Source organism: Melitaea cinxia, chromosome 2 (genome assembly GCF_905220565.1).
Source record: "Melitaea cinxia chromosome 2, ilMelCinx1.1, whole genome shotgun sequence".
In the NCBI taxonomy this organism is placed as follows: Eukaryota; Metazoa; Arthropoda; class Insecta; order Lepidoptera; family Nymphalidae; genus Melitaea; species Melitaea cinxia.
The window spans coordinates 8,466,183-8,529,753 of record NC_059395.1 but is presented as its reverse complement, the minus strand read 5'-3'; the positions used below and the strand labels follow the sequence as shown (position 1 = coordinate 8,529,753).

The window sequence follows — 63,571 nt, the reverse complement described above, 5'->3', positions numbered from 1 at the left end:
GCAGGTATTACCGCGGTATAAGCCTCCTCAGCGTCGTCGGTAAATTGTATGCAAAAGTGTTCATTGAGAGGGTTGTGAATGAACAGACGATAAAGTATGGGATGTACAAGCGGGATTTAGAAAGGGAATGGGATGTGCGGATCAGGTCTTTTCTTTGCGGTGCATAGCCGAAAAGTGTTTGGCCAAAAACAAAAAAGTCTATTGCGCGTTCGTAGATTTAGAAAAGGCCTATGATAGAGTGATGAGAAATGAATTGTGGTCGGCATTGTCCGTGAATGGTGTGAGCAGTGTCCTCATACGAGCATTGCAATCTCTTTATAGGGTTTCTAGTGCTTGTGTGAGGATAAATGGGTCATACACTGAATGGTTTAATATCAAGAAAGGTGTTAGACAGGGATGTGTAGCGTCACCGTGGCTGTTTAATCTGTTCATGCACAATTGTTTGACAGAGTTAAAAGAGAATGTAAATGGGTTGAGAATTAATGAGTTACTCGTCAAATGTCTTCTCTATGCTGATGATCAAGTATTACTTGCGTCTTCACCCGCGGAGTTGCAGGAGATGGTAACTGATATGAGTGGAGCTTTTGTAAGAAAGGGAATGAAGATAAATATAAAGAAGACGAAACTGATGGTGTTTGAAAGAGATGAGGCAGTGACAGGCTGCAATATCGTGATTGGAGATGAACAAATTGAACAGGTGAATGAGTTTGTGTATCTGGGTTCAAAGTTTACAAGAGATGGAAAGTGTGAGAGTGATATTAATAGAAGAGTGAATGCAGTATACAGGGTGGAGGATGGAGCTTTGCACTCCTTTATGAGCAGTCGGGAGGTGTCTAAGAAGGCTCGTTTGGCTGTGCATGAGGGTGTTGGTTCCGATACTCATGTACGGAAGTTAAAGTTGGGTATGGCAGAAGAAACATGAAAGCAGAATAAATGCAGTTGAGATGAGAGCGTTAAGAAGTATTATAGGAATTAAACTGAGTGACAGGATAAGAAATAGTGAGAAAAGGAAACGTTGTGGTCTGAAAGAAGTTGTAGTGACAAAAATTGAGAAAGGTATGCTCAGATGGTTCGGCCATGTCGAGAGAATGAGTGAAGAACGATTGACGAAAAAAGTGTATAAGGCGAGTGTGGATGGAAGGGTTGGTGGTGGTGAAGAGGTAGATCTAGACGGACGTTCCGACACCAAATAAGGGACGTCTTGAAAAAAGGCCAGGTCAAGAGTACTCTAAACCGAAGAACATGTATGAAGGGAATAATGAAAGTGGACGAAGCGAAAGAAGTATGGGCTAAGATCTAGATTAGGTAAAACCAAATTTCGGGACCGTGGGGGGATGGGGGAGGGGAGGGTGGGGAACACTACCCCTGGTACCACTATCACACCTCGGAACCCCATGGTTATGGAGATATCGATGGTTAAAGTTTTGAGGTCAGAAGAAGAATTGGTCATTCGTTAGTTAAGTGGCCTCCAATTTATGGGGTGAAATGGGGGTGGGAGGGTAAAGGGTGGTGGGGAGGGTGGGTTTTTTAGCCCCCCGTAGTGTGCGTTTCGCGTAAACCCCGTGGTTTCGAAGATATCGTGTTTGAAGTTTTGGGGTTAACTTTACGTGATTCAGAGATATTACAATACCTTAGAGCTCCGTGTCTGACTCCACCTTAACTCCGGTGCAGCGGGAAGTGCACTCATATGGTCCATTCACCAACTTTCACATTTTATTTTCGAACAAATTTACGTAAAAACGATCTCGATTGCAAGATCAACAAACGATACGAACTGACGCTTAACGACTGACAAATCAGACATAATATTCTAATAAAATTAGTAACATTGCGTGCTAGAATATAGGTTTAGAAATTCGAAAAATACCCAAAACCGAATCGGAGCACCCCACTGTCCACGTGGTCTTGGTCTGTCCTACCCCTAGAGTGTTTCTTTTTGTGCCGCGGAGGCGCGGAGGGAGGGCAGCCCTCGCCCGCCGCGCGAACGAATGCGTAGAGGAGCAGCGGAGGCTGGTCGCCTTCGGCGACCAGCCTCCGCTGCGGAACGGAGCATGAGTGAGCGTGCTTTCGCACGCAAGGGCGGAAGGGCTGCACTTCCCGCAGCGCCGGAGCCAAGCGTTCCCTCTAACTTTCGAAATTCTTCTTCTAACCTCAAAACTTTAACCATGGATATCTCCATAACCATGGGGTTCCGAGGTGTGACAGTGGTACCAGGGGTAGCGTTCCCCACCCTCTCCCCCCCATCCCCCCACGGTCCCGAAATTCGGTTTTACCTAATCTAAAGCTTTACCGAAGTATGTAAGGATCGTAGCAAGTGGACAGAAGTGATCTCTGCCTACCCCTACGGGAAAGAGGCGTGATTATATGTATGTATGAACATATGTATGTAATAATTAATTCAATTAGTGTAATGAAATTTTTAAGTATTGAGTAAAGCTCTTTCTTTCTCTATTTTTCTCATAGCCATAGCATAGATTCAGTGCAGGCCTATTGCTAAAGAAGATTTACTTCAGTCGTGCGGTCTAAAACACACTTGTATTTTTTCTTTTTAGCTTCTAACCTTCACAATCCAATACGTCTCCACTCCCCACGGCGCTCGAGTAAATCCACATTTAGAATTCTGGCCTCCATCACCATACGTATAAAAAATTTCGAGCGCCTTAAAAATCTGTCTGAGTCAGATTGGTCTATATTTTTTTTGTATTTATTTCTTGTTCCTTTCTTTTTCGTTTTTATAGTTCGTTTTAATAAAACTTAACATTTAATAGTGTGCTTCTCCGTAATGGCTTCGCTATATTAGTCTGGTCACATTGAAATTCGAATGTCAAATTGATCATTATCAAATTGGAAATACTTCAAAATCTTCATTGCATTATACATTGTATAGAGCCATTAAGCAAAGAACTAACTAACTAACTAACTACATTGTATAGATTTGTACTGAAATCAATTTTGCTTTTTTTGTATTTTATCTAACTAATATAGGTGTTGCGTCAACTGTTTCAAATAATTCAGAGCTATGTCAAGTGCAGATCGAATTGATTTTGAGATGGAGGTAGAAGTAGAAAGTGCATCATCAGGACCGCCGGTGGATCTGCCGAATCCAACATCACCAGCTCCTTCAACCGTTGGGAATCCTAAGAGCGTGGTAGTAACTACGGCTACTTCCGGTTCCGTTACTGTTTCTCTTCATCCATTAGTTATTATGAATGTTTCGGAGCATTGGACCCGTTTAAGGGCACAAGAGGGCTCACCACAAACAGGTATTATATTACAGTGGTTTTTTATACTTATATTGAATAAAGACGATGGATTGGTTAGTAGGGCACAGCACTAGATGCTGCTGTAGTGGTTGAGGTTGCAGGCCGGTAGCCGCTTGTGACAAATATTTGTATGACATGAGTTGTGAGTGTGTTCCCGACCCATACCACATGTTTTACGCCCTACTTGTAGCTAATGAGTGTGCAGTGGTTATGGCTAGTCTCTAGATTAAGAACTGTCATTTTGAAGTTAGATCAGTTAGGTTTATTTTTTTTGTAACCAAATTAGGCAGATAAACGGTCTAATTTGGAAGTTAGATAGGTTAGGGTTATTTTGTTTTTTTTGTAACAAAATTATGCTGATAAACGGTCAAATTTTAAGCTTAGATAATTCGACGGCTTTTAATTTAAAGACCTGGGTTATTATTATTAATTTAAAGTATACATAATACAGTAATACATATTTTAATGTACATTATTTATTCAATTTAGGTTCTATACATTTTCTGTCGATTTTTAGATGCCATGATTCTGATTTGGTAATTAAAGACTTTTATATCAACTTTAAATTTGTTTGTTGCAAAACAAAAATAATAAAAAATTTGTATTTGTTTTTACATAGTCACATGCAATGTCCATTTTTATAAAATTAAAATTGTAGCTAAAAATTTCTTTCCCTATTTTTTTGCACTTAGGAATTATATATTTTCTTCAAATTTAATTGAGAAGTATAGAAAGTGTTTCTTCGAAAAAACAAATCCGTCAGTCAGGATATATCATTTTATAACTATAGTGATCTATAGTTATAAAATAATATTTTATTAGATTTAATTTCTAAATAATAATCAAACTTTTTAGTTATTGGTGCTCTCATTGGGAAACAAAAAGGACGAAACATAGAAGTAATGAACTCTTTTGAACTAGTTTTTAGTGTCATAGATGGTGATATAATTATTGATAGAGATTACTACAATTTAAAAGAAGAACAGTGTAAGTATATAATGTTTATTAGTATTTATATATTATGACTTAGTAATTATGGTTTTGGATTCTGTGAACAAACTCTAATATTTGACAGAACACTTGCCCAATACATATTATTTTTAAAATATTTTGAAGAAATTACCAGTTAAAACAGGTGTTAGTGCTTTTTTTTTAAGTAATTTTGTTTCTTCAATAAGTATCTTACCTCTGTTATTGGTTTTTTCGTTACCCCAGACTATGATGGCAATTCGAGTCTGTTGCAACGATGATGTCTGATTTCTCTGCCTCGTAGTAGTTTACCAGCCGTACCAGGTCTTGTGGTGGGGGGTCCTCTCCGTCTGGCATATAGAAAGACGTGAGGACAACTCCCAGCGATGTGTTCGAGGAGTTGGCTGTTTTAATTGTGCAGATATCTCTGGAACAGAATTCAGTTAGTGTCTGCATGGGAATATTATTAGTGACAAATATAGCTGCCCTTGGGTTAGGTTCGTTACTTGTTATGAGCTTACCTTTAAGGTTGCCTAATCCTTGTATGGACCCTGACCGCGATAGCCAGGGTTCTTGGATGAGGGCTACAGCTGTCTTGTTTGTTTCCAACCACCTACGCAGCTGTGCCGTAGCGGTAAGGCTGTGGTGGAGATTGATTTGGAGAGCTCGACTGCTAGGTACAAGGGACTCCATCGTTAGAGTCGTCCCCTGTCCCGAGGTCGAGTTCTTTTAACCCTTGGGCCCAATCTCCGCACTATCCGCCTCATTACCGTCGCTCGCCATGTCGGCGTTCGTCAGATCGTGCGCAGTGTCCGAGAGAGTGCCTTCGGGTGTGTCGTTTTCTCTGCAGCTGGTGCCTGGTTGTTGGGTAGAATCCTCTACCATCATCAGGGTATCCCCTGGCTGATTCACCTTAGTTTGTTTTGTTTCCCTCGATTGTGGTGGTATGTCGGTAAACCGTCCCTTTCGTTCTTCAAACTTAATGTAGACGGCGCCCAGCATATAGTATAGTTGACGCCCACGCTCTAAGATGCTAGCTAGGATTAGGTCCTCTGGTATACTGACTACTATGAAGGTACCTGTAGCCTGTTTTTGAGCTGCGTGCAGCAACCATCGATCTACTTCAGCCCAGGGGTTGAAGTATCGAAGTGCTTCGCCAATCTTGCTTGTTCTGCTTTGCCTGGTTTTAGAATTCCACACCTGACTTTCCTTGGTAAGTCAGATTTCCTGCGGACTTCTAATTTGACTCCGGAAGTCAGTGTGTGGCCGTCAATGCTTGCTTTTCACCCACTCCATGGCCTCGACGTTCATGCACCACAGCTGTAGTGAACCGTTTGCATATGTCGGTTTGCCCTGGAACATGGGTGGATTGCTAGCTCGCGCTAGGCCGCTGCATAGGATTTGGGTGTTGCACCAGTGCGGGCCTTCTTGTTGGCCCCGCTAGGTGTCTCCGTATCCTCAAGACGATGTCGCTTGTTGGTGTTTTTAGAGGTACCCGGTTCGGGGTTTGGCGTTACTTCCAGGTTGACCTCCGTTGGTTATGCCAGAGCACTTTCAGCTCTTAGCTTCCGTTTCCGTCTGTTTTTGGTATTGGGTCTTTTTCTGCGTTTGTCTGGCTCGCATTTTTCTGTGTTACCAGTGTTTATGTTGGTCTTCTTGTTTTGTTGTGTCCTGTTTGATTTTTTGGAGGTGACTACCATCCACGGTCCTCCTTTATCCGGGCCTGGTAGGGTGATTGCAGTCACACCCCCGGCCATCCCCTACTCAGCAGCCGCGATTGCTCCCGCGTCAGCCGACGGGGGCAAAACCACGTTTCTGGATGCCACCACATTTGCTTCAGCGTCGGCTCTCGTTTCGCCGGTCAACGGTGACGGTGGAGCGCTTACAACCGCCCCACGCGAAACCACCGGTTGCTCGATGTTTTTTACGAATCCTGATGTGTCCATGGTTCGGAAGGAAAATTCTTCATCTGCTGAGCTTCCCACCCTCCTTCGAGCCCGCAACTGGGAGTGCTATATGAGCACTAGGACTACCCAGCAGATATAGGTGAAGAGAGTTGGCGTACAGCGCGACATCAGGAGCTCGGACGCACGTGCCCGAGGGCCGCGTGCTATGTGTGGCTGGTAGACCAGATTCGGATATACCAGTTGTTCCACACATCCTTACTCCGTCAGCATGGCCTTTCGCTTCTCCCCCTCCACCTCAACTACGGCGCTCTGACGGGACGTATAGCCATTTCCTCCAAGCTGGTTAGACTCGGGGGCTACTGTTTAGCACGAACTCGGGACCAAAGGGGCGTGTTGTCGGCTGGTCTGGCTCGACTCAACCTCCCAGGACTCCGTCATCTGCGCGTACAGCGATCAACTGCGGAGGCTCTACCGCAGGTAGGAATTTGTAATTGAGATCCACCGGGTCACCTACTATACCCGGCAGATGGCCTGTCATACTTAGCTACAGCAGTAGCTAGCCGGGGTACATGGTAGTTTGCGGCGCCCGTTTCGACCACAGTATTTCCAGGGTGTGCGACCCACTCCAAAAGACCTGACGCCCTAAGGAATGGGTTCGCCCCCAAGCCCGTACGTCGGCGAGCTGAGGGCGACGAGGACGCGTATGACAGACTTGACAGAGGCGAGCCAATAAGCTTAACGCCGCACACTTAAGCGTACTCACCCCCGGCCTACACCCCTTCCCCCCACCCCCATTTTCTTTATTAATTCAATCAGCAAAATCATTATTTCTTGCTACCACCTGTATGCGGACGATCTTCAAATTCATACCCATTCTAAGCTGGCCGACTTATCCTCAAGTATTAATCAACTTAATCATGACTTAATTAACATTTACAAATGGAGCAACTCGCTCGCGTTAAAAGTTAATCCTTCAAAGTTCCAGGTCATTTTGTGGGTAGCCCAAAGTTGATCAGTTGTATAGATTGGTCACTTATACCACCTGTAGTATTTAATAATACTATTCTGAACCACAGCAAGAATGTTAAGAATTTGGGGGTAACTCTAGATCAGTTTCTCTCCTGGACACCTCAATTAACTGAACTCAGCAGAAAGACATTTGCAGCCATCGGGTCACTTCGTCGTCTTCAATTCTTTCTTCCTTTGCCTACTAAAATTGCATTAGCACAATCAATCCTTTTACCGATTCTTGACTATGCAGATGCATGTTTCTTAGATCTTACAGAGGTGCAACTGAATAAGCTTGAGTGACTCCAGAATCTTTGTATACGGTTCGTATTTGGGCTTCGCAAATACGACCATGTCTTCGATTACCACAAGAAACTCAAGTGGCTCCCGATTCGTTTTCGCAGGAATACTCATTTTCTTTCTATTCTTTACTGTGTAATTTTCAATCCTGATGCCCCTCAATCCCTTAAAGAACGGTTCACGTATCTTTGCAATACCCATGAACGTTCCCTTAGATCTGACTCCAATTTACGTCTTAAAGTTCCTTCTCATACATCCTCCTTCTATTCTAATTCCTTCACTGCTAAAACTGTCCGCCTTTGGAATTCTCTTCCGCTTCCAATAAGACGTGCTTCTACTCCAGCCTTTTTTAAGCAACGTCTAAAGAAGTATTATATGCCCCTTAACATATAATAATTTTTAGAATTTAAATATACATATTTTATATCAATATATATTGTACATTTACACACGTATATTATACTATCTTGATTATTTATGTATGTATATTTGTATATATCTATGCGTATGTATTAGTGAATCTATGATACACTATTTTTATTCATCCTTAAGAATTGTACACTTCCTATCCGCCACTACTATATAGTGTCCTATGCCCAAAGGTTGTCTGGGAAAAATCGCTCTTCAGCGATATGATCGCCTTTGTACATCTTTTTTTTAGTTAAAATTATTTGTTCATATTTTGGTGTGCAATAAAGAATATATTATTGTTATTCATAAACTTCTACTTTGTCAATTCTTAATAGCAAAGTATTTAGAATTTAAAAATATATTTATACTCTTAATAATTATTTGAATCTCTTGTTTGGCCCTCTTCTCAAATAATCTCTACTAATATTATAAATGTGAATGTAAGTTTGTTTTTTACGCTTTCACGTGGAAACTACTCGACCGATCATCATGAAACTTTGTACACATATTCTTTGAGGTATTAGAAGTAACATACTTACAGGATACTTTTTATTAAAAAAAATTCAATGCCAGCGAAGTCGCGGGTAAAAGCTAGTAGTATATATATAAGTAATAATTCTTTTAAATTTTTAATATAGTAACTAGAGAGTGAGTTTCAAATTGTAATTTTTCTATGGTTTTAAAAGTATATAGCTTATTTATAAAAAGTTTTATTTATATCCTTATAGTTAAGCAAGTATTCTCGGACATGGACTTTCTTGGTTGGTATACCACTGGAGATACTCCAACAGAGAGAGATATAGCTGTTCATAGACAGATATGTGACATAAATGAGTGTCCAGTCATGTTAATGCTCAATCCAGCTGGTAGAAAGGGTGATGTAAGTTTTAAATTATTATTTACAAATGTGACAACACATAAGCAATGTAGTGTTAGCAACTGACTGTTGATCTAGCCGTCTCGTAAACCCCTGCGGGAGCCTTCAGCCGTTTTAATTGTAGGGTCCCGGATTTGCAGGCAACAGGATTCCTCCAGCGACAGGCTGGCCTCGGCGAAAAGGCCAGACTTCTCCTCCATGGGGACTGTCCAGCTCACCTCTGAACAGTCTCGACGATGCCGTGTCTAGCAGGACCGGGTTCCCATCCCGGCTCGACACTGGCACAAGGGTGTTACTGAAGGCGCCTCCTACGCATCCCCATTTGTCGCCTGCGGAGACAGGACTCGTTGGCGGCCTCCTCTCTCACCCGCTCGTCATTCTCCTTCTGGGACATTACTGTCTCGCAGAAGGAGACCATCGCCTTCCAGGACTCGTCGTCGCCGAGCATCGCGGTGATTACGCTCGGCAGTGACAAGTACCGTCCGAGGACTGTCGTCAGATCGCGACGCAGCGCCGCCCATCTCGGACACACCTCGAGGGTGTGCTGGGCCGAGTCCATCGTCGCGCCACAATCGTGACATCCAGTCGTCGGCTCCCTTTGGGCCGTCCGACACAAGTAGTCACCAAATTTTAAAAGTAGCCGTACCCAATGAGATCCTGCGTCAGACGGAAGATGAGGGGCTTGCGCTTACGGCGCATTCACCGCTCAAGGACCGGGCGCAAGGCAGTCATTACGCGTATGCCATACGGCTACTCCGCCGGGTCCTCTCCCCATCTCCGCATTGGTGCTTCTTGCTCCATCCGGCGTACTCGTAGGATTCCGTCCAACGTAGGTCCTCACCGAGAGCCCTCCTAGCCGAGACGTATGAGTAGATCTTGGCAAGGACCTCCTTCACGAGCTCCCACGGCGGGTCGCCGGCTAGAGCAATAGCTGCAGCCCAAGCTGTTACAAGTTTGATCAGACAAACAAATATTTATTGTTGTCTCGGCGTTTGTGCTTGTGTGTTGTATATGATTCTGGACCTTTGACAAATAATTCACATCCTATTGAGGGCCCTTGAGTGTGAAGAGTAAACACTTTTTTGTTTATTAAATATAATTTTAAATTTTTTGTATTCTTAGAGTAGTCTTTTTACACCTTTTGCATACCCTAAAGATGCTATAGTTCATAAAGTCAAATAAATGAATCACTATGGTTTTCAGCAATTGCCAGTTGTGCTATATGAATCTGTGATAGATGTAGTTAATGGGAGAGCTACAATGCTTCTTGCTCCTTTGACATATACTTTGGCTGCTGAGGAAGCCGAAAGGATTGGTGTGGACCATGTAGCAAGAGTATCGTCAGGGGAAGCTGCTCTTAATAGCTTAGGTAAACTACATGTTATTTAACCTATACCATACATTTCATAAAGGTAATATTTTTAAATAGCAAACACATTTGTGTTGCGTTCTTTTATTGATTCTTATTTATTGTTGTTTCTAGAGATATTTATATATGTACTTAAGAATGTCTATTTTCAAAGGATGATAATTATTAAATGTTTTTTTTTTTGTTTAAAATAAATTGTTAAAAATTTACGATATTACAAACAATAAATGTGACAAAATTGTGACAAATCAAATTTCTTTTCTAGTTTAGAACACTACGTAAAAACCATTACTATTTTGATACCATCACCTGTAGGATGTTTTAAAAGATACGATTTTGCATTGTATGATGTTGACAATTTAAATCCTATATTTTAGTTGCGGAACATCTAACAGCTCAAAGATCAGCTATTAAGATGTTAGTTTCGCGGGTAAGGGCGGTGCTGGCGACCGTGCGGGCTATCCGCGATGGGACTTTGCCACCCCGTCCAACGCTCTTGAGAGAAGCAAGAGCCCTTGCCAACAGGCTTCCGTTACTCACTTCTCAGCAATTCCGTACACATTTCTATAATGTGAGTTTTGTTTTATTTTCTTATTAAATAATTTTTTTTTTTCAAATATTGTAATACCTGATAGTTAATTTAGTTTTAGTTATACCTTATTTCACGTAGGATGGGTACGGTGACACATGTCAAATTAACTCTATAGTGAGGTGACCATGTATAATTAATTGATGTAATTCGATTATCGAGTACAAATGCGGTTAACCTTTAATCGATTATATAAAAAAAAAATTTAACTGCTTATTAAAAATTAATCATCGCTATAGTGAATAAATAATATTTTAAGGGTGGTGTTAAACGCGAGAAATGAGCTATCGACAAACCCATTAACACAGCTCACGTGGCAAATTATTAGTCGTTCGCCTTTACCCTCCGGTACTTTAGTCGAAGAATGAGCAGTGTCGTCTGTCCATACTTTGCCAACAGTATGATTGGCGTTCAACCATGTCTAGTCAAGGAATACTACGTTGTTCCAATCCGTAATGTTTTTCGCCTTGTCTAAGAATGTCACAAAGTTTACACGCACTTTTCCGTTTGTTAACTTTTATTTTATTTTATGGAAATCCAATTTTATTTAAAAGTCGCCATAACGATGTCACACTTCCATTAAATAATTTAGCACCTTTCAAAGACATTAATTATTGTAAAACTGTGGGCAACTCATTTCTCCGCTAATAATCGTATTCAACCTCAACGACCAAACATTTATTTCCTGTGCCTCTTTTTGGGAGTCGATAACTTATTATCTTCCATATTGGTGTCACCATACTTTTCTTTACTTACTTTTGACACTAAGCTCCTCGAGCAATGCGTCCTGCCTGTGTTAACATACGGAGCCGAGACGTGGACACTGACCAAGGGACTGGTCCACAAGTTTAAAGTCGCTCAACGTGCAATGGAACGGGCTATGCTTGGGGTCTCTCTCAAAGACAGGATTAGAAATGAGACTATCCGCGAGAGAACGAAAGTAACCGACATAGCCCACAGAATTAGCAAGTTGAAGTGGCAGTGGGCTGGTCATCTGTGTCGCAGGACCGATGGCCGTTGGAGTAGACGGGTCCTAGAGTGGAGACCGCGTCTTGGCAAACGCAGTGTGGGACGTCCTCCGGCCCGTTGGACCGACGATCTACGTAAAATTGCCGGTGTAGGCTGGATGAGGATTGCGGAAGACCGGGATGTGTGGCGCGAACTTGGGGAGGCCTATGTCCAGCAGTGGACTGCGATAGGCTGAAGTGTGTGACACTAAGCTGTGTGGCTACGGCAATAAAGAATATAGTCACCAGCGTCTCTTCCCGTGGGTGTCGTAGGAGGAGACTAAGGGATAACACAGTTCCACTACCACCTTGAAACTTATAAAGCCGACCGATAGCGGAATAACCATTCAACTGCTGGCTTTGAAATACACAGGCCGAAGACGGGCAACAGCGTCTTCAGTGCGACAAAGCCGGCCCTGCGGTCACCAACCCGCCCAGCGTGGTGACTATAGGCAACACACATGAGTTCACGCCATTTTTTGGCACGAGCTTGTGGGGGCCTATGTCCAACAGTGGACTGCAATAGGCTGAAGTAATTTTGGACACTGTATTACGCCTAATTTCAAGTGCCTGTGCAACTCAATCCACTATGTGGTTGACAGATAATAATGGACCGCTATTTTCTCACTCCCGTTCAAAGTATTCCCGAAAGCGGACAACCAATTGACTGTTTGAAACGGTCTTCTTTTGTTCTTTTCGGCATTTTACAGAACAGAACACACACACAAAATGAATAACTAAAAAATAATAATAACAGAACTTAACAACAATAAAACAGCAACAAATACAACTATAGCAACTGGCAAAACCAAAACACGGGAAGCATACAAGAGACAGAAAGTACTGATTGAGATATCTCGAGTCAGTGAGATGACGCGATTCACAAGATGGCCGTTGCGATTATTTATTTTAGCCGATTACTACGTGTCAATCCCTATCATTAAACGTTTCGTTTCATGCCTGTAATTTTAAGTTATCATTTTTTCTGTACCTTTTTTATTTTGTTTAAAATATAAAAACGCATATATAAATACAATTTCAATCTAATCAAGCATTATTATTTGCTTTGGAAACTAATTGGTGATTTTTAAAAATGTATATTTATCCGATTTGTCGAAAATAGTGAGCGTGTATTGGAACATATCAAACGTCACCGTACCCATCCTATGTGAAATAGATAATAAATAGTATAGTAGAATGATACTGATGATATAAAAAATTATACTTCTAATTTAAATTTTTAATGTAAATTTTTTAATTTCTAAATATGCTTAAATTAAATTTTAATACATATTTATTTTTTCATTTCAGCAATGTAACGATGTGGCTCTTATGACTTACTTAGGTACAATTACGAAAGGCTGTAATGCCATCAATCAACTTGTCAACCGATTCAACATTTTATATGACAGACAAGGCATGGGGCGTCGCATGAGGGGGCTGTTTTTTTAGGGTGAATAACAATACTAATCGCAAAAGGAAACACGATTATTAGGCTGTAAAGCATGGATTTCATGGTAAATTGTATCAGTTTAATAGGTGTAGCAATTTTTTCATTCAATCATGATACAATTTTCCATAAATCTATGCTAAATTTAAACATTGCAGAGAATCAAATTCAATCTATAAGTTCAAATATTATAATTTACATCTACACAGCTCTCAAGAAGTTACTAAAAAAGGGTATATTACTGTTTTTTTTTATTACTATTTTTTGCTTTTTCTTAAGTTTTTATGTATAATTGTCTATGGTTAAAGTGTGTCATATTTAATATTTATCTCTTTTGTTAACTGATTATCAAGAGAAAGTAGTTGCGTATAATTTAACTTGATACATTCTGCACTGTTAAATGAATCTGTAATTTTTTGGATAAGAAATAAAATATAATGAATTCAATATTGCATTTTTTTATTAATCTAATATCATTTATATATAACAATTAAGAATTATTGGAAATATGATTATTGTTGAAAATGTCAAAATAAATCAAACCAATAGGGAGTTTTCATTTAAAACACGGCATAATACTAGATCGTTCAATAAGTCCCGAGACTAACCTGGAAATGGCGCATATATTAAAAACTCTTTTGATTTTTAAAAAGTACTGGCTATCAATACAAGAATATGTGTCAAATTTTTAAAAATGGAACAATAAAATTATTGATTTTGAAACATTTAAGTGACGCTACGGTTGTAATTTCGATACAATGGAAAAAAACGAGTTTCGCGTGTTGATAAAACATTGTTTTTTAATGGGAAAAAATACCGTTGAAGCACAGCAATGGCTTATAAAATGTTATGCAGGATCAGCTCCCTCTAAAGCAACCATTTGTCGGTGGTATGCCGACTTCAAACGCGGTCGCATGGACACCAATGATGGGGAACGCTCAGGTCGTCTAAATGAACCAGTGACTCAACAAAATATTAACCAAGTCCTCAAAATCGTATTGGAAGATCGGAAGGTAAAAGTGCGAGAGATAGCCGAGATAGTGAAGATTTCAGCTGGTAGTGTTTTCACTATTTTACATAAAAATTTGACCATGAAAAAGCTTTTTTCTAAGTGGGTGCCGCGTTTGATTATAACTAATCAAAAGGAACAACGTATCAATGATTCAGAGCGATGTTTGGCGCTGATGAATCATAATAAAAAGGATTTTTTACGTCGGTATGTAACAATGGATGAAACCTGGATATACCATTTCACTCCGGAATCCAATCGGCAGGCAGCGGAGTGGAGAGCGGCTGGTGAAAGCCGCCCGAAGCATCCAAAGACTCAGAAATCGGCCGGTAAGGTTATGGCGTCTATATTTTGGGATGCGCATGGAATACTTTTCATGGACTACCTTGAAAAGGGGCAAAATATAAATAGTGACTATTACATGTGCTTATTGGAGCGATTGAAGTACGAAATTGCGGATAAACGGCCTCACATGAACAAAAAGAAAGTGGTGTTTCACCAGGACAACGCGCCTTGTCACAAGTCCGTGAGAACGATGGCCAAAATTAACGAATTGGGCTTCGAATTGCTTCCTCATCCCCCTTATTCGCCAGACTTGGCCCCCAGCGATTACTGGCTGTTTGCAGACCTCAAAAAAATGCTTCAGGGTAAGAAATTTGACTCAAATAGTGAAGTTATCGCAGCAACGGAGGCTTATTTTGAAGCCAAAGACAAATCGTTCTACACACATGGGATAGAAAAGTTAGAAAAGCGTTGGAGGGACTGTATCGCTCTTGGAGGAGACTATGTTAATGAATAAAAATTAATTTTATAAAAAAGACCTTTTTTTAGTACTTAGTCTCGGGACTTATTGAACCACGTGTTATAATACACATATACACACACACACATACATAAATAAATACATAAATACATACATATATACGTACATAAATATATATGATCTATTACTCAGTACCGTTTTAGTACTATTTGCTAACTAAGCTAATAAAAGTAGGTACTCCAGTAGTTGATCCGATGAAGCTTTATATAATCGATGCAGTCGAGTTTAAAAGAAATATTTGCATGCTTTAAAAATTAAGACTGGCACCAACCTCTAAATAAATACCTAGTAGGCATATTTATGTAAGTACTTTAGATTTTTTTAAATATTAAACTTTTATTAGTTCTTTTTAGTTATTAATTATCTAATAAGAAAAGTTACAAATTTGATGTCGGTTATTTTTTTTAAAATATCTTTTCAATGATCATAACGTTAGAGAATAGTGTTGTGCTTTACTACGATTTTTTTGTAATGTCTGTTTTTTATTTATGTTATTGTAAGTATATATAACGAGTGCAAGATAACACAAGAAAATAAACCTTCCTAGATTATATAAGTAGTCATTTATTGCATAAAAACCAACAAAATCAAGTCACTGTGTGGTACTCGATAACGACTCTTGGCAACACTATTTTCTTCGTAGGTATTTTCGTTTAATTTATAGCCTTGGCGTACAGGTTTTTTAACCGACTTCAAAAAAAAGGAGGAGGTTACTCAATTCGACCGTATATACTCGTATATATATATTTTTTTATGCATGTTCGGGGATAACTCCGTCGTTTATGAACCGATTATGATAATTCTTTTTTTGTTCGAAAGGAGATATCCCTAGTTTGGTACCGTGGTAAGGAAACCAGGATCTGATGATGGGATCCCAGAGAAATCGAGGGAAACTCTCAAAAATCCGCATATTTTTTTACTGGGTGTACTGATTTTGATGATTTTTAATTTAATCGAAAGCCGATGTTTATCATGTGGTCACATTTAAATTTCATCGAGATCTGATTACAACTTTTGGAGTAATCTTTAATAACGCGTATTTACTTGACTAGTTTTTCGTCTACCTACATTGTATTACTTGTCGATATAATTGAAGTCGGTTTTTCTTCGTTTGCCTGCAAACACAATTATTATGTAAGTATTACTATGCTTTGTGCACAGGACACAGGAATGAGTTTCAGGCGTGGCGCTCGTAAGGTTAGGTCTACCGGAATTCCGTATAAATATCTATCTGATGATGTTACATATCACTCTTTTAAGGGTAACTGTATATATAATGTCTGTACATTTTGCCCTTTATAGAAAATTATTTCTCAATATAATTTAACTCTATATTGGGGGTCGCGCAAATTACAAAATAATATGTGCGTAAATAATTAAGTATTAATGCAATCTGCAGTGTCAAGTGCGGATCTCACATTAATGTCAGGATAAGATAATGTCAGAACTCTCTTGATGCACCCACCTATACATCATTACATACTATCCGTGCGAAACCAGGGTCGGTAACTAACCTTAAAAACTTTTTTCTATTATTTCGGAAAAAAGGAAAATAAAATACAGAGTCATGATGCATAAGTTTTATTGGCATTTGGTTTTGATTATTTCAATTAATTGCACAAAAATTAACAAACTTTGGACACATTGAGATTCATACTTATGGAAGACCTTTTAAAGTGTTGCAGTTTAAATGGATATCATTTATATTAGATAGTAATTTAGTGTCCAATGCTCATTTGATTGATACTATAACTACTTAATGTAATTTATTCATATAATATGTAACGTTAAAAAATCGTTCATTACAAATTATTGATGCGATATTGAACGATAGATGATGATATATTTTTCTGTCACATTACATATAACTACAATATTTCCCAGATAACTTTACATTATCTAAGAGTTAAATATGAACATAAAAATATTTTTTACCAGAAAGTGTGGATGTAGGTTTATTAAAATATTCTTAAATTAGGTTAAAATGCGTATTAAAGTTTTATCTATATTTTTAACAAGTTAATTGTTATCAATAACTTCATAAAAATCCTACGATATAAATCGGTACACGCAAGTGTACTTATTATTTGTACAAAAATATTAAATTCAGATTATTAATATTGCTTTTAGGTTATTTTAATTTTTATCTACTTCAAATTGCAAAAACATCGTATAAATAAGCCACAGCTGCCATAATCACATAATTAGTATTTTATATTATGTAATCTAAATTATTTATTACAAATAGTTATGATATTTGAAATAAATGCATCCAACGATGATGTTATACCTAATTATTATATTGAGCTCAGGAATTCCTATGGAAAAAAGGTAAAATTTACCTACTACGTGGCCATGTATATATGCATTTAATTTTTTAAATATCTGTAAAAATTTCTTGTAGATTAAAAATGCTTTTCATTTCGGCAAAATGCTTTTTATACATTAACAACTGAAAGTACCTTAAAAAAAATTATAGTAGAATTAAATAGTTCTATCAATTGAAATTTAATTCAATTCTAAAATGAATATTTAATTCAGGTATAAATGTTAGTTTTAATATGGTTCTTATTTTAAATAAATGAAAAATAAAAATAAATATTGTCTGAATGCGTCTAATATGCGTCTGAATTATTTCAATTTTGTTTACTTGAGACATTTTGGACGTTTAAACCGATTCAAAATATTCAATTTGGAACAAAATCTAATGAAGTGGACATATAAAGTGTTACTATTGCTAATAAAATATGGACTTATTTTCGAAAACGTTTTTTTTTATAATAGTAAGTAATATTGTGGATCATCACAGTGTCAATAATATTCCAATGTACGATAAAGCTATAATTGTAATAACCATGAATTTAAAGGTAGGATACAGTTCAATGTTCATCAGGAATTTTTTCAATTCCGATTAATTCGTCGAAGAGTGAGTGATTGTCAGGAATGACGTTTGGTTCGAGTAGAGTTTGCTGCGCAAATTTAAGTACCGCTCGTGCTAGTTGGCCGACTGTCCATTTTCTATCTGTAAGTACCCTCACTAATGTATCCAACTGAAACAAATAAGTTTTTAAACTTTTATATTGATAAGTAATAAAAAAGGCAATGTTCAAAGATATAATTAATTTTTAAAATACGTTTTAATTCTTATATTTTTGTAGAAATGGTTTATTTATTTTTTTATATTAAAATAATTAAATCTACGTAGATATTTACTTTGAATAGTTTTTCATTCCCGAATGTATAATAAATTAAGGCCGGTACACCAGCCACGCTGGCAGCCAGCCATTGTAAGATAAGCTTGAGTTGCGGGTGGCCGCGCTGTCGTCGTCCGCAGCCCCAGTTGCCAGTGGCCACTGGGCGACACGAGCCGCCTGATACTATCTTGTGTGCTAGTTGGTTTAACTGAAAATAATATTATAATATATATCCCTGTAGAAAAAATCTCATAAACATGGACAAATGCAGACCAAATTCTCATACCGAGTTAAGAGAATCTATCAGATCTCATAACTCTATATGAGAATTTGATCTGCATTTGTCCATGTTTTATGAGATTTTTTTCCATAGGGATGTCTTTACGAGTTCTTATTGGGGGTATGAGATTATACCATATCCCCAGGTATGAGATTAGAGAACCACGTTCTCCTTTCGAGAGATTTTTGGTATATATTTTCAAATATTACATTTTTTCAAAGATGATAAAAGTAATTAATTAATGTTACATCCACAACTCAGTCAATTATAACGAAACATCATTTCCATTTATGGGGTGACATCGGGTATTAAAAATAATATTAGTTGTAATTAGATGTTAGTGATAAATAACTTTGTTCAACTTTTGAAAGCAGTCGAAATGTAACAAGAGTGAATACCGTTCTTTGTAGAATATTTTCTAAATTTAACTCAAAACAACTGAAAATATGTTGCGTAAGAATGCGTATGTTGTAACTTTTTGTTTCATGGTTCATTTGTTATTGTGGACGTTATGAATGTCTCTTGATAAATAGAAACAAATTGTCACAAATGTTATAAACTGTTACCTCCTGTTATCGTGTCGGGTTACAAAGTACAAACATAACCAACTGCGATGTGGATGCACTTTAAAAAACTTGAAATGTATTACGACGTAACGACTAACAGAGTCAACGTTAGGTTACCGAGTCTTGACAGAATATTGGATTTTTTTAAACAATTTTTAAACCAATTTCAGACGATATTTGGTTAATAGTATTTGTAATAATGTACATACCATGTAATATTTTAATATCGAAGTGAGAACCTAATATTATTTCTGAAATTACAGTTTTATTTTGTCACCTACAAATAATGGAACTGATAAAGTAAAAATGTCTATCATTAATTTAGATAAATCCGAAAGTATTAAATATATTTGATATTATGAAAGAGACACAACATCACAAGAATTAGCGTTATAATTAAAAAAAGTGTAAGTTTGATGAAACGAATACTACTTAGCACGTAACACCAAGCACACTTTGTATGCAGACACATACATTACAAAAATTTAGGTTTGGTTGGTTAGTTATGTTCTAATCTTTTATTATCTAGCAGGAAAGGTGCTTTAGTGGCAATTTAAAATACGTAACTAATGCGTTTTAAAGACATGCTACAAAATGCTACCACGTTTACTAAAGAAGTGCGTGCAAACTGTTTGCATTGGCGTAGCCAGTATTTCGTTTCACGAGCTCAAGGGTTGTAGATTGGTAAAAAAATAAATGGTTTATTTTATGTAACTTGTTGCAATTTTAATTTCCACGTATTTTATAAAAGTGTAATATTTGTCTACGTAAAAGAATACAGAGTAGAATTTACTGAAAATTAATCGACCCTCTGCTAATTTGGGCAAAACCTGTTTAAGCCTGTCTCTATCTACATGAAGGTATTTTAAAGTCGAAGTTGAGGTCAATTTTGAAAAAAAATAATTAAACATTTAAGATGTCAACGGTGATTTTCTGAATTTAAATCTCCGAGCAGCAATTCCATTCGCTTGTCTATACCTATATTATTATTCTTCAATATTACACGAAGCGAGTATGTACCTACCTAATAAGACAAATAAATTTAATTTGTATACAATTAAAATATGTATATTTGCATGAGGATCGTGTTTTTAGGAACGAACGTTATCTAAAGCTTGTCATGGCTACCCTGGCTACCCCAATGATTGTTAGTATTTTGTTTGAAGGAAATTTATTTCAACTAGCGACAGGCAGGCTGTCTGACCTTCGGTTTCTTTAATTTTATCGTCACTGGTTCGCATTCGACCGTTTCTTCAATAGTTTCAACTATCATGTTTACTACCCAATTTAGTTTTTTGTTTCTCACAATCGGATTCAACACTCTTGTCGAACAAGTGTCAGATGAGGAGTTCTGTGACCTTAACTCGCTATCATTCGATTCGTTCTCTCTAGGGCTGTTCGAACTCCTTTCTAACAACTCTTCTGGTATCGATTCTTTTACTTTACGTTTCTGTCAAAATAATGTAATTTTATAGCTGAGCCTATCTGGTACCGCTAAGGCTTTAAGATTTTTTTAAATTGTATATCTATGTGACGGCATTTATCCTTTTTGCTTTTACCTACTTGACGAACAACATTAGATTAAATTGTAATGATTACTAGTAGTTTACATTTCTATGTAGTTAAGTTTAGAATTTAGATTAACATGATTCTTCGCCTTATTTATAATAATCCCCGATTTATAATGGGCTTATAGAAAAGCAAAAAATAAATAACATTTACCTATCTAATAACGTTATTAGTTAAAACCAGGGTCCTCAAAATTTTTAAACAAATTCTCTAAAATTTTAAGAAAGCTAATGTTACAATATATATATAAAATGCTGATACAGCATGCTAAACTTAAAACGTAACAATTTTTTAGAATAATTTCATTAACTAAAGTCAATGAATTTAAATATCTATATATACACACGGAGATCTCTGGTTTAAACTAAATGTTAGTATGTATAATGAGAACACTATCGTGCTTATTTTAAGCAATAAAAGAAGGTGGTTACCAAATGCGCTGCGAGGCGGTGGCGATGGCGCGCCAGTTCTAGCGAGAGAGAGCGCGCGGCGAGGGCGAGGCGGCGCGGCGCGCTCCGTTCGCGCGAGTCGCGCCCATAGAGCTCCGCGACGTCCGCGCCGTCGCCCAAGCCGCTCGCCATCGATTCGCTTAGCGTTCGTTTTAAAAGTGAACCAGCAAATCTGAAGAATAAGATTTTAAATGTTCTCTGACATTAATGTTAATTTTATTTTTTTCAATAGTTAAGCTATATTTAACAGATAAATTACATTAAACTAAAAAAAAACCTTAAGTATATATATATATATATATATATATACATATATATATATATACATATATATATATATATATATATATATATATATATATATATATATATATATATATATATATATATATATATATATATACACATAATATAATAACTAAAAAATATTATTAAAAGGAGTCCCTTTAGGCAAGGTTCCGAAGATACTGGCAGCGTTCCCCCTTTTAAATGTTATTGAAGTGAAAACTTCTTTCGGCGTACCGAACACACATTTTTTCGTGTGTACTAAGTTAGGCTGATCCGTCACGCTCTGAGGTGAAAGGTTCGATCGGGTGAACTCGGGACCGCCGAGTGTACCCGAGCGAGAAAGATACAGTCAGCTGCACTTCGCTGTTGTGTGGCTGTGTTTAGTATATTCAATTAAGAGGAAAAGGTACCCGAGAGACTTAAAAAATTAGTATTTGAATAAAATGTTCCTGTCTCGCTGTATGCCGCCGCCGCGCGCCAAGCCAAGAAGCATTTTGTATTCGACTATTTTCTCTCCAAAACATACCATTTATTTTTGGTTTTTTAATGTAACTAATAAAATCCTTTTGCTATGCCCTATGTTCTCGTTTTTTTTTTTGTAAACGTGCGTAAATTATTTTTATGAGTGAAAATTTTTAATAAATGAGGCAATATTTCTAGTTTTTGAAGACTCCTTCTCCCTATGATAATAAGAATATGAAAAAAAAAATCAAGACATAGGGGCATGGTCATGGCAATTGAAGGTCTCGACGAAGCCTACCAAACGCCACCCAGCTCAACTGAATTCTCCTATCGGTCTCCTTCTCAAAGTTGTTGCGGCCTAGTTGGATAGTGTGGCTTAGGTAAATATAATCCTGAACAACTTCGAGAAGGGTACCATCCACCGATACCGGTCTTGGTATAACTTGGTTGTTAAACATAACTTTCGTTTTTTCCAAATTCATACAGAGACCGACACGTCGGGAGGACTCGTTTAGGCCGGCCAGCATTTGGACTAACTCATCTAACATCTCGACGAAGGGACTGGTCTACAAGTTTAAAGTTGCATAACGTGCAATGGAACGGGCCATGCTTGGGGTTTCTCTCAAAGATAGGATTAGAATCCTATCCACGAGAGAACGAAAGTAACCGACATAGCCCACAGAATTAGCAAGTTGAAGCGTCAGTGGGTTGGTCAATTGTGTCGCAGGACCGATGGCCGTTAGAGCAGACGGGTCCTGGAGTGGAGACCGCGTCTTGGCAAACTCAGTGTGAGACGTTTTCCGGCCCGTTGGACCGACAATCTACGTAAGATTGCCAGTGAAGGCTGAATGAGGATTGCAGAAAATCGAGATGTCTGGCGCGAACTTTGGGAGGCCTACGTCCAGCAGTGGACTGCATTAGGCTGAACTGATGATGATGATTAATTTTTTAAGTAATATAAATCATTTCGATTAAATAATGCTGTGTGGTTACGGCAGTAAAGATTACAGCCATCTCCTCTCTTCCCGTGGGTGTCGTAAGAAGCGACTAAGGGATAACAAAGTTCAACTACCATCTTGGAACTTATAAAGCTGACCGATGGGGGGATAGCCATCTAACTGCTAGTTTTTAAATACACAGGCCGAAGACGGATAGCAGCGTCTTCGGTGCAACAAAGCCAGCCCTGCAACACACGTGAGTTCGCGCCATAATGTCTGACGCGAGCTTGTGGATACCTATGTCCAGCAGTGGACTGCGATAGGCTGAATTGTGTTTCTTTTAAACATTTATATATCAATATTTTGCAACCTTCTGGGCTCTCAGCTCCCTAACACCTGGCGTCGGGTGCCCGGGTGGATTTATCTATTCTAAAAGTATATCGATAGTAGTCTTAGACGTTATGTTAATAATTACTAAAAATATGTTATAACAGGTATTTTAAGAAAAAGTTGACTAAATGACTAATATGTAAAGGAATGAGTTACCCTTAACTCACCTTATCACAGCTAAATCTCGCGAGTCCAATTCTCTGTTCTTATTTTCTGAACTCTCGTTATCTACAATTGGATCATTTAGCCACTGGTTAAATTGTTCGTAAACTTCTTCTAATTCCGAACTGTAATTAAAAATTTAATTTTTATCACATAGTTTGTTTTTAAAACAGTTACCATAAAAAACAAAAGTCAACTTACGTGTATTCTGTACTAAAACTGTATTTAGAACTGTTGCCTGTTTCTTTTCTCGAAAGAAGTCGTGGTGGCCTGTTACCGTTTTCTAAATTATCTTTTTCCGTTAACACAAAACCGACGGAGCCTCCTCTCTTTACCCTAAAATTATAACAATTTTATTAATTTTCCTATTCCACTAGGGTAGCAAACAGATGTAGGTTTCACCTAATACTCTAAGCTGTAGCCTATAGGCACCTGCAACATCAGGTGCATCACAAGCGCATTGCCGATTTTATCTCCGACTTTCTTCAGAAGTTCTGGCTACGTTACTCATCGCAGGAACACAAAAATAATTGACTTAGGGAGTATGCTGATGAATACGCTACAAAAAGTGTGATCGGACGAGGTGAGAGGAAGTTGAGAGGGAGATATGAGTCAGTGAAGATAGATAGTTGTATGAATGAAGAACAGTTCTTCCGTGACCATGGCGCATGCAACTGCGCCGAAATATCGGAGCCTCAAAGATAAAAAGGTACATGGTATAAATCCCGATAAATCGAATTCAAATAATGTTAACCATGGAAATTTAAAACAATATATAGATAGTTGTACTTCAGTCGTGTGGTCAAAAGCACACTCGTTTTTTTTTGTCAATGTATATGCCTACGGACTCAGTCAATAATTTGATAGAATTTATAGATAGATGGGAGAGTCGATCGTCGGTCCTAGTTGTAATCATAGATACCAGATAGCGATAGTATTATTATAAGGCGTACCTAATATCATTGTCGTTAACTTCAGCGCCTGATATGCTAATACCGACAGCGTAACTTGAACTGTCAGTGGACCAGTCTCCTGTTGTGCTTGTAGTGCAAGAGTTTTCTGCTTCTCTTCGAAGAGCTTCACGCAATCTGTCAGCAAAACTAATTCTTCTCTCTTCAGTTGAAAGTTCTTTGGAGTATTGGAATGAATTTGGATGTGCGCTTTCTCCCCTGCCTTCATCTTCACTACCTGCAAGTAATAATAAAATTAATAAGCATAGGTATAAAGAAAACAATATTATCGTACAAAAAAAAATTATAAAGGGTTTAAATCAAACATGCTTTGCACAGTATTACCCACCATAGTCAAAACTGTCATTGGCACTGTGGAATTCATCATCGCTAGAGTTGCAACTCGAGTAAAGGCTGTCTTCCTGGGTATCGAGGTTAGGATGCATGGTCCTGGTCACTGGCAAGCATTCGCCGGAGGAGCCAAGAACTATAAACCTGCCACGACGGTTGTTGAGCGTCCCCGCGTCAGGAGATAACCAGCATTTGCGTTTTTGTAGCTCTACACCTACAAATTAAAGTTATTATCGCGTCAAACTTAAATTACTATTCAATAAGAAATTATTTTGATTTTTAAAAACATTATCAAATACCAATTGTTACTAATAACGCTGTATTTTTAAATGAAAAATACACTAGTGTAAATTAACATTTTCCAAGATTTTATTATTTTTTCGACAATTACGCAAAATACATGCGGATTGTTACGCTAAAGCTTACAGAATTAAGAAAATACTTTGGTCTTTCTTAACATTCGTCAGTTTTGCAGAAGCCAAACAAAACAATACAATAAATGTTTTAAAAATGTGTCCAGACGCTAGAACCCTAATTATCCGTATTATCCACTTACTTGGATCATTTAAATTAAGTTCAGTAGCGCTGTATCGCTGCGGTGATGGACTTCTACTGCTTATGCTGTTCAAGGTGCTTGAAGAAGATGCTTGTTTTATCATCACAGTTGTTTCAACTTCTGGTGTTTGGCTGAATGATTCACCTTAAATCAACGATATGGCAAATAAATTGAAATAAATTTTGTGTCTAAACTATAGTATGCTAATTAGTAGAATTAATTGTCTTTAGAAATTTTGAGTTATACAAAACTTTAAACTAAATTATAACATAGACAATCTTTATGCGTATACCTATAATGAAGCACTAACATAAAGTTGCAATAATAATTGTCATTAAAAGCAAATTTTATCAATGAGTTAAAATTATTCCAGTCAAACATGATTCTTACCGATAGGTGAGAGCCGCCTTTCATGTTTTTGCGAGTCTCGACTTTTCATGGGACTCTGTTGGAAGGCTAAAAGACATTTATTCAATTCTCGTAGTACATTGTCTTCTTCCCATTGACCGAGAGGTAATGCGCTGTAGTCTTCTGCGTCCATAAGGCAAACCGTAACCTACAAGTGTAGTAAAAATAAAACTTTTAGAAACAGTGTATCAAATACTGGCAGCTATGGGTTGAGAAAGGTCTAAAATTAGTCTTCTGCTATTTCAAATTGACATGGGAAAAGTAATTTCTCATATTAAGTCGTATTTGAGCTTTGTACGTTTTGTTACTCCTCCACAGATTGCTAGATATTATGTTCAAGTCTAAGAAGCTCTTTCTTGGCGTCAATGGTTTTCTTATAAATCAAAACCTTTACATTGAGTATAGGCCAGAACTTAAAACATAGAAGTTTCGTTTAGCAGAAATTGGTTTACTTCTACTTGGATGATCTTTTTTAATGCCTATTCAAAGTACCTATTAAGCTATGTTTCAATAAATGTCTAATTAAAAGTTATACATACTGTTTTGGGTTCTTCTAGTAATTCAATATTGTTTTTCTGTTGTTTGTCACTTATTCTGCTGAACATTCTAACTCCTTCTACTTTTAAAATTTCGTTGTCTTCGAGAGCCTCAACGGAAAGCATAGCGGGTAGGAGTTCTGGCATCATAAACATTGATAGGGATTCCTGAAAAATCCATATTTCGTCATTTCATATACTTATACAAACATTTTTGAACTGCATTTCGTAACAAAACTAGTTTTAAACAGAAATGAAACTTGATTTTTATTTATTCGTTATCAAATAAACAGAAAAAGATTTTTAAAAATAATATCTATGTCTATTACCTGTGATTCACCATCAATGAGCGCATCGCCACCAATACGACTTGATGCAAAGCAAACTCTTAAAGCGTCTTCATTTTCGCACCGTTCTGGGCGCCCTTCATGTCTGATCAGCAACTTGCACAAGGGTAGCGTACATTCTAACCAGTCCTCTATTGTCAACCACTGCTTGGACGTCATTACCTGGATTTGAAAAGGCATATTCTATGCGCTCAATACTTTAACTTATCGTAATTGAACTTTATATCCAATTTTATTATGATCTGAGTATTTTTCTATTTAATTGAAGTAAAATATTACGGATTAAATTGTAGATGGGGTCCCTTAAGTCCAGGGGTTAGATTATGTCGAACGTTATAATAACGGGTTGCGAATAAGTTGCAAAAAAATTGTGTTTGCTTGCGAATGGAAAAATCCGACTTATTACTTTATATAGACCAGTAACTAAACTTACACGTAACACGAAAAAATAGTTAAGTAATAATTATAATAAAAATAGTTAAGTAAAGTTAAGTAAGTACGCATTATCAGCGATAACACAAAAAGTAATTGTTAGATCTCAATTAAATTTAAATGGGATTATGACACTCAATACCTTTCGTTAAAAAAAAAAAATAATAATTGAAATTGGTCCATCCAAACAAAAGTTTTGAGGTGACATGATTTTGAGGTAAAATGAAAAAAAAAACAGTCGCAGCGAGAGCCTTCCTCCTTTTTTTGAAGTCGGTTAGAAATAGTTCTATTAACTATTCCCCAGATCATTGATGATATATTAAAATAATATATTATAACACGACGATAGCTATGCATCTAAGTCTGATTCTTTGATTTAATAGTTCCAATTAATCTTTTATTTATCTTAATAAATATAAATTACGTATTTGATCCAGCTTGAAAGATAGGATATATTTTATTTCGATATAATATGTAATTATTATATTTAAAAAAGTGTGTGTGTTTATGCACGTAAGAATTTATCATTGGCTAGATAACTTCATGTTAATAACTTCGTCGTTGACTAGCTAATTTCAGGGTGTTGGATTTTTTTTGGGACGGCGTGCGCGCGTATTTTAAAAAATTACTTTCATCATTTTTTCTTAACGCGCCACAAGAGGTATAACTTCAAAAAAATAAGCCGTTACGAGGTTCGCCATAGGTGTGACTTTTGACATGAGTGTATTAATTAAGCTTATAAAATATTTATGAATTTTTAACTATGTAAAACAGTATGCAATATTACGAGTATAATGGTAAATCAAAGCTTAACTAAAGCATCGTAGGTAGGAAAATACATGAGGTATTTAAATTTAAATTATTTTGGCAAAGCAGATAGAGGGAAATTTATCATCTCCTCAACAACGCATAGTACCTAATTACTGCTAACTCAAGTAGTAGTAAGTAGGGAACTTGTTATCTACAATCATTATCATTTTCATCAATTTAGTAGGTATTATTTATTGTTGTAATTAGATATGATTGATGCTTAATATGAATTAAAGTTGTAGTGGTTGACTAGAAATTACTATGTGTAAAAACTGGTAAAATGCCAGATTCTATTTACGTAAGCTAATGTACTCATCGAAACTTGTACGAATTAACAAAGACTGATAAATAGGCCCAATTACTTGTAACATTCTAAGCTCTCTGGATTTTACATTTTATCAAAATGATAGGGTTAATATTTCGAATTGTGTTTTTCTTGTATATGAGTGAAATATTAAAGATAATTAATTTGAAAACATTGCCTACCTTGTCATCTGTAGGTCCAAATAAACAGTTTATAAGAACTGCGCATAAATTTATTTTTTGGTGACATACAAGTAATATTAATATTTTTTCAACAAAAATGCTTAATGTATTACAATAGTACCTATGTATATTTTAACTTTTTAACTATAAGAGTGTAGTATTTAGGATACGTAATCGCTACTTTCAAGAACCATCGCGTTTGTGTCCGCAAAAAATAAAAATCAAGCAATAGAAATTCGCCATCATTCGAAATTTAAACCGAAATATAAATTAATATTATGAAATAAAAAATATAATTATGTGAATTGTTGTAGATGGTATTCTTACTATGAACAGAATCGATATTGTACCAACGTTTACGTATTACTAAACGTGTACAAGTATAATAGCTTTATACAAGTTACACAAAGATAATTAGGTCAGCTGTATTTTAATCGAAATGAGTTATTAACGAAGTTATAGCTAATATAGATCGTAATAATAAAAGAACTGATCATAAAGATGTCATTACCCGTCTACTTAATTTAATAGATCCCTCATTGCTATTTTTATCCAGCCATTCAAAGTAATGAAGTAGACTTTTTAATTTATTCCTTTGCGATTTTCTGTAAGAGAAAGAAAAAATTACATATTTTCATGTTTAAAACTTAAAAATAAAAAAAAAATAAAAATTGAGTGGTCAATCCACGATCAAACTTTTGAGAAAGTTACGCACCTGTGTAAATTCTTAAAAAAATGCGTGAAATTGAAGTCTTGCAATGTTGGGTGTGTTTTGAGCGTGCGTTTTGGAAAAGTAGAAAAGAACGCATGACAAATGAGTGAAGATAAGAAGTTATAGTCGATTTCAGTCACATCACCTGAAAAAAAATTTTGGGTATCATAAACGAAAATGTACTCTGACGTCAGTAGTATTACATCTATTAATGTTATACAAGTAGGACACATCTGGGACAATGCATACGTTTGCGTATGCGTGCTTTATTGCCTGCACGCAAATTTATGTTACACTAGCTGTGCCCGCGACTTCGCCCGCGTGGAATTTAACAAAAAAGTTATTGTTCAGTTCGCAGAGTTATAAAATAAAAATAGATTACAAGTGCTAATTTTGCGCAAAGTGTTTGGTAGCCCACGGCTTGTAGACGTAGATAGACTTTTATACAAAATCTTCTGTACATTTTACACCTTTGGATGTAAAACTATAAAGAAAAATCTTCGTCTTTCCATTTTCATTTATATGTTAGAAAAGAAAACCCTGGCTAGAATTAGGGTCTATATTTTTTTCGACAAATATAAATATGAATAACAAATAAACAATAATAATAATACAAATATAAATAAATACATATACATATAAACCAGATTTGGGGCTGGAATCGATCTCACAACAACCGTAATAGAAAGCGGGGTCACTGCATACTACGTCATTGGGCTAGTCACTTTATCAAAATATTTTGAGTTACATTCTGTTATTCAGAATGTCAATATTGAAAATTTAATCCGGGTGTGTATTAATTAATGCTGAATGATGTGAGATCTCAATACAATCAATTGGTAAACGAACTTGTGTAAAAATTGTATTTCTTACTTTGCTGCTGCAAACTAAACATAAGTCCTTTTGGTGGGCGCCACCGTTTCAGATGTAGTGCTCTGTTCACCATGATGCGGATAGTGTTGTCGAGGAAGTCCCGTCTTTCCTCCTCCGTCATCTCCTCTTCCAGAAATAATTCCAATCCTTTCATAAGTTCTGGATCTTTGATGTCGTCATCTGGATCTATTCCTATACTGTGATTAAAGAATTATTTTTATAATTATGTAGCATAAGGATATTTCTAAAACAATAAAATAAATATCTTTTGTAGAGAGTGTAAAATGGCTCATTCGTTTTTACGTTTCAGTGAACTTTCCAAAAACCTAATACGCAAACCGGTATAAAGTAGAGTTAGGCGGGAACAAAAAAAAGGAGAAAAAAAGAAGACAAGCTTTTGAAGCTTTATTTGTTATGTACACATTCCTGATTATCCTATCTTATCATAGAACACAAATGGACGGACAAGTTGCCGTATTTATTACTTAAAAACTTAAATATTTTCGTGAGATGTCGTTAAGTCTTACTTGCACATATCGTGGATTTTTAACATGCTGGTCATTAATTTTGCTGGTGATGAAGCGACTAACAGATGTTTGAGATGACGTTGTACATTAGTCCACCAAGGTAGATCGCATGGTAACATAACAAGCGCCATTCTGTAAATAAATGAAAAACATAAATTTACCTATCATTGATATAAATACGAGTAGTAGTATCTTTACACTCAACGATGCCCAGTTGGAATTTTTCCTGTGTCCCTAGTGCGGAAACAAACAAAACATATACATAAACGCTTATGGATTGTTCGTTTTTAGACCACGGCAAATATATGTATGACCAATATAAATGTTTGCTAGGAGCGGGGATCGATCCTATGATCTATGACCGCCACGCCAGCACGTGGGCAAAATAATTGTAATATTTAATTGCACTTAATATTAGTCTAATTGTAAGTTGTAAACTTTATGTGATAAGGTTTTCTATATCTTGGGTAGGTATACTAATAGACTAAAGTAATATAAATATAAATATGAATGAAACATGTGTTCGTTATTATACTGTTTCATTGTTTGAATTTCAGTAAGATTTGAAAAACCAAACTTATAATTTTGTGTTAAAATAAGTTGTTATAGAGCGCAACATTAACAATAATTAGTAGAAAAAAAAATGTACAAAAGGCGGCCTTATTGCTTAAAAGCAATCTCTTCACGGCAACCTTAGGGCAAAGGAGATGATATATTGACGGTGTAGGTGTACAGTTTAATTTTATAAAAAATAATGTGAAACAACTCATTAAATAGACATACATACGTACCTATATAGATATATTGTTTAAATATACATCTATACTAATATTATAAAGAGGTAAAGTTTATAACTTTGTTTATATGTAGGGGATAATCTTCGCAAATACTGATCCGATCATGAAAATTCTTTCACTAACAGAAAGCTACACTATTCAGGAGTGACGTAGGCTATATTTTTCAGTAAATAAGAAAAAAAGATTATAATATAATATCAAAATGGTAAATAAACTAGCGCCATCTATCGCCACTTAGAAAACAATTTACTAGTCTTTCGACGTTATTAATTTAGTCTTATTTTAGTCTATCGACGACGTTTTCTTGATTTTTGATAGATGGCGTTGGAGCAACATATTATTTATTTAATTGCTATAAAAACAAATTCTTTAAAGTATGTTATTTGGTTAATATAGTCCCACACTCCCGCCGGCCTAAAAAAAAAGAGGTATGAGATGCTGCATACGTATAGGTGGCATACGCAGTTACGTACAAACATGTACAGACCGACAAACAATAGATTTAAGAATTTATATAAAGTAAAAGTTTCTGTCAGAACCAAATAACTAAAATGTTTTGCATTTACTATATGTCATATAATACCAAAATGTAGTGTATAAGTATTATTGAATTATGAAACAAACTCATTAACTTAAAAAAATAATCCTCAAAAGTATCGCAGAAGTGAGAATTTTTTGTAATTTAATGTTAATTTATTCCCTATCGTTGTATTAATTTATAAAACTAATAAAAGTCGTCATTTTTATGAATGAAAATCTATAAGTAAAAAACATTAAAGTTTATTTTAACGGAGAGCCATCTGTGAACGCTTTCAAACCGGCGACGCATGCGGCATGACATTTAGCGAGTTTCGAATAAATAGTTGTCACCAGGGATTGGAATCACGGTTTTAAATACGGCCACTGCTATTGACGGGTGCGGTCACGTGGTGCGGTGCGCAGTGCGCACTGCGCACACTGGCTTAGTGACGTTTCATTGTAATTGGTTATCATTTGGTTATATTGAGTGACGTTTCATTGTAATTAGTTATATTTTAAACCACAAATGCGTCACGTGTAATAGAAAAATAGACAGAATGCTATTCGAATCTATTGAATGAGACGTTCGCAGTTCACTAATTTTTTTTTTCCATAATTTTCTTATTCTTAAAACTTTTTTATGACGACTGAAGATTATTCTCACGTAAGTACGTGAGAATAATCTTCAGTCGTAGTACGTGAGAATAATCTTCGTACGTGAGAAAAAGAAGTCTGTTATTTATTATTATATACATAATAGTAAATACAACAGACATAGAATACGAAATATAAATATTATTTGGTATAGGAGCATACTTTTTTAAAATATCTTGTAACCATAAAATAATATTAAGTATTACAATAAAAAAAAAAGACAGTTAAATTATAAAATTACTATTGAACCAGAGTCACTTAAATAGTATTTTATAAGCTCGTCGTTAGGCTAGTTATCTATAATATTGTTTGACTTAAGGGACATTTACTTACGTTTATTTAATCGCATAACGCTAAAATAATATAATTTAATGGTAGGCGCTGTTGTCGCTCTTATTAATCCCCTGCGTGGCGTAACGCCGTGAGGGGATTTCCGCTCGCCGAGTTGAAAAATTTTTGCACGAAGCAGCAACGTCGAAGAGGTATTGCTAAAAACACGGAGCTTGGAGAGAAGGAGAACGATCGCTGTAGAAAATAGTGTCCCGGAAATATCGACGAAATAGCGTAGCACTGCGATTGCTAAATTGTGTCAATAAAAGCGCGGGCTGTTGTGCGCTAATTTGAAATGATCTATCAACGTTTAGTCTGATCATTTTATTAAACATTCGAAGGTGCATAAATTCCCAACAAGTTGAAAAACCATTTCTGAGATACAATAAATCAAAAAGTCTAATGCTAATGCTTTAGTACGTAGCGATTGTTCTCCTTCTCTCCAAGCTCCATGACTAAAAATATCATTATTTAGTGACGTCAGAGGCAACGTTATCGGTATCGTTATAATTCTATTTACCGGTAAAACTTAATGTTAAAAAATGTATACGTTACCTAATTACCGTTAAAATGTTAACGTTGTAAAAGCTATCGAAAAAAAAAAAATTAATGCCATTACTATTACTACCGGTATTTTATAATGGTAATTGTTAACGTTGCCAAGGCACAACTGGAAGCTAAAGAATTAATTACCGTAAAATGGGGTGAATAGAAATCGCGGGGTGAATAGAAACAAAACTGGAAGTTTCATTATTTTGTCTCTAGATTATTTATAGCTTATTATTGAAGGTTTATTTCTTCTATTAATTACACGGCAGTATTTTTCCTTTATGTTGACAACACACAATTTTACGTAAAGTTTAATTGTTTAAAGAAAAAAGCCGTTAAAGTGAACGTGTGTGAATAGTGATTTTAGACCTTGCGAAAAGTTTTGCTCAATATTGAGTTCTTTGAAGATTTCACCCAGCGAATTGATTTATTTGGAAAGATAAATTTCTAATCTTTTAGGAATACAAAGGTAAAGTATTAATAGTCAATTATTTCTTTCTTATTTCTTGTGAAATCAGGATGCAGGCATTTTTCTGCAATTTCGAGGTGAATAGATACGAGAAAGGGGTAAATAGAAACGCCTTTAGGGTCAATAGACACGAAGAAAGAGGTGAATAGATACGAGTGAGAGGTTAATAGAAACGAGAAAGGGGTTAATAGAAAGACGTTTTTTAGGGTTGTCTATCGTAGACTAGTTCATTATACTTAGCTACCTACGTGCTTTAAAAATATTATAAGTATCAATTAATTATTAGAAAACCATTTTAAGTAGTTATTTTTTTTTTTAATATAAATTAATTATAAATTTTTAATTTTAAATTATAAATTTTTTGAATTAAATATAAACAGGTACGCTACATCGTATTGCGTTCGCCATGCCGAGGATTTATAAACCAGATCCTCGTGGCAAGAAGTATACTAGGTATCCTAAAGAATTGTTCTTCTGAGTGATGCAGAATTAAAGAAAACATTGTCAAATACATTTGTTGAGACAGCATCAACGAAAACCATTTCTAGGCGGCCCACTTATAATAGGTGTGATGATGATATATTAAATGCTCTAATGGATTCAGATTAAATAGGTAGTATAACAAGTTACCAATTTAATTTCCAAAAATAAACCCCAAAAGTGAATTATATTGCTACTATAATCACAATGCTCCCAATTTTATTTTCAATTGTGATGTTTGATCTCATTTTATAAAAAACCTTAGATTATTTACCAAATATAGTTTTTTTTTTAGAATTTTATAGTTTATGTTAGAATTAAACATTCTTATATTTTTGTTACTTTTTTAAGCTTGTTTGCTTGTAAAATATACTGCTCATGTTTATATTCCTAAATTATTTAATTAAATGTTCCTGAAAATCTTAATACTTATATATATATATATATATATATATACATATACTGATTTATAAAATATAAAATATATACATACATTTATGTTGTCTTTGTTCTTACTTATTATTTCAATAAATAAATTAAAGTTGAATTTGACAGCCCTAGTGTTTTTTCTCTATTCACCCCTTCTCTCGTGTCTTTTGACCCCAGTTTCCGGGTAAATAGAAACCACCTACTTTTTCTCAATTTACAAATAATAGACATGATTTCGCTAATTTTTGGGATTCATATTTGGTATACTACAACACGACTCACGATTTCACAATGTTTTATTAATAAGCTTCTATACAAAATATGTAAGAAAATCAGTGTTGAAGTTGAAAGTTGTGTCTATTCACCCCATTTTACGGTAACGTTGCCACAATAAGCTGTCAGATTACATACCTGACATGGAGCATAGAGAGATAACTCATATGTTGTCAGTTATGTAATCTGACAGACAATTCAGTTGTCACTTGTGTTATGTTGTTGGTCTAAATATTTGAATTCTTTTTTACTTTTAATAAGTGTACTTTATTAGTAGTTTAAAAGTATATTATGCAATAGCAAGAAAGAGAAACCTATTAACAATTTTTACAAATTGAGAAAGCTGATAAAAACAATTACGAATTTCTAATCTGTAATAGCGAAATGATAAGGTAGATTTATATTTATTTTTATCAAAATTACGTAAACTTTTGTCGGAGCGAATATATAATTACATTGAAAACTTATATTAAGTTCAGAATCAAGCACAGCCAACTTAGATAGCGGGATAATAATATTTATTCATCGTATCAAAGTACGGAATTCAACGATCGCTTTGTAATCACATGCGAAAATGACTATTAGAGCTAAGACATTAAAAGCGTTAATATTAGGCGCTCCAGCGTCAGGAAAAGGTACGATCTCATCAAGAATTGTAAAGAAATATAATGTGGAACACGTGTCTAGTGGAGACAAGCTACGCGATCACATTGAAAAACAAACTGATTTGGGAAAGGAGGTGAAAAGCTACCTCAGTGAGGGTAAACTTGTACCTGATGACGTGATAATTAAGTTTATGATTACTGAATTGAAGAAAGTCGAAAATAAACCTTGGCTTCTTGATGGATTTCCTAGAACAGTGGCTCAGGCGGACGCTCTATGGAAAGTTCAACCGGTTGACGTTGTTTTAAACCTAGTGGTGCCGTTTGATGTTATAATTGATAGAGTGAAAAGTCGATGGGTTCATTTGCCTTCAGGGAGAGTATATAACATAGGATTCAATACTCCCAAAGTATTGGGCAAGGATGATGTAACTGGTGAAGATTTAATTCAGCGTCCTGATGATAAACCAGAAGCTGTGCAAAAAAGATTAGAAATATATGAAAGTGTCACTCGACCGGTAATCAATTATTACAAAGAAAAGGGTATCCTTAAACAATTTGAAGGCAAAACTTCCAATGAGATATGGCCAAAAGTAACAGATTATTTAGACTCTATTTTTAAGAATACTTAGAACAAAAATAATCATATTGAATATTGTTAAGTCTATAATAATTTGTATTTCATATCAATAATAGCACAAATTTTCTTTTAAACTTGTTTAATATGTCCTATAAACTTAAATGATTTATATAAAAGCTCTCAACATTACAGCAAATAGTTATATTTATATTTACAAAGGTGAAATTTATATGGATTTCATGACAATAATTTAATATATTATAAAAAACAATCAATGTTTACTAAATTGGATTCTAAATCCTTACTATTTTAAACTTTTATAAGAGAATTTATAAAATTTAATAAATGTTAGTCTTCCAATGAAATCAAAACAATTTGTACTTACATTTTACATGTACTTTTTAGCATTGTTTTACCTATTTCCTTATTTTTAAGAATAAAATTAAGAATAAGCATATCATTTTTATTATCAATAAACTGTGGTAGCATATATCTAAATTTTAATATTAAACTTTTAAACAGGTTTTTTTTTTATTTATTGTTTTTAGTAAAAGAAATAGTTATATGTAATTATTTATGTATATTTATAATATTTTGACATAGCTTTTATTTTAGAAACTGATTCTATTGTCATTGCTTTTGTAGATGTTTCTTCAAATTCATAAAAGGATTTCTGATCCACAAGCCTTCCGCCATAGTGTAAATTCATTCTAGTCATGTCCCTTAAATTGATATTTGTAAAGTTTTAGTATTATTTGATTTACAATTATTCCTGGCCAAAGATACTATTAATGCCAATAACTGCAAGTGCAATATTGTTTAAAAAAAATATCTCAAATACTAAAAATTCTAAACGAGGTGACATTTAGTAATATTAAAAGTAAATGATAATTCAGTGCCTTATATGTTTATATCATTAACCCTTTCTGAATCATGTTTTTGATTTGCTAGGTAGGTTTTGGTAAAGTGTATTTTTTAGGTATATGATGGTAATCGTAAAACAAGTACAGTGTTATAATGGGATAATTACTATGTTTTGTTAAGTTTTATATTAGTATGTAGATGATATCAAACTATTTATTTGATGTCCCATGGTTTTTCGGAATTGTAATTGGAATGTGTGATTGTTTAAATTTTTATTTTGATAGTTTATTAATAAAGTTGTTGATTAATTATAACAACTTTTGTTTTATTTTTTCCTTAAAACTCACCAAATTTGTGTTGCCTGTTGCAACTGATGAAATTGTTAGTTATTATAAAATGTTTGCTACTTTGTTTTACTATGCAGAAAGTTTAAATAAATCAATGAATAATTTAAGGGGTACGCTGAAACAACCATTTATTAAAATAATTAACTAGTATATTTTTTTCTCATTGTATGAAATTCGAGTAATAGAGGAATGTCTTTAATATTTACAAAAGTAACATGAAAAACGCTGATAAAATTATACTATCACATTTTTCATTAGTCGCTTTTTTGTAAATTAAGGTAAAAGCGAAGATTATACAACACTTCTCCTATCTCTTGAGTTTTAAATTAGGTGTTAAATTTTTGGTACCATTTCTTTGTAAATTAGTTAATTACCCATACTAAATACTTTTAACACTACTACACCGATTCAAATGGCCGTTAAAACTACCCACATAATGAAAATCCCAAATATAATTTTGGGGCAATGCCCACTGTCAAAGTAACGATAAATTGACTAGTTTCAGAAAGAATTTGTTAGTTGGTTTTAACACATTAATCTCATGCCCTAGTCAGTACCAACTATAAAATATTTTGTAAGTATGTCATACAACACTGACACCTACAGATTGGTTTTCGTTAATTATGGGTAAACAAGAATATGCTCTATATAATTTATATTAAATATTATATCTACTATATATGTTATTAGCTGAGCCTTACGGTTTTACCAACGTCATTTAATATCCCAAAGGAATGTTGCAGTAATAAGTACGGTGTTATTCTCGATCTCCAGTATCTAGGTACCAAGTTTCATTACAAGCAGTTCAATCAAAATCAAAAACTATTGTTTTTGCGTGGAAGAGTAATAAGCATCCATGCGTACTCACAAACTTTCACATTTTTATTACTATATATGTTTTATACTCGTAGCATAATCAATATTTTGAAGTGTCAATTTGTGAATGTGTTATGGGTCTTATCGCGGTGATATATGTATTAGATATGTAACTTTTATTTTGGTTTGTAATGCCGACAAAGTTAAGTTGAAATGGTGGCCTATCAATAGTTTAATGACGCGTTGGCGCAACGGTCACAGCACTGGTTTGTGGCTGTTGCGCTGGCGTTTGCGGGTTCGATCCCGCACATGACAAACGTTTATATAACGTTTTTTTTTATAGGTATATTGGCCATACAAATGTTTGCCGTGGTCTGGGCGTTTGGGCTTGTGTATTGTCATATTGTGTGGACCCCCGACGCAAGAGATAATCCTAGTGGGTGGCCATTGAGTGTGAGGCGTTAATTAAAAAAAAGGATTATTGTTACGATAAATATGTTAAAATAATTTTAAAGATAATAACCTACTTGCACATAATTCGTAGGTGAATAAGTTAATCGTTAAAATTGATACCTACCTACATATACTTATTTATTATTTTATGACTATCAATAAGGTTACTTTTAGTAGTTTTACTTTATCTAAATCCCCAGACAAGTTTTGTTGGTGCTCGTAGAATCCTTTTATTACACCACGATGTTTGTAATATCTATATATAAAAATATATATATCTAAAAAAAACAATCAATTTGGTTGTTTTTTTTTTTCAAATATATTATACGTCATTTGACCTTTTTTGTGGAATCGTAAAATTGTGTATTAAATTAATTTAAAATTTTAGAATAAATAATATTTTTTCAATATGTTTTTCAAGTTTAACTATGGTACACTTGCACTTATATGGTTTGTTCCTAACTTACGCATTATTGAATAGGACAAATAAGTACATGTACTCTATAGGTGTATTTATAAGCTCCAAAACGGTATGTCACCGACATCGATGTCGTCACGGGCAGCCTAACAAGGAAAGTATGTCACTGTAACTCACTGCTCCTAGCTCAAATTTAATGCGTTGAAAAGTAATTTTAACACTCATAACCTTAAGAATAATAATAATTTAAGTGTAGGTTACTTACTTTTCTGCGTGTGCGTCGTTAAAATTAAGTTTAGTCACTGCACTATAACAACATTGGAAGTCACTGTCGCCTCGCGACTATCGATATTTTTTTCGCACTTTTTTCATTGTCCGCGCAGAAATTTATCTATTTTCCTTTGCATAGATTACCTTAAAGCTTTTCTATAGACAGAAATAGTTTGAGTAGTGAAAACGAGTGCCGGTTGCGGGCGACGCGAGCGCGCGAACCCCGACTATTTTTAGCAGCTTTCGTGCATTGGCGCTGAAATTAGATTGTAAATAAAAATGTAAAGATTTAAAAAATCTTTGTCCAATAATTTTATAGATCATCTCGTTACACTCTTAACAAGACGTAGTTACTAATTACATAAAAAAGTTTTTCCAAAGTTCTGTTATTCGTAATAATATTTAACTAAAATTTAAGAGCATAAAAGCTCTTTGCTTTTATGAAAATGCTTCAATTTAATTTCATTTTGAATAAGAAGCTGATATCTTTTTTAACGCGTTTTACACTGAAAACTATAGGCACGTATAAAACCAGACAAAAGAAACTACTTAAGTACAAATTTCGTAAATAAAGGAAAAAGTTTAATCGTTCTGTACCACTGATACAACGCTGCATATAGTTTATAGGTTATATTTTCGGCGTACATAGAGAAATCAGAAACCGCGTCGTGCAATTTACTTGACGGTACGGATCGTACTGACGCCGACTTTCACTAGGGGGCGACTACCCTGGCCGGTTGTAGCACCCTCCACCCGAGCGAGTGACGTCATCAGCGTCGCGTCACGACCTACGACGCCGTACGTCTGAAGCTCAATACCCCATCCACGCGATCTCATGTTATACCGTGAAACTCCGAACATGTTACGTAAAATAAAATATGTAAATCCACGTCAGCAACGAAGTCGTTTTAAAGGTTCGAACAACTCGTTGTTCTAAGTCTCTTACTTTTTAATCAAATTTATTTTTGATTATTTTTCAATATTAAAAATAATCAAAAATATTTTGATTATTTTTAATTTTTACAATATTAGCAAAATTTTAATTGCATCAGTTTATTAAAATCGCATCAGTTAATTATAATTTTGACAAAAGTTAGTAAGTACTTCAGAAACAGCGAGCACAATAATACGTAGAGCGCATGCGCCTACCCTCACAAGTGCGCTTGTGTATTTGCATTGTCTATGAAATACAGCTACGTATTGTGGTATTAGAGATATTCCTCTTCATTTCTGATATCCTGGTAACAGTACCGCCCGGGGGAAATTGTTGCCGCCCTATGGTACGCTGTTGGGCGGGCTAGGGCGGAGCGGATAATCACTGAAATTATTTTCTTCAGTTGCTTCATAGATGGCAGTAATTTGAGTGATGACGAGGAAATTAAGAAAATTTTTGTCAATTATTTTTAGTACTTATGTTTGTGTGTATTGCCATTTTTATTGTTTTATGTTTTAACCGGGTTAAAAATATGAGATAATCGATGTGTTTATTTATGTTTTGTACTGATATTTTACTTAATCATATTGGGTACTTCTGTGGTGCATGTTACGTGGCCGTAAAATTTAATTGAGATTTAACAAGTAGTTTTCAAGTTATATGTAATAATACGTATTTACTGGACTATTTTTTGTCGATTCACTATAAAAAAATAATTAGGGGAATTAGGGGGGGTTATCGAACATTAGGGGTGTCCCACGTATAGCAGTGGATTTTTAAAGGCTGATAGATGGATGGATAACGTAAATCCTAACTTTCATTTCCAAACAACAACAAATTAAATAGTATGTGGTCCATACAAAGTTTCTTTTTCAGAAAATCGGTTAAGTGCCTGTGGCAGATATTTGCATTTGTAGAAAAATTAGTTTCTGGTCTTGATGGCTGTCTTTGTCAGCCTATTTACGGTTACACATAAAGTTGTCTGGTCTCTATTAGGTAGTTATCATAGAGTATTTATATAGTCGTGATAGGGAAATTATCCGCAAAATAGCAGCAGAGCAGCGTGGTGGATTAAGTTCCTGTATGCACAAAGAGGCTGTTGCCTAGCAGTGGAACCAGTTTTATCGACAACATTTAAATATAATCTTATTATCTATAAAACTGTTTTCTTTTAGACAAGAATCGACAAGTACTATCTTCTGTATCTTATCTAATGTATTTAGTGTCTAATATCATTTACTTTTTTGTTTATAAAGATCGATTATCATTATTAGGGTTAATAATTATTTTTATAAGTAATATGGGTTTGAAAACTTCAAGTTGATTAATTTCAAGATCACTGTTTTCTCAATTTTCTGATAAAGACACGAATATTATTAGAAACATAGAGACCAACTATCACTTTATACTTACTAATGATTGGCACTATATATTATACTAGCTTTTACTAGCGGCTTCGTTTGCATTGATTTTTTTTTAAATAAAAAGTATCCTATGTTACTTGTGACACCTCCATGAATATGTGTACAAAGATTCATGATGATCGGTTAAGTAGTCCGTGACTTCGTCCGCGTGGATATTAACAAAGAAGTTATTGTTTAGGTCGCAGTGTTATAAAATAAATAAATTTCTAAGATAAAAGTAGCCTAAGTTACTCCTTATTACATCAGCTATCTGCCAGTGAAAGTCCCGTCAAAATTGGTCCTGCCGTTTCAGAGATTAGCCGGAACAAACATACAGACAGACAGACAAAAGTTGTAAAAAATGTTATTTTGGTATATGTATCATGTATGCATACATCTATATGCATCTAGTAAAAAGCCGTTATTTTAATATTAGAAACAGACACTCCAATTTCATTTATTTTTATAGATAATTAGGGATAGGGATTGGGGATAATATTACACTTATTTAAGTTAGTAAAATTTTTATTTATTTATTTATACAATTGAATGTGACAACAATAATGATCTTTTTTAGTCTACTTTGTAAAAAATGTGACGTGATACTTCACGAAAAGTTTATATTTCCAATATACTTATAACAAAGGTAATAGGTAGGTAATAGGTAAGGGTAAAGGAATACCTACGCGTTTGATATATAATAATTAAATAGCACTTTTCCATCGTCAAGTGGATTGTTATGTTTTCATTATAAATATACCGTTTTAATTGTGTTAACAAGCCACGCGTGGTTTTATTATATAAAATTCAACGATCTTGTTATACATACATATATAGCATGTTTTTAATATCTAGGTAAGAATAATTCCCGCAAATGAGCTTAAGGCTATTTCTGTATTTTTTTAAGGCTTCTTCGTTCCTCGTTAAATCTAATAAAGCATTCATTCACTATTTAGTCCTCCCGTCACGGTATGAAGCCCTAGTATAAACGGCACGTGTTGGCATAATCGTTATTTTTGGTCTAATATTACTTATAGAAATAGTCAGATTAATAATAGGTCAAATAGGCTGTAATATTAGTCTCATATAATGTGTATACTAACTGATGCACGCGACCACGTTTGTTTGTTTATTATATTTATGTGTGTATAAAACGAGGTCATCATGATTACTTTGTGATTGTTTATATTAAAACTACTACTGGACGACGTATAAAGATGTATCCAACACCAGATTTTAAGTTTGACTTTCAGAATTACAACGCTTTTTGCGTTCATATCATATCCAATTACGTGTAGCAGATTTTATGTGAAGCTGATACTTAAAAGAATAAAGCATAAATTGGTTGAATATTTTATATTTATTACATAAAAGATGGTTTTTTTTATCTTGAAAATATGAAACTAAGATTCTCGTCATACAACTTTTGCAATTTGAAAAAGAAATGAAGGAAAGGATACAATTTGCATACAATCACTCCTTAGCGTCAATGCAACAGTTAGAAAATAAATCATGCATCTTGCAAAAGCTATCAGTCAGTCAGTCAGCTCAGCCTATTGCAGTCCACTGCTGGACACAGGCCTCCCCAAGTTGACGCTAGACATCCCGGTTTTCCGCAATCCTCATCCAGTCTACACCGGCAATCTTACGTAGATCGTCGTTCCAGCGGACCGGAGATCATCTGACACTGCGTTTGCCAAGACGCGGTCTCAGATGACCAGAACACGTCTGTCCAACGGCCACCGGTTCTGCGACACAAGAAAGCTATGTCGTTTTTTAAAATTTGAACTTTAAAAGATGTTAATAAACTTATTTAATATTTGAAAAATAATTTAAAGGATTAAAGGCCGTTTTATCATTATTTTAATTTAAAAATAAACAATTGAGTTATTTATAGCTTCCTTAGCACTATAAATAAATCGTTAGACTTCAGTCCATATTTTATGAATGTTGACTTTGTTAATTTTAATTAACAAAATCAAGCAAAATTAAGGGAACAATTTATCTACTTCATTTTATTATTTCATAGCAGATATTTTTAGTTTTATTTGTATCAGTAAATCTCAAAAATCTGAATTAATTCAGTTTTATGGAATCGTTACATTATATTATATATTTCAATGATTTAAACAAGTAATAACGGTCGTAATTTATTTTTGTAATTTCGTAGCATTGTAGAACCTTTCTCGTAACGCCTATGGAGCACTTGTTGAAAGTAACTGCTATATTCTTATACTTATGTTACCCTGGTACAATCGACCTCTGAAGCGGCTGCGTCACCCTTGTCTACTACACAAATCTTTTCAGTAAAGGTCACTTCAAATGTCAAAGGTTTGTTCTGTTTGTAGAGACTTTATGGAGATGAAAATACTTTGAAAATCTATTATAATAAAGTGAAAATCATACATCATTAGTTCCAGTATAAAATATAGTAAGTATAATTAAGCTAAATTAATTAAATTTATCAAAGCCAGCAGTTGGATGGTGGTATGGAACTGTAACCTTACGCTTACGCTTTAGCCTGTAATATCCCACTACTATATAGGCCTCTTTCCCCATGTAGGAGAAGGATCATAACTTAATCCACCACGCTGCTTCAATGCGGGTTGGCGGATATATACTATGAGTAACGATCGCTATCAGGCGTACATGATAACAACCGGGACCGACGGCTTAACGTGCACTTCCAGGCACGGTGGGGGGACCCACAAGGACTGCACAAACACCCAGACCACGGCAAACATCTGTATGGCCAACACAAATGTTTGTCATGTGCGGGATTGAACTCGCAACCGCCAGCGCAACAGGTACAATCCATGGCTGTGAACGTTGCGCCAACGCGGCGACTACTGCATATCCGTTAATAAATATTCTAAGTTAAAAATATATGATTGTTAGAAACAAAAAGTAATATTAAAAATTTATAAATAGGACAAGATATTATTTTCTTATAACATTATTTCTTAAGTCATTCCTTGCTTACTAATAAGAAAATTCATTGAAGATTAAATTTACGCGTTGTGCTACGAAACTCAAACCTTCGTAGCGCGTAGCTACGGACAAGTGAAAATTCAAATGTGAAATTTCCATGGTGACGTAACACCTTAGCTACGAAAATACTAGGAAAGTATAAAATGTGCGAGAGTATACCGACGCTAAAAGCTCGATAACAAACGCGGCGCCCCGCGTAAGTTAGTGTGCGTCAATAGGGTAACAGAACTGCGAATAGGTGTAAATAGTTGCTCCCAACTATCAGTAATATTGTGAGGGTGAGGGTGAGGGTGGAGTAGTACACATTTATCAAACAAATAATCCGTGTACATATTATAACTATACAATCTTTGAGATGTAGTAGTTTTGCAGTTTAGGCTTGTTAGAATTGAGTTTATATATAAAATTTAATTAGTAAATATATTTAGGATAGGAAGATATTTTAATTTTCTTATCTTTTTGAAATGATTTAAATCTAATTTTTGCATGAAGAAGCCGCCGGGCCCGGTTGTTACCATGTACACCTGATAGCGATCGTTACTCATAGTAATTGGAGCAGCGTAGTATATTAGGCTCTGATCCTTCTCCTACATGGGGAAAGAGGCCTATGCCCAGTAGTGGGATATTACAGGCTGAAGCGATGCAGTATTTCTTTTTTAATTTATATTGTACCTCCTAATTTTTAATATTTTCAATATGAATATAATAATATCGAAATAACCATCAACCGTACTAAACACGTACTAGTCTCGTAGTGTTCGACGCGTAGCGATCCTTGTTCGTCAAGATTTCGTAGAGTTCATGAATTTCATATCTTTGTTATATATACTCGTAGATATTAAAATTATTTCCACCATAGTTTAAACTTTTGCATTTCTTGAATGTAGACTTGGCTGTATTGAAATTTTATTAATTTTTAGTTTTTATGTTCTAAATATTAAAATAACCGAGACCTTTTTTTAATATTCATGAAGTATATAATTTTTAATTTAAAACTAGCTGCGTAAAAAATTTAAATTGGTTTTAAATTTATTTTTTATGTTAAATTACTCAGATTAACGCCTTTCTGTTTCTTCTAGTTTTGTTTTACTATAGTCACTCCTGTTTGTCGTTTCTGTACGGCGTAAAAAACGTTCAATAAAAATAATGAAAACAATTTAGCTTAGGTGTATTTTTTGACCATCTTATATAGAGTCAGTAAATGTTTTTTTTTTATAAAATATAGCTTTAAAGCGCTTCTTTTAAAACTGCGTAACCTTTAGTTGCAAATAGGATTATTTAGTAATGATACAGCAATCTATTTGTTTAAATTCAAAAACAGTGTTTTCTCTGTATATGTATTATAATTAAAAAGTTTTAGTATACATTTACGATTTAGTTTGTATTGACATGTGTTGTTGTGGCTACTATTTTGCTTTGAAGCATAAAAAACAAAACAAAATAAGCCTTCCTCCTTATAATACTATAGATAAGGCTCGATTTTTAAAGTATATATGTATGTGTGAAGTCACACTAGTGTAGGCTGTGAGAACTATTTATGTGTGAAATACATTTTTATATCAAACAGACCTTAGTCACTACATATAATGCCTAAGTACTAAGGAATCAGCTTTGAAAAGAGTTGGAGAGCTGGTTTTATATTTAGACTAGATGACTGATGGTGTTTCACCCGCATTTTCATCCACTAATTCGTTTTTATGAGACGAGGTATGATGCTGATAGTTTACATACCTTTCCCGGTAATACCTGGCTTTCTTATACAAAATTGTATTATTGTATATACGAGTATTATACTTTACAACCGTTGTCCTGTCTTGCGAACTGTCAAAAGCTTTCAATAGTTAAGTTTATGAAGTTCCTGAATTTTTTTGCGCCGTTTTTTTTTAATTTTTCATTCCGTAAAACTGTACTCTAATCAGTTCATCATCATCAGTTCAGCCTAATACAATCCACTGCTGGACATAGGCCTCCACAAGTTCGCACAAAAATGGAGTGAACTCATGTCTTTTGCCCATAGTCACTAAGCTGGGCAGGCGGGTTGGTGACCGCAGGGCTGGCTTTGTCGCACCGAAGACGCTGCTGCCCGTCTTCGGCCTGTGTATTTCAAAGCCAGCAGTTGGATGGTTATCCCGCCATCAGTCGGTCTTTTTAGTTAAAAGGTGGTAGTGGAACTGTGTTATCCCTTAGTCGCCTCTTGCGACATCCACGGGAAGAAAGGGGGTGGCTATATTCTTAATGCCGTAATCACACACCGTACTCTAAAGTAATAGAAAATTATAGAAAATTATCGTATTATCGTTCCATACTTATATTTGAAAACCACGTTACGTAGTCAACTTATTTTTTTTTTGTATAAGAACTGAAAATATTTATAACAACACGCGCTATACGTCTCTTAGTTGTTTCACCTATGTCGATAATCAAATTTTTGTCTGAGCACAAAACGCAAATCTTTGTGGTTTTTTTGATACGCTGTAAAGTGTAAACATTGATAAAAATATTTTATGACGATTAAAAAAAAAGATAACTGCGATTTCACTACTGAAGTAATCGATACAGTCACAATTGTCAACGATATGATTTTAAACGATATGTATTTATTTAACCGAAACCACGTTTTTACTCGACTACAAAAAAAATTAACAGTACTTAAAAATATTTCTCGTTCGACACTTCACTAAAAAAAAAATAAGTAATAATCTAAATAAGTTTTTTCCCTGCATTTTATTCATATGAGATAAAGAAAATTATTGGAAGGAAATTATTATTGAATCTTATAAATGCAATATTCGACCAGAACGAAACTTCGATTTTTTACTATCTCCAAGCTACAGCTTGGAGATAGTAAAAAATCGAAGGCTGTAGCCTGTAAGATCTCACTGCCGGGCATAGGCTTCTTTCACTATATAGGAGAAGGATCAGAGTTTAATCCACCAAGCTGCTCCAATGAGGGTTGGTGGATATATTTCCTACTATGAGTAACGATGGCTATCAGGTGTACATGATAACAACCGGGACCAACGGCTTAACGTGGGAGACTCACAAGGACTGCACAAACATCTAGTCCACGACAAACATATGTATGGTCAATACAAATGTTTGTCATGTGCGGGGATCGAGCCCGCAACCGCCAGCCAAACAGTCACAAACCCGTGCTGTGACCGTTGCGCTAACGCGTTGTTTTATTATCTCTAGTAATGTTGAATTAAAGTAACAATATTACTGCTGTAACTTAAAAGATATTTTTTGTAGGAAATAGTTTCAGCTTTAAATCTCCCGTATAATAGTGCAATCAACATCGGGTGAATGACGTCATACGTAGCTCCGACGGAGTTTACGTCATAGCTAACATTTAAAGAGGCTAAATACGTAAGAAGTTTATTGAATAAATCCCTATTGCTTACACTGTAAATTTATGTAATTTAAAATAATAACACTAATTCACAATATAACAATTTATAATTTATTTCAAAAACTGTACCTACTTATTATCAGATGCGTGCTTTGGACATATGTATTGTACGTGTTGCGTTGTTTGCTTACGCACACATAGAATTAAAATCGATAAAGTTATAAAGCGTCTAATCGCCTGCGATCAATGAACACCCTCAGTGACGTCATTCGAGACTATTGATTTAGTCCACCACGTATTCTATCGTTTCTGTAATCCTAGTACCTAAGTATGCCGAGAAAAGCTTTTAGGTTAAGGAAAACTTGGATTTTTTATGAAAACTTAAAAAAAAACTTTATTTTCCATACTGAAAAATATATTATATACTTTTTTGCACACAAAAATACACATAGAAACATAAAACAAATTGTAAGGTTTATGGCATATATGTAGAGAAAAAATAAAAGTTTTAGACACTTTATGTTTTACATACTACTTATATAGTTAAGCAAATTTTTTTGTGGTGATTTACTTAGTTCATTATTATGGGTTATGTCAAACAGTTAATAATATTTATGAAGGAAGTATAGCAGTAATGAGCAAATTACCAGTGCATCAATTGAGCCAGTATAGTGCTTCATTTCGAAGTCCGCCTACGTTCCCGAAGCACTTCTCTACTAAATCCGGCCTTTAATCTGAGCGACACCTCTTGTAGTGTATAGTCGCCTGGTATTGCCGGTACTGTTTATCCGAAATCTTATCCGATTTTGTCCGGATTAACAAAAAATTTTGACGTTTGTCTTCATGGATTTATTATTCAATATTTTTTACTGGGCATTGTTTATAACATACATAGAATGTTATGGTCAAAATTATTATTTTCAAAATGATAAATACTGTGATGACTTATCTCCATATGTTGGTGACGTAAATTTAGACCAAATTTCTGGTATTTGGTATGGAGTAGAGAAAATTCCTCACACAAGAGGAGAGTATAGAATAGAACATACAAATGAGTGTTTTTACATTGACATCAGGGAAGTTAATATACAGGTTTGTAAATTATATATTATTTGTTATTTACTTTGGGTAATATTTACAAAACATTATTTTACAACTTTTATAAATTGCGTCATATAATGTTTCAATTTAAAATTACTACGGTATGTAGGTACTTTCGTAGTAATTTTAATTTGTAAAATTACGAATCAAAAATTATTTGAATCCCTACTTAAATAAAGAAAATTTTTGATGTTGATTTGAGATATGATTTTTTGTGTTGTAATTGTATCGTATAATTATTTCTTTTCAAGCCATAGTTTTTTATATTCAAGCGAAATATAATTAAAGTGTTTTAAATTATTGAAAGCTTGTAAATAAAGTATCAAATTACATTTATTATATTGTAAGATTAATTGATATAATAAATAATTATTTTTTTTGGCGTGAACTTGGGGAGGCCTATGTCCAGCAGTGGACTGTGATAGGCTGAAGTGAAGATTGAGTTTTATAAAGTTATGTCTTACTCGTACAAAGTTATATTGCTCGAATTATTTCATATTTTATTTTGTACTGGCTTCCTGCCCCCAGCTTCGCCTCCATTGATTACATGATTGATTGTTCCGTTTTCTTCCGTTAAAATATATATATATATATATATATATATATATATATATATATATATATATATATATACATCTTGTATCACTATGTTATATTTTTACTAATATTAGTAAAGGATAAAATTCTCCTAAAAATGTAATATTAAAAATTGTGTGCGTACAAAGTACACATTTCAGAAGTGAAACTTCTTTGGCAAACTAATAAAAAAACGAATTAAAAACAAAGTAATTAAAAAAAAAAAACAAATTGAATAATTGAAAAAAAAATTGTACGAATTATTTACTACCATCTATCGTTAACTAGCCTACATTTCGTATCTCGAATTTCTCTAATACGCTTTACTCTAATATCTATTCTAATAAAAATTGAGTTACATAATGTAGTCTATAATTTTTTATGTTCAGCTAAATTACAAAAAACTTGCAATAAGAATAAATTATATTGTCAAAATTCTTTTAACGATATTTTATAAATATTTAATTTTGTGTCATTTACTTATTGAAATCTAATACTATCGATATAATGTAACTAACTACCTTTGTAGTTTTTATAGTACACGCTAGGTCTACTTACCAAAAACAATATAAATTGTTTTTTTATTTTAGTTAAAAGACATTCAAAATATCAAGGTCCAATCCGTAAAAAGTTCAAATTAGAGCTTCCTATTTATTTTTAAATTTACCTTATGTGAAATGTATGAAATTAGAAAACAAAAAAAAAAATGAATTAAAGCACGCGGTGTTCCCAGGCGGTCACCCATCCAAGTATTGACCGCGCCCGATGTTGCTTAACTTCGGTCATCGGACGAGAACCGGTGTATTCAACGTGGTATGGACGTTTAAAATCGTGACGCGTGACGTGTTTGATCCGTAAACATTTTACCCCTCATGCGCCTATAGAAGTTTCACTTCAAAAACAAACAGTGTTTTATACGTAACGTGCGTTGCCATCACTACGCAGGATGAGGGGTCGCAATGAGTCAATTAACGGGTTAAGAGTGGATTACGTACTCGTGTCATAATAATACACCGTTCATAGCAGAGCTACCTTCAATTAAACATTTGACTCCGTGCCTTTAAGTAATAAGAAAATAAATTAAGTAGCAATGTATTCGCTTTTAATTATGTTAGTTGTAGGACTCTATAAAATCGAAGCTACGAATGTGATCTTCTGTCCTAACTTGCATCCAACTAGTGACTTTGACGAGGAAGCTATTTTAGGAATGTGGTACATACGGGAGTACATATTTCATAAAGAGAACGTCACTAAGACTGAGTATAATCCCTATTGTCCTATCGTTCAAATACGGAAATTTGAAGACTACGTGAGTGGGGGATTATTGAACAGAGATCTAGTGAGTGAGAAATTATTAATCACTTTACAACGTATATCGTATATATTTATAAAATCGACATTACGGTATTTACTTTATATTTATAGGAAGGTTGTAATAATGTATGTTTTGACTTTTGTAACGTATGGAGGTAAGCCTGGATCATACAAAAAATTATTAAAATTACATTATGTTTTTTCAGCCTACACCTCCAACACCATATCCGCCTATGACAAACTCGCCTTATGTTAATCGTGCCTTCGGCTTACCCGAGCAGTACAGGATACGTCACTTCGTACTGGAGTGGCATGAAGGACACTACCAGGATGACTACCATATCAAGGTCAATACTTCCCACAAGGGATTTTGGCCCACCGACGTACCTTCCCAATGTAAGTTAATTTAATTATATTTTCTTTATTCCGTTTTGTTATGTTATTACAAAAAAAAAAAAAAAAAAATTATAAACTTTTAAGGTTAGGTTAGCATAACACAACTAACGTTCAATTTATATATAAATTAGTATATTTACAATTGTGAGCGTGTGATCGCACATGACCAAAAATAAATACTGTCAATATCCCGTACATTTGCAAGAATATTTTTGAAACAATCTGTATATATTTTTAGGATTTCAAGAGATCCAGTACCCAAAGGTTAATGGAAGAAATCGCTATTTAGCGATAAGATCGCCTTTGTACATCTTGTATTGTATCTTTCTTTATGTGTGTGTATTTTGGTGTACATTAAGAATAAATAAATAAATGATAGATAACTAATAATATTATAAATATGAATGTAAGTTTGTTTGTTACGTTTTCACACAAAAAACTACTTAACCGATCATCATGAAACTTTGTACACATACTCTTGGAGGTATTAGAAGTAATTAGGATACTTTTTATAAAGAAAAGTGTGTGTGTGTGTGTGTGTATTTATGTACGCATGTAAAAAGTTGGCTTCATTGGCTAACTTCACGCCGCTATCTTCTTCTTCGTTAACTAGCTATATTCTAGTAAAAATTTACTCTCATAATTTTTAAAGAAGTATAGCTTAAAAAAATGCATGGCGAGCGAAGCCGCGGCTAAAAGCTAGTACATAATATTAAAAAAAAAAATATGTTAAGCATCATGTACGTTTTTTCAGCTGTGGACAAAATGTATCGTTTCTTTGGCGGTGTTATTCAAGTTTTGAAGGTGTCAACCAATCATCTAGTCCTTAATTTTTGCATGAGGCTACCCCACTCGCAGCTCTACAGTGTGGTGTTAGCGAGGAATGAAAATCAACTGACTTCAGAAGATCTAGCTAGTATTCATAATATATTTTCTATAAAAAATCTCTCTACTTCTTCATTAAAGCGCGTCTGTGAAAACTCAGCCTCCAACATAAAATTATCAAAAATTATACTTCTTTTAATTGCATATTTTATTTGGAAAAGCAGTTAAGTTCTACTAATTCCGGATTGATAATGTATTTCGAAAAAAAAAAAATTATGACAAATTCTCGATATAGCGATTACTACTTTATATTTTTAAATGTATTTAAATAAATATTTTTATACACAATTGTATTTTATTTTAAATATAAGATACGAAAAAATAGATGTCTAATTACCTTTGTACAATGATAATATAATTAACATAATTGTTATATATGTGCTATATTTATTGAAATAATTAAAATTCTTTCAATAAATATAGTAGTACCTGGGTGACCGAGCTTAGCTCGGTATTTTTAGTAAATTGTATTTTTTGGAAATTATATTTAAATACAAATTACATATTGATAAAATAAGAATAATATGACATGAATGTGTGGACGGGAACGGAATATTTTATTGTAATAGATTCTGCTGCAATCAGATAACAATATTAACTATGTTTACTAAGAAAGACTGAGCCGCACGATTATCAATCCATAAAACAAAGTGTTTGGCATCACGATCGTATACAAAAATTACTGATATGTAGAAATGATGTCTTCTTGATTCCGTCCGTTCAGACAGTCTCGTTCCACAATACAGGAAAAGACACATTTGTGACAGAACTACTTCCATGGGGTACAAAACTTTCGTTGAAAGCAACAAGACGTAGGCAAAATATTATGGCAGACTTAAACTGATCCATTCTTGGGAGCATTATTACTTTCTGTAAATCTACAGAATATTAAATACAGTCCTCGTCAGTAGACATTGCTGCCTTGTCTTGTTTCCTTTTAAAGCAACTTACTAGACATTATAAGTACATTAAGTAATAAGTTTCCTTACGATAACTGCAATAACTCTTACTTGTTGCACTTATAACTAGTAAATGTGCCAAAAATTTATAAAACGTAGGTACTAGTTATAAGTGCAATAACTAGACTTGTTGCGGTTATTTTATGTAATATTAAAAAATATCAAGGCTATCTAAGTCATAACTCAAGATATTTCGTTACAAATCGTAAGTAGTTCGATTAGCTACTTACAAATCGTAGTATTAAATATTGCAGTTATGATAACCAACAGAATCGAAACTACTGAAGATACAAAAAAGACGTCTAAGGCAAAAATATAGAGCTCATTTTCCTGATTAACGGATGTGGCATTAAGTCAATTTGATCAAAAACTCGACTAATTGCACTCTTCGTTAAGACGACAGCTTAGCGTATTAATATATACTAGTGGTCGCCCAGAGGTCGAAATTTGTCCATAATTAAAAATTGAAAAAAAAAAAAATCAAAAAAATTATGAAAGTAAAGAACCTTTTTTAAAATATTTCAATTTGACTACAGACTGATTATCAACAAAGATAATATACATATATAATATGCGCGTGTGTGTCAAATACATGATAGTGTGTGTAATATGTTTTTTTTAATGGATTTAATATATTTTTATGCATAATTAAAAAAAATAGCATTCTGCACTCCTTCTCTATATAAACTCTACATTACATCACATTACAGCCTATACAGTCCACTGCTGGACATAGGCCTCCACAAGTTTACGCCAAAAATAACGTGAACTCATGTGTTTTGCCCATAGTCACCACGCTGGGCAGGCGGGTTGGTGACCGCAGTACTGGCTTTGTCGCACCAAAGACGCTGCTGCGCGTCTTCGGCCTGTGTATTTCAAAGCCAGCAGTTGGATGGTTATCCCGCCATCGGTCGGCTTCTTAAGTCCCAAGGTGGTTGTGGAACCTTGTTATCCCTTAGTCGCCTTTTACGACACCCACGGGAAGAGAGGGGGTGGCTAAATTCTTTAGTGCCGTAGCCAGCAGCATATAAACTCTAAGTGTACGAAATTTCATACTCATCATCCGTCCGCGCGATTTTCGTAAAAAGGGGTACAAAGTTTTTGCTTCACGTATTAATAATGATGATTCTGCTTCCCGAAGTTATATAAGTTTTTCTTTTAGTCTAGATTAAATTTTTTGAGTCTTTAAAACACTTATTAGCTGACTACGGCAAAGTCAAAAGAAGTGTTATAGTTTTAGCAGTCTATTTATGTATGTATGTTCATTTGTTCCCTCATGTCTCCCAAACTACTTGTCATATTTAAACAAATTAGGTTTCAATATAAGCGTCTTAATTCTCCGCTGGTTAAAGGCTAGATGGTGTCACATTATATTAAATGTGGCGCTCTCTAAAGGACATAAAGTAAGCACTATTTTGTTGTCGTAGTCGGGTTTTAGTTTTTAACTTTTTTATCTTGTGTAAGTTTTATTTTTTAAATATTCTTATTAATCATCAAATGTCTCAACAGCAGTCAGTGTGTTAAGGGGACATTATAAAAAGAATATTAATAATGCCACTTAGTATAATAATATGATATTAACGTTACATTATAAAAGTAAAGAATTTTGTGCCTGCTTCAACAAATATACATAACGTACACCCGTGATCGTCTGTTTTTAAGGTAACTAACTTAATCCTTGTATATAGGTAATAGCCAACTGATATAGTTATATTTATTTTTGATAAGTATATACTATACGTATTAATAAAAGATATATAAATAAACATATATTTTACACCCAGATTCAGGGCGTGAATCGAAACCACGACCCATGGAACAGAAAACAGGGTCCTGAAATCAGCGGAAAAAGGCTAGTAAAAACTACTAGTTGAAAACTTTATATTTGGTAGGGTACAGCAGTAAATATCTTGGTCAAAATCTGAAGCAACTTGACTAGGGAAGCAGAAGCCTAACCGTAACCTTATAGAAGATCACAGCCAAATAACATAAGAGAGATTTAAAAATATATAAATAACTTTATTATCAACATATTGTTTATTACATAAACTTTATTATATAATCTTAAATACTTAGAGAATTAAAATACATACATACGTCAATGCTGGTATTTATTTCGACAAATGAGCGCATTTTTAGACGTTGCCATTTTATTACTATATTTTAGATTTTTTGTTTTTTAATTTAGATTTGTTATTATTTTCCCTGACATGCTTTATATTGTTAAATGCAATTCATTGTTGAATTATCTAACTTACTCATGTAATAAGTTAATAAAATAATACATAAACGTGTTGTTTAATTTTTTTGAATCTGAAATGACTACAGACACCTAGTAAATACAGTTATTATGATTGAGAATTTAAGCCATTACCTGAACTAATTTGCTAATTAAATGCGATGCGGCCGCGACCGACGCCTTGCCCCATATTCTCAGAGCTATTCCAAGTGTCATCATGCTTACTCTGCTGCTTCTATATATTGTTTTTAATTTTGTACAACAAGCTACAGGGCTTTGCGGTGACTCTATTAAGTGGTCACACCGCGTCAACCTCGATGAGGTCTACGGTGTGTGGTATGGCGTGGGTTACGCACAACACAATCCAGATATGACCAATTTGCCTAATGAAGTAGGCTGCGTAACCCTGTACATCATAGATGCGACTTATGAATATGGAGATAATTGGGTCGACTGGTCTGTAAGTATATAATAATGACCTGAACAGGACATTGTAAATAATTAAGAATATTGTTTCGTCTGATATCTTTATTTTAAAAATTTATTCCTCTTTCAGATACTGCGTCAAAATTACTCAGATCAAAATTGGAGATCTTCAAAAAGTAATCCATGGTCAAAAGACACACTAGCAGGATCTTGGCTAGATGTTCGACTAAAGCGAAGAGTTAAACGTAATAATTTAGATATTGAGCGACGAGTTAGAGTATTGTGGGATGAAGATGGCCACTCATTGGAACAAGTCTATCTTTATTATGCTGAAGAGCCCGGCTTGTGGACAGCAGACAAGTTACGCCCTCTAGAAAAGGAGATGAGGTTTCGAGGAATTGGTTAGTTTTTATTTAAAAAAAAATTACAGAAAATTTGATTTCATTTTTTAACATGTTCTTATTTTTTAGATGTATGGTACCCAGATGATCCACCTCGCCATCCCGATGTGATACGATTATTGAAGGTTTCTCCACATACATTAGTCTTGAACCACTGCTCAGAAGTCGGTAACGGTGGAATATTTACTCTGATTCTTAGAAGATCGCCATCGAAGGTCCAAAGATGGGAGTGGTATAAATATGAAAAGGAATTCTACAACTATGATCTTCCTAATATTTATAGACATGCTGCGGTTTGTGCAGGATGTACTCAAGTGATTTCTATTGTCTACTTAATCAGTTGTGTATTTGCAAATACTATTATTGCTTTGTTTTAAAACAATAAATGACCTGTTTATAAATTATTTTGCATTTATTAATTTGACCATGGCTTCGTCCTCATTTATTATATAATTTTGACTGTCCCGTTTTTGCAAATTAAAGTAAAGACTTTGAATTATAATTGTGTTTGCTGGCAAACGAAAAAAAAACCGACTTCAATTACGACAAGTAATACAACGTAGGGAGACGAAAAAATAGTCAAGTAAATACGTATTATCAAAGATTGCTCAAAAAGTTGTAATCAGATCTCGATGAAATTTAAATGTGACCACATGATAAACATCGGCTTTTTTGATAAAATTAAAAATCATCAACATCGGTACACCCAGTAAAAAGTTATTAAGGATTTTCGAGGATTTTCCTCGATTTCTCTGGGATCCCATCATCAGGAGATATCCTAATATCTCCTTTCCAATAAAAAATAATTATCAAAATCAATTCATAAACGACGAAGTTATCTCCTAACATAGATTAAAGAAAAAAAATTTTTTGTAACGTTTGAGTAACTTCCTCCTTTTTTGAGTTCGGTTAAAAATAGCCAATGATAGCGATGCATGTAAGCAGTAATTAAAATTTGTCTAGTAGTTTTATGAGTTTATCCATTTGAAACAAAATAAAAAATTAAGTCTTTCCTCTTTATAATCTACTATATTTGAATGTTGTTAAGCGCACAACTCGAGAATGGCTCGACCAATTCGGCTACGGAAGGTATTAATACTCATATATATATATATATATTAGTATTAAAACCTTCGTCGTTTATATATATATATATATATATATTTGCGATTTTTGCTAAGTGCATAACTCGAGAATGGCTCCACCAGTTTGGCAATTTTTTTTGTATGTTCCTTAAGGTTCCTATCGGGTAGGTCTTAGAATCATTTATTTTTCTTACCCCTAGTTACAGGGAGGGGCCGATTCTTATGAAATTTTATTTGCATATCGGGTAAGTCTGAGAATCAGCCAACATCTATTTTTATACCCCTAAGTTACAAGGGTGGAGGGGGGGGGTTAATAATATATATGGCAAAACAACGTTTGCTGGGTCTGCTAGTATTAGTATAGATACATATATGATACATCGAATCTATAATTGTACGTCATAAGTGTAAATACAATATAATTTATTATTAACCTTATTTATAGTTTGACATCATCAACAATTGGTAAAAAAGCTTAAGTTTTTTTTATGAATTGTTGACATGAGTAAAGTAACGGTAGTGAAAGTACCTGAAATAAAATTATAGTCTGGAATTTATTACAAATGTTACGTTTCTAATTTCAAATGAAGGTTTTATTGGCCATAAAAATAATAGTCAACGGAGATAAAAAATTTATAACAACGTTAACGACGTATTTTAGGTAAAATGTTAAGAATTCGTGACCAAAAATTATAAGCAATGGCATCTTTATTGGTTAAAATTAAATATAATGTGGTAATTTTTTTATTGGAATAATAAATCCCACCAAAAACATTTTCATGTAAAATGTTGCCAAGACGAGATCATATGGCTCGCACTGTCAAAAAGTTATCAGATCTCATGTAGAGCCAAGCTTCTAACTCTACACGCCCTAACTCTACAAGCCCTAACCTCACAAACTCTACACCTTAGTCAAAATATGTGGCTTGGCCGTTTCGCTACCGTCACGTGGGCGTAAGGTGAAAATTTTTTTCACTGTTTTTTACTTTTCTGTCATACAATAGTTCTATTAAAGAAAAAATAAAAAGAAGAAGAATAATTGATATACATATAATACAAATAAAAATAAAAAGAGAAAATATATTTATATGAATGAGACAGGAAAGTCGTCATCTACAACATCGGCAGCCCGTAGTAACGAAACGGCCAAGCCACATATTTTGACTAAGGTATAGAGTTTGTGAGGTTAGGGTTTGTAGAGTTAGGGCGTGTAGAGTTAGAAGCTTGGCTCTACATGAGATCTGATAACTTTTTGACAGTGCGAGCCATATGATCTCGTCTTGGCAACATTTTACATGAAAATGTTTTTGGTGGGATTTCACTTCTTTTTGTAAGTTGCTTATGACAATATTATAGTTGCATTTTACCTCCGACACATTTTATACCATAAATATCATCCAATCTTCACCATATTCGGTTTAAGCACGCTGTTTTTGATTTTATGTTGAACTGATATGCAAACGGTGATCTCCGCCAAAACTTAAATACCAAAATTACAAAATGTAAATTTTCGACATAAACTAATAACCAATTTTTATTTTTTATGTATTTTATTATTATTATTAATAACAAGGAGTCCCTATATCAATTTTCAGACCTCTAGCATCAAAATTTGCGGAAGTCTCATACAAACTTCCATCCCCTAGTTTAAGGGGTTGGGGGGTGAAAGTTCCAGGTTTTAGAATTTTTTTGTTGTTTGTGTACTAATACTAGCTTACATACCGAATTTCAGCTTTCTGGGACTTCAGGAAGTACTCTAAGAATTTTGATGATCATCAGTGAGTGACGAAATCGGGGTTTTTTAGATATCAATAAAATCTAAAGTATAAGAGCTATGCAATTGAAACTTTATATGTTTAATAAGTTTACTATTGACATCATATCCCCAGAATTTTGTTTATCTAGTATAATCCAAACCCAAGTTATGAGGGTTCAAAAAAACGACGAAGCACTTCGAGAAAAGATAGGTAGTGCTTTTCGTTTTTTTTTTTTTTTTTGGTTCGTCTTGGCGGGGGCACTACCGTGCCCCCAGATACATATGTTTAAAATACACATATTCATCTGTTCCTAAGATAAGCAACTATGCTTGTGATATAGGTAACAGACGACTGAAATAGCTCACGTATTTTTTTTCTATAAATATACAATTAAATGAAAAAAAAACCGACAAACAAAGAGACTGGCTCCAGAATTATTATAATCAAGATCTGAAAATTGATAATATCTAACATTCAACCCAGTAAATAAAGATTGATAAAATATATTTTTTTTCTAAATAACTTTATTAATATCCAATTTTCTAATAGATGGAGTTGAATTGAATATTTTAAATTAATTAGAAGATATTTACATCAATTGTAATGTTCAAATAATTTATCAACAACCGCTCTGGTGTAGTGGGGCGAGTAGGCACCTAAAACACTGACGGTTTGCGGCTTCCATTCCAGCTCGGGACGGATATTGTACAAATGGATTGGATTGGATTTGTACAAATAATTCTTTCCAGTTTGGGTGTCTGCCCTTGTGGTGCCACCGTGCCACGCAGAGTAGGTACGTCAAGCTGATCGTGATAGTTACTCATAGCAGGAAATATATTAGCCAATCCGCAGTGGAGCAGCTTAGTAGATTCTAATCTCTAATCTTTCTCCTACATGATTTTTCAGACTGAATCGATCGATCGATCGACATGTAATTGAAACACAAGTTAATTCACATAAACTTATGACAATGATACATATACAATTATACGTTATACTGTTACCATTGTCTGTTAACTATAATTACTTTTGACACTCCTTAATAAAAAGGTTATAACCCTACGAGGAACTTAACAACTTCTTAAACATTTTAGTCACTAGTATATTAGGTGAAGGATCTTGGTCTTTAAGTCGATTAGCTTAATAATATTGTTTGTAAGGATGTGTGCTAAGTAACCTATAACCTTATATAACTATAGGTCACTTCTCAAGTCGAACAGGAACTTCATTATTAGTAAATTATGCCAATTAACCCACTAATTGTAACCACAGGAATTAATTAGTTTTTCGTCTAGATGAACATCTTTTTTAATCTTACCTTATTTAACTAAGAAGTAGTACGTAGCAGTTAGTTGTAAGTTTTTCATTTTGAAAAAAAAATTAGCTTGACTATTGGTATCATGCTAATCGAAAATGAGATCTTTCATTTTATTTATTAGTATATTGTATATTAGTGCAGTATATTGCACTACTAACACACAATAGTATTTTTTTGTTAAGGAAATATATAACAAAATTACAAAATTAAATGATAGATAGTTACTGAGTAAGAACTCAGTAACTATCTATCATTTAATTCATTTTAACACACAAGTAATATTAAATATAAATAGTACGGCGGCCCAATTTCAAAACACAGTGAGGGACAAATTTTTCGAAATCGATTTTTTAGCATTTTTCGTTTCAATGGAGTTGCGTGATATATATAGTTTTTCTTTTACTAACCAAACCTAACCTAACCAAATAGTTAGATTGATTTAGACGTAGACTTTTTAAAATATTTAAATACGGTATTAACTATTTTTATACCTATATAACTTCTGTTACATAAATAAGAAAAAATGTCTTGTATGACTAGCGTGTCTATGCAGTTTTCAGTGTCTCTGTTTTTTGCTCCGAGAATTGTAGATTCGTTTCCCTATCGAGTCAGAAAGATATACATTTATTTATACGAATCGATACGATACGATTTATCTATACGATTCTATGTCAGATACGAATTGCTAGATCATCAATAGTATAAAACAAAGTCGCTTCCCGCTGTCTGTATGCTTAGATTTTTAAAACTACGCAACGCGGAATTTTGATGCGGTTTTCTTTAGTAAATAGAAATCCCAGAGGAAGGTTTATATGTATAATACATGCATTATATAGTAAAGGATTACTGACAGTTTTTTGCAACCGTGCGCAGCCGGGGTGGGTCGCTAGTATATAATAAATAAATTTCATAAATTCATAGGCATGCCAATAACAAACTACAACGCACACATAACACAGACAGCTTCACCTACAAACGCAAATAAATTTTCATAATAATTATTACTTATATTCAATTCTGACGACGCGTTGGCTTAGCGGTCACAGCACTATTTATTGCGCTGGCGGCCGCGGATTCGATCCTTACTACTATAGATTTTTGTGTTGGCCATATACCACAGACGTTTGTTGTAGTCTGGGTATTTGTACTTATGTATCGTGTGTTCTGGCCGGTGATTTTGAAGCGTTAAAAAGTATTTTTAAATTTTTATTATCAAAATTAACTTCGCCATGATAGTATGGATGTTAAGGGTGTACCTTAATTACCGATGTGGGAACGGTAGTCACATCAACATTATTTAAAACATAAAAAAATATGTGTATAAAATTTTAAAACATTGTTCGAATGGCAAAACTCCCTAAACTCATATTCACATTTTTTGCAAACCATTTTTAAAATATTATTTGAAAACTGTCCTTAAATATGGTATATGGTATGGTAAATATGGTTTTAGAAAATATAGTAAATATATATCACCATATATGATTGAGGCAGGAACTAAAAACGTATTTTAGCTGTGTTTATGTTATTCGTTTTGAGGTAGGAAGGAGGTTTAATTAAAAGGTTTTCTTAAAATTTAGGTAGACACCTATAATAATTAAAAAATATTAGTAGTCCTAGTAATAAACAGATATAAGTATAATATAGGTCTTCAGGCTTTTCTTAACAGTTTCTACTGCTCTAACTAATAAAACAAGTAGTAAGTAGTAGTGTGTTTGTATCTTTGTATTTTACCGCCTTTTAATGGACACCAAAAAGATAATATATCAGTCATATTAATAAGCAAGTACCAATTACTTTTCCATATTCTCTTAGCTTTTTGATGCATTGATTTCACATGGTTTAATTTTTTTTGAGAGCCATTGTTTTACAAATGCATTTCAAAAGGCATGAAAAATATAAAATAAAAATAACTTTGAGAATAGTCTTTCTTAGGCCCCTTTGTCTTGGGCTGTGGTCCTGTAGGCCACCGTATGTCAATTAGCATTAATTAATTTACATCCCACTCTCGTAGTAGTTGAAACAGTCACATACTATCAATCGTCACACCACTGTCACGCGATACCCAAAATTATACTAAACTCTTTAAAAATGTACAAAATCTTACTTTCATTTTTATTTACAACTGCTTATTGTGCTAGTTATCAAAGATATGGCGAAACAAATCAGTACTCTAGTTATACGACCATGTCAAATCCTTATAACCAAAATCAATATCCTTATAGAACGAGTTATAGCAGTGATATAGCCCAGTTCTCTGACGTTACTAGACAGCCGAATTATAATTTTGGATACTCGACTACAAGACCTGATATATATAATCCCCTTAATTCGGGTAGTGTTTACCAAAAGTCGGCTTATACAACTCCTAATTACGGGTATGGGCAAGGCTATTACGGCCAAAATTATGGTTCAGGGATGACTCCATACGAGATGCCTTTTATGAAATATAATAATAATAATAATGAGTACTGTGTCAATCGATCACCGCAGAACGGGATTTATGTAAACAGTTTGACGGGTATGTGGTATGGTGTTGAATTTATCCATCACCTAGGCGGTGATTCACGGCTCGATTATGGGAATACTTGCATTGTTATACATATTTCGGAGCCCCATGATAAGGTGAGCCTTTTTATTATTTTAATCAAATTTTATTTTTTAAAGATGTATGTTATGTTAGCTTGTAATATGCACAATAAAGTATATTTCTTCTTCTTTCTTCTTCTTGTTGCGTTGTTTGCATGAATATATATTGTATAATCTTATTGTTAGAAATATTGTTTCTAAATTAAACTCCAACAGCTTATTTATAAAGTATCTATCTATCTATATAATCTTGCCAAAAAAAAAACACAATGTGTACCTACGCATGATAACAATTGATCAAAATTTTGAAAAACAACTTTTTTAACAGACTTTCAAAAAAGGAGGAAACGCTCAATTCGACAGTATTTTTTATGTATGTTACCTCAAAACTTTTTACTGGGTGGACGGATTTCGATGATTATTTTTTTTATTCAAAAAGCAGTGCGTGTCATGTGTTCTCATTTAAATTTAATTGAGATCAACGAAGTTCTTTTCGAGTTATATCTAATAATGCGTATTTGCTTGACTATTTTTTCGTCGATCTACGTTGTATTAAACCGCAAAACCTTTACTGGGTGTACTGATTTGTATGATTTATATTATAATCAAAAGCTGATGCATGTCTTGTGACGCTATTTAAATTTGATTGGCATCTGATTACCAATTTTTGAGTAATTTTTGATGACGCGTATTTATGTGACAGTGCGTACTTTGACGCCATCTATTG

The 63,571-nt window shown here is 34.2% G+C and overlaps 6 protein-coding genes and 1 pseudogene across 7 annotated transcripts in view; 5 read left to right on the top strand and 2 right to left on the bottom strand.

Moving 5' to 3' along the window:
* The first annotated feature begins 2,858 nt into the window (after positions 1 to 2,858).
* Positions 2,859 to 13,597, top strand: LOC123663960 (COP9 signalosome complex subunit 6). The gene is made up of 6 exons (XM_045598599.1): positions 2,859 to 3,263; positions 4,119 to 4,250; positions 8,587 to 8,738; positions 9,939 to 10,104; positions 10,482 to 10,675; positions 13,012 to 13,597. The coding sequence occupies exons 1-6, from the start codon at positions 3,020 to 3,022 to the stop codon at positions 13,150 to 13,152; spliced, it is 1,029 nt and encodes a 342-aa protein (XP_045454555.1). The 5' UTR covers positions 2,859 to 3,019; the 3' UTR covers positions 13,153 to 13,597.
* A 4,138-nt stretch (positions 13,598 to 17,735) lies between these two features.
* LOC123663970 lies at positions 17,736 to 30,399 on the bottom strand. Its single transcript, XM_045598609.1, has 16 exons — positions 30,269 to 30,399; positions 29,742 to 29,938; positions 28,872 to 29,013; positions 28,668 to 28,761; positions 26,411 to 26,590; positions 26,085 to 26,249; positions 25,528 to 25,693; positions 25,138 to 25,281; positions 24,580 to 24,795; positions 24,234 to 24,468; positions 23,482 to 23,616; positions 23,286 to 23,405; positions 21,023 to 21,212; positions 20,227 to 20,472; positions 18,196 to 18,384; positions 17,736 to 18,032 (listed from the first exon to the last, which is right to left on the bottom strand). Exons 1-16 carry the CDS (start codon positions 30,397 to 30,399, stop codon positions 17,862 to 17,864), a joined length of 2,721 nt encoding a protein of 906 aa, XP_045454565.1. The 3' UTR covers positions 17,736 to 17,861.
* A 4,943-nt stretch (positions 30,400 to 35,342) lies between these two features.
* LOC123660275 (GTP:AMP phosphotransferase AK3, mitochondrial) lies at positions 35,343 to 36,034 on the top strand. The gene has a single exon (XM_045595373.1). The coding sequence runs from the start codon at positions 35,343 to 35,345 to the stop codon at positions 36,000 to 36,002; it is 660 nt and encodes a 219-aa protein (XP_045451329.1). The 3' UTR covers positions 36,003 to 36,034.
* Positions 36,035 to 48,469: 12,435 nt separating this feature from the next.
* Positions 48,470 to 52,358, top strand: LOC123660258. 2 transcript variants are annotated; one of them, XM_045595355.1, is made up of 3 exons: positions 48,470 to 48,890; positions 50,996 to 51,185; positions 51,940 to 52,358. In XM_045595355.1, exons 1-3 carry the CDS (start codon positions 48,642 to 48,644, stop codon positions 52,236 to 52,238), a joined length of 738 nt encoding a protein of 245 aa, XP_045451311.1. In that variant the 5' UTR covers positions 48,470 to 48,641; the 3' UTR covers positions 52,239 to 52,358. The 2 variants fall into 2 exon arrangements, with proteins under 2 accessions (XP_045451311.1, XP_045451318.1); XM_045595362.1 differs by lacking the exon at positions 48,470 to 48,890 and adding an exon at positions 50,578 to 50,814.
* Positions 50,186 to 50,302, bottom strand: LOC123667381 (annotated as a pseudogene).
* Positions 52,359 to 55,459: 3,101 nt separating the features above from the next.
* Positions 55,460 to 56,499, top strand: LOC123660248. The gene is made up of 3 exons (XM_045595345.1): positions 55,460 to 55,728; positions 55,825 to 56,095; positions 56,165 to 56,499. Exons 1-3 carry the CDS (start codon positions 55,486 to 55,488, stop codon positions 56,470 to 56,472), a joined length of 822 nt encoding a protein of 273 aa, XP_045451301.1. The 5' UTR covers positions 55,460 to 55,485; the 3' UTR covers positions 56,473 to 56,499.
* Positions 56,500 to 62,289: 5,790 nt separating this feature from the next.
* The window catches only part of LOC123660236, an 11,918-nt gene continuing 10,636 nt past the window's right edge, over positions 62,290 to 63,571 (top strand). The window contains exon 1 of the mRNA XM_045595336.1: positions 62,290 to 62,880. Within this exon, the coding sequence (XP_045451292.1) occupies positions 62,347 to 62,880 (534 nt within the window). The 5' untranslated portion in view covers positions 62,290 to 62,346. The remainder of the gene's footprint in view (positions 62,881 to 63,571) is intronic.

Coding starts and splice junctions, on each gene's coding strand:
- LOC123663970 (XM_045598609.1), bottom strand. CDS start 30,399: ATGGCGCTTGTTATGTTACCATGCGATCTACCTTGGTGGACTAATGTA. Junction 29,014..29,741: donor GTTTAGTTTGCAGCAGCAAA/GTAAGAAATACA, acceptor ATTTTTTTTCAG/GTGATGTGACTGAAATCGAC. Junction 18,385..20,226: donor TAAAATTAAAGAAACCGAAG/GTCAGACAGCCT, acceptor TATTATTTTCAG/TTAAACCAACTAGCACACAA.
- LOC123660275 (XM_045595373.1), top strand. CDS start 35,343: ATGACTATTAGAGCTAAGACATTAAAAGCGTTAATATTAGGCGCTCCA.
- LOC123663960 (XM_045598599.1), top strand. CDS start 3,020: ATGTCAAGTGCAGATCGAATTGATTTTGAGATGGAGGTAGAAGTAGAA. Junction 8,739..9,938: donor CAGCTGGTAGAAAGGGTGAT/GTAAGTTTTAAA, acceptor TATGGTTTTCAG/CAATTGCCAGTTGTGCTATA. Junction 10,676..13,011: donor TCCGTACACATTTCTATAAT/GTGAGTTTTGTT, acceptor TTTTCATTTCAG/CAATGTAACGATGTGGCTCT.
- LOC123660258 (XM_045595355.1), top strand. CDS start 48,642: ATGGATTTATTATTCAATATTTTTTACTGGGCATTGTTTATAACATAC. Junction 48,891..50,995: donor TCAGGGAAGTTAATATACAG/GTTTGTAAATTA, acceptor ATGTTTTTTCAG/CCTACACCTCCAACACCATA. Junction 51,186..51,939: donor CACCGACGTACCTTCCCAAT/GTAAGTTAATTT, acceptor ACGTTTTTTCAG/CTGTGGACAAAATGTATCGT.
- LOC123660248 (XM_045595345.1), top strand. CDS start 55,486: ATGCTTACTCTGCTGCTTCTATATATTGTTTTTAATTTTGTACAACAA. Junction 55,729..55,824: donor ATAATTGGGTCGACTGGTCT/GTAAGTATATAA, acceptor TTCCTCTTTCAG/ATACTGCGTCAAAATTACTC. Junction 56,096..56,164: donor GATGAGGTTTCGAGGAATTG/GTTAGTTTTTAT, acceptor CTTATTTTTTAG/ATGTATGGTACCCAGATGAT.